This window comes from Sylvia atricapilla, chromosome 7 (assembly GCF_009819655.1).
Source record: "Sylvia atricapilla isolate bSylAtr1 chromosome 7, bSylAtr1.pri, whole genome shotgun sequence".
Classification (NCBI taxonomy): Eukaryota; Metazoa; Chordata; class Aves; order Passeriformes; family Sylviidae; genus Sylvia; species Sylvia atricapilla.
In genome coordinates, this window is record NC_089146.1 from 24210852 (window position 1) to 24269599 (window position 58748).

General features: G+C 38.1%; 1 protein-coding gene across 2 annotated transcripts; it reads right to left on the minus strand.

Annotated features, from left to right (window-relative positions):
- Positions 1 to 3272: 3272 nt before the first annotated feature.
- Positions 3273 to 52696, minus strand: XRCC5 (X-ray repair cross complementing 5). 2 transcript variants are annotated; one of them, XM_066323011.1, is made up of 21 exons: positions 52598 to 52696; positions 50156 to 50269; positions 49433 to 49616; positions 47697 to 47745; positions 46040 to 46162; positions 43150 to 43341; positions 40520 to 40634; positions 38764 to 38902; positions 36570 to 36682; positions 33080 to 33142; positions 32274 to 32411; positions 31537 to 31627; positions 30184 to 30311; positions 25847 to 26043; positions 21508 to 21598; positions 20019 to 20088; positions 13257 to 13366; positions 12666 to 12762; positions 10489 to 10556; positions 5657 to 5728; positions 3273 to 4866 (listed from the first exon to the last, which is right to left on the minus strand). In XM_066323011.1, the coding sequence occupies exons 1-21, from the start codon at positions 52613 to 52615 to the stop codon at positions 4852 to 4854; spliced, it is 2187 nt and encodes a 728-aa protein (XP_066179108.1). In that variant the 5' UTR covers positions 52616 to 52696; the 3' UTR covers positions 3273 to 4851. The 2 variants fall into 2 exon arrangements, with proteins under 2 accessions (XP_066179108.1, XP_066179109.1); XM_066323012.1 differs by lacking the exon at positions 3273 to 4866 and having other exon boundaries at positions 5597 to 5728; positions 52598 to 52653.
- Positions 52697 to 58748: the final 6052 nt, after the last annotated feature.

Here is a 58748-nt window from a genome sequence, read left to right on the forward strand (position 1 = left end):
TGCTGTCTTCACAAAGTTTATTGGGAAGAAGCAGATTAATTTCTATCCAGCTTAAGTCACTAAAGTACAGTATGTGCAGAGTCAGATGAGCAAAGAGTCTATTTTAAGGCACTCATCTCACAGATGCACTGAAGTTATGCCTGGTTTGTAAAAACAAAATTGAGATGTTTTCTAGTTTCCTGTTTAGTTCTTCTATCTTCATAAATGCAAGCACTATTCCAAAATAGTAAAAGAGGGAAGGTGGAGGGGGACACTAATCTTTCTGCTTACAAAAACTTGCTGCTTGGAAAAATATGATCAAACTTTAGCTAAGCTTTCTTCAAATGTTTTCCAAGTAATTTTCTTGTAAAGAGTATTTCTGCCTCTATGCTAATTTTTTATGCAGAGTTCAATGTGGTTTTTGATCCTTTGGGAAAGGTAAGAGAGGCTAAAAATCACAGCCTTGCCTTTTTTAATATATCTATTTTAGTCCTTTGTATCAGATTATGACAGCATTACAAAAGAAAACTTCACCTATTCTGGTTTCCTTTATTTTCTTTAATATGTGGTAATCTATTCCCCTAAAATTTTCAGGTTCGGTAATCACAAGAAAAGAAGAGCCCAAACTAGTACAGAACTTCCAGAGCTGCCTTCAAAACAGTGCAGAGAAATGCAATACACAAACTCCACCCCTCAGAAAAGCAAGTCACCTCTTGCAGAAGTCAATGCTGCCTTCCTCTACTAGCACCTTTAAGTGGTGAGGGCTTGCTGAAAGAACTGTTTATTCTGTGTGGTAGTTCTTCAAAGAATTTAGAAACAAAAGCCTGGGTGAGCCTCCAGTCCCCTGCTATTACTGGGAACATTTTGAGTTTTTTAAAAAAAAATCTTTGTAACCCACATCTCAAAAGAGACACAAGAAAACTTGGAAGTCTCCTGTATGTCACACTCATAAGTGCTCCCAGCACTGTGCTCCATTACTGTAATGGTACCTAGAGAAGAATGAAGATGGAAGGGGAAAGGAAGCAAAGTTGAAAATTTAGCGGAAATGAGTTTTCCACTGTCACAAACCAACAGCTGAAGTTACCTGCTTATTTCACAGACAGTGGTGAGGCTGAACAAATCCAAACCCACCCTTACAAGCACAGCAGCAACATCTACCAGTGTATTTGCCAGCTTAGCAACGTGCAAGTCAAAACTCTTCTTTCCAGATTATCTTCAACCTTATTGAGATTACAAGGAAATTTCTCCCTTGCCTTTTATCATGTGCAAATGCAGAATATAAAAGTGGCCCGTGTCTTTAGAATTCACAACTGAGATAACTGATTTTCCTTCCTCATTTTCTAATACCAAAGACACTGCTGCAACATCAAACAGACAATTCTGTCAAAATGCAAATACCAGGAAAGTTAGCAAGATGTAAATCCACCCTGGCAACTACGGGACCACAGTGCAGCAGAACAGGTCTCTTCACATTAGAAGTGTTTTGATGGTATGTGTAATACTTTTGTGCCACATTTTAAGGACAGAGGTGAAGCCTTGCTTTCAGAATTCTCCAAACATGTTGACACCATACTGCTAACCTGACATTAATTTCAACCTGATTAGTATCACACAAATCACAAGTCTTCAACTATGTAACATTCTAGAAGTTATTTTTTATTACTGTGGCATATTGACAACTGTCCAAGAGGACAAATTTGGTTTCTGAGTACAAAAAGGAATGAGACCAAACTTGAGAACAGCGTAACAGGTAGCAGACCCCACTACCCAGTGACAGAGCAAAAAGCTTTGTGCACAATTGATATAGCCTAGATACTTAGAGACTCACAGCATATTGTAACCAGAAGAGTCTTACTCTTCCTCCAGGACTCCCAAACCCAGTATTTCGTCCTTTTCTGTGGAGTACTCTCAGTTCCATGCTATGGTCCCAGCTCCCTCACATGTTACTTACGCTTTCTGGTATAATACCTTTGGATATTCTCCACCTCCCACAGTCCACACTGCAAAATACTTTTTTTTTTTAGCCCACACCCCTCTTCTAATTAAGGAAGAGAAGAAACAAAAGAACCTGCAGACTAGGCTGATATGACATAATGTTTAGGCTGTTGGCTGGAACTCTCAGCTGCTGGGCCAGACCAAGAGAGGAGAAACTCTCCTGAAGCTGAACTCATCCCTCCTTTCCCTTTCACCTCTTCCCAGCATCAACTTCCACAAAAAACTTTTACAACCTAATGCTGAAATCACTGCCTCTCCATCAGAGCTGATTGTGCCCAGTGAGCAGCAGATTAACAGAAAGACAGAGACAACAATCATAAGCTTTGATCTCATGGCAAACAAGGCTTACTAAGATTACTGGTTCATACCACTAGCAAAGAGCTTCCAGAGAGGCATTATTTCCAGGGAGAAAAAGAAAATAAACCAGTAACATACAACAAAAATCATAGTCTTCTTTTTTGTAAACACTGATAATTACTCTGCCTATAAAGTACATGACAAGGGATGTTCTGCTGCCTGCAGGAAAACAAATGCACTTTGTTTCCTTTATAGCTGCTTTTGAAGTGGACAACTAACTGCTCTAGTGCTTCTGAGGACTGGTCAGTGTGGCAATTGAAAATGAGAATTCTCAATGTAAATAATGAGTCAGACATACTAAACAGTAAGTCAGACTTTGCAACTGAAAATGTGAGCTTGAACTAAATGTGAGATCTCTTCCAGTCACTGAATGAGAACCTGAAAACTGGCCCTTTGCCAAAGAACACATGTAAAATCAGGCTGCAGACGTGACAGACCCTCACTAAGATCAGAAGCTTCTGAAGACTGAATGCAGAAGGCTGGGCAGAATGAAAGATGCTTTTCTTGCCTTCCAAGAATTCACTTTTATTTGTTTTGAGTCAAAAATTCTCATTCATCTTCTCAGTACTAGCAACTCAATCACCACACTGAGCCTACATGTACATACTGTGCTGTACAGGTAGCAAGAAGATCTATGCAGGAATTCTCCATGAACTAAATGTATATTCCTTGACCAAAGCCATACACTCTAGAAATGTGGTCAGTGAAATCAAAAGAAACAAAGTAACTTCATATTCTGGTAACGAGGTTCCATATTCCGGGTGGTTTTGACCAAGATTTTTTCATTATCTTATGCTTATTATGGTCCCTGTAAGTGCAGGTGCTCCCCAGTTTTGTTTGTTAGCCAGCAAAAGTACTAAACTAAAAGTACTAGAAAGTACCTTTAGGTACCGCATAAGTAGTCACCTGATTTTAGCAAACATGGCTCTGAAGACAAAACCCAACCTTTAAAATATTTTTATTAAGCAAAACCAAACCACACAAAACAAAACCAAACCAAACCACAAAAAGAAAAAGTGCAAAACAAGCCCCCAGCCAGTGTACTCCATACATTTGCCTTAAAAGACATTCAAAACACTGATCAAATAATTCTTATTTACAGTTGAGAAAAATATCTTTTGGTGATACAAAAGCTATAAAGGTCTGCAAAAATCACTAGCTCCCTGTCATCTGCATTTGAGAAATTATTTCGACTCAGTCAGGATAGGATGCAAGAGAGGACAGAGTAGGTTGCTGTGTAAGGAAGTAGGGGCAAAGAGCAATTGCTGTTTCCCACACAGGAGCTGTTGGCCAGTATAAAGCGTAAATATTCCACAACATTTTGCAACTACAGATCAAGATTTTTCCTTTTTTTTGTGATCTTAGTACCATTTTGCACAGTATATTTACACATTTATAATAATGAAAGAACAGCTTTTAACAGAATGAATCTGGTTGTAACAGATGAGCATGTGTGAAGGTGTCATTACTGCCTCTTCAGCTCTGCAATCACACTTGAATGGCTCTTTCTAACCAGCATTTGACTAGTTTGGATTGCTCTGTGTAGACATTACTCCATCCTGGTTGCCAGTATTAACTATTATCATTTATCTATCACAGCTGTCAGTGTACAGCTTGGAGGGCTTTTTCTGCTCTGGGTTAGCAGCAGTTCTCAGCAGTGTATGAAATGGGCATAGAACTGATTCTTCCTTTTAGCACCAGGAGCATTGACAGCAACCGTACTAGTTGGAAGTCTAAAAAATCAAAAATCCCAGCACATGAAACAGGAAAATGTGTAACAGAAAGGGACAGAGAGCTTGGGCTGCTGCTGAGTTGACAGGACAGAGATGACCATAATTACTGATCTGGGGACAGTGGCAAAATCAGCACACTTGGCTCTGCTGTGTGCTTTAGATTCTGTTGTGTATTTCAAACTATTAACTTGTGAGTCCCTGGCCTAGAATTTTTTCCCACAAGCATCTGTGGTGGTTTTCATGGTGCTTTGTTGGCTTTAAGTTTTTTTGCTCTATCTTGTTTTTTGTTTATTTGTTTTGAGTTGGTTTGTTGGCTTTTTTGAAGCATGAAAATAGAGACTTTTCCCCTTCTGTAACAATAAACCTATAGGGTTACCTTCACTAAATATTCAGTATTACCTTGTGACCTCGCTGGGACACTTCTGTCTTCCTTCCCAGGCAATATAACAAGAATTTCCAGCACCAGAGCAAATTCTCATTCAATTTAGTAGTGTTTAGCTAAAAGCAATACAAAGGACAAGCTTTATAAATTCAGTGTTCTAAAGAAAAAAAAGATGCCTTAAAAGTATCAATACTTTTCAAGTACTTCAGACAATTTCAATCTTGTGTTCCAGTTTTGAAAGTCAGATGACATTTATGCCAGCTGGAAACATTTCTGGGATTTCCGTTCTCATTTGAGAAAATAAAGATGGATGTACTGTCTTCTCATTAGCATCTTTTTTTGTGCCCCACCTCATAGAGACATCTCTTGCAAAACTTTGCTTGTATAGTCACTATATATCACCAGTCACATCATGTCCAGCTGCAAACAGAAGAAAGAGATTTGAAAGAAGCAGCATTGAAGTTATTTCTTACATGTCTTTAGTGCTGAGAAAACCAAGCAAATCTGGAAATCCTTATCATGTAACATAAATGGATTGCACAGAATTCAGTACTTATCTTCTATAAAGTACAAAAACAAACCTAAAAATCTTCACATAATCATATGTGCCATTTATAGATTTTTAAAAGTACAGTCCAAATGTAGAAATCTGTCTGTTATCAAAGCTTCCTTAAAACTATCTACACCATCAGCTTAAGTCATGGAGACAGATTTGTAACAAGTCAGCCTGTAAAAGATGGCTAAAATATTTATTAAAAACCCTGGTATCCTTGAATTTCAGCAAGCCTATATAAATAAGTTTAATTCAAAATATTAAACCATCTTTTTAAAAATGCTTTTCAATTTTCAACCCACATAACTAGCTGTTCAAGATCTACAAACTTTTTAAAATGCTATTATAGTAAATTATACCAATCTACTACTAAATGAGTGGCTCATTGGCACTTTTCAAACACAGAGGACACATTTTACCTCTGTAAACACCTATGTTACCACATTACATAGTATTTGCCATCCTGAAATTACACACCTGGCTAAGTTTTACAATAGCAAGTAAGTAATTTCACGTGGCTCTTCTGATTTAATTCCTTAGGTGTTTTCTAAGCCATGCACTCTAATATCTACTGCTTTAAGAAGCATTTGCCTCTCTCATTGCACCTTTCACTTAGAGCTTAATTCTAAAGCCACACCATATCTTTATGGTACTCACCAGATCATCAACATCACCACCTTCATCTGTAGGAGGCGGAGTTTCATTTTTCTGTTCCTTTGGAGCCAAGAACTAAAAATAAAAATGTATTTATGTGATACTGACAAAGCTGAGAGCCTTTAATGTTAATTTAAAAGAATGTCTCCTCTGTGTATCAAAACAAGCCCACCTGAAATTAAAAATCCCGAAGTAAGTTTTTTTCTGGTTTCCACCCTCCAAAATCATCTTAAACTACAAAAAGCTTGGTAAGACTTGCTTTTAAAAGGTTTTATGGTGAAGTGTGTCAAAAATACAGACAAAAGGATATGGTTCTTGAGACAACACATGGTTAGGCTGTAAAACACCCTGTGATAAGGATGCTGCAAATATTATTCCCTAGACTCAGGAGAAGATAAGGAAGATGCATAGAAGAGAAATAATTTGAAGTCTACTAACTCCACAGAAAAACAACCTCAGGGACAAAAAGTTTTCGAGACATCAGTGGCTGCAACCTGGAACTTTACATTTTTTCTACCCAACCCTTTCTGTCCACTGTCAGATACGTGATTCTGGATTAGATGGAAATTTTATCCATTTTAGTTCGACCAGGTTTATATTTTTGAAAAAATAACTGTGTGCAGCTACAAAATGCTCAGGGATAACAAAATATCCCCAATGATATGAGTACATACATGAAGGTGACCAATGGCTTCTTTGAGACATTTCCTACACACAGCATTCTAGTTCTGGGTTAAATTTGTAGGCTTCCCCATTTAATTCAATTAACATTTACCAAACGAACAAAGATATGAATTAAAAAAACTCACAACCCTCTAACATGCAAGACTGTTAGAATGCCAGTCTCAAAAATGGAAAATTCATTATGCAAAATTACACTGCTGTAGCTGCTGATACAACTCACCATATGCCCTTCACTTGAAGCATGACATTCATAAACAGAAGATAAAGGTAAGTTGCTCAGATACTATAAAAACTGAAATCAAACATACAGACAATATCTGGAGTACAACCACGTCCAAATTATTTCATAGATTTTTCTCTTACCCTAAAAAAACCCAACCAAAAACTAGAACAGTAGGAGAAAAATAGCAATACTTAACTCTTACTTTAAAAAACATCCAGTTTTGTCTACAAGTCTTAGTTACTACCTTTTAATCAATATCCTTAATATAAAACCTTTTTTTTTCCTTATTAAAATGCACCAGAATAAGTATACAGAGCCAGAAATAACCCTGTCCCCCAAGACTACACAGATGCGAAGCTAAGGAGGAAAAGTCGCATTTCCAGACTTGAAGTCCTGTCATCCTTAAGTCAGAAACATCTTTACTGTAACTCCAGATGATGAAAAAGAACAGCTAAGTAGAAAATAGCCACATTAAACAGGCTATAAATACCTGCTTAGATAACTCTTTTGTGCTCCTAAAAGGGAACTGCTGTTCAGCTGGGGACTTCAACTATATCAGCCAGAGAGTGTAAGAGGCCATGGAATCCTTATTAACTAACATCATCAATCTCTGAGACCATACATTTGTAGTGTGAAAAAGCTTAAACATTATTTTTAATAAACGAAATATCCTGATTCTTCTCTAGAACTCTAGTGACAGCTTTAGACATGGAGTAAAACTCTGTGACTTTCCTGTTGCATACTCTGGGACAAAAAGCAAATACATGTTTGGGTAACACCAAAGACAGAGGATATAGGCAACCTCTGCCCTGCTGTCTCAGTGACCAACAGTCAGACCTTTACCACATCCTAAGCAGCAACATCCAGGAGGAATACAGAAATCTCATTCCAAAGACAACATTCATGTTCTAACATGCTGAGTTTAACTTATCATAGAGATTCTGTAGCTAAAAAAAAAAAAAAAAAAAAAAAAAAAAAAAGGCAGGGAATGTGACAAGGCCAGAAGGAATTAGAATTTCAGGATGCCATATGCCTGTGTATCTTTTTTGTTGGAAGAGTTCTTAATCTAGTAGTAATATAAAGCACATACTATGAAACTAAAAACTAATGACATTTGTCAGCTCTGAAAGGCTTTTTGTGCCAGATCATATTTCCTTTTTTCACATTTAATTAAGAGTCAAATGGTATTTCTGGAAGCCACACATTTTTCAAAATTTTTACAATCAGCTTTCTCACACTAAATTATGCAAAGGAAGCTAAAAGCTAGAGAAATGTACAATGAAGATCTGCAGTAAATTGAAATCTGAAGTTTCTATCAAATGCTGAACATCCAAAGTTGGGGCTTTTTTCTGAAAACCTGTTTTACATTTATGCAAAAGCAAATTACATATAATAGCTGTGCTGAAATCCATTATCTTCCCTAAAGCAACCAGTAAAAGCACTTGACATTCCTGCTCTTTTAACCTACCATCCTCATGCTCTAAAAAGAGAATCTCACTATTACAGGGGAAAAAAAAATCATTTTTCTCAGTGATAGTAAAATATGCATGCATAACCTACCTCAAGCAAAAATAAAAAGGAAAGTTTGACCTGCCTAATAAGCAGCCTGGTAAGTCTTCCTTTTTCCTGCAGACAGCAACCCTATAAAACCTGTAATCTTACAGACAAAACAGTCCTGAAACTACTAGCAGCTAGTAAACAGCACATAAGAAAAAGGGCTTTTGTGTCACAAGGGACTACAATACAGACAACCCCATGACCTACAGACTTGCACATAACCTCTACAGAGGTGAAGAAGACTTGCATCTTACTCTGATGGAAGATATTTGAAAAAATACAACATAACCCTTAAGTGAAGGGTATTGCCTTCAGTACAGAAAACAAATGAACCACTTTTGCAATCTGCTGCTAGACCTAGGAAAATGCTGGTTTTGCATCACACAGGAAACCTGTGGTAGGGTTTAAATGGACCAAAGAGGACTAGATTTTATACCAGCCCCACAACACCAAGATAAAATATTCTATCCCTGCAGACCTTACTCAAAGAATACAGTCTTGCAGATTCTTAATGAAAAAGTCATATGAGCCCTTAACAGACAATGGTAATTAGGGTTCTGGGTTTGGATTTGGACAGTGTGTGGAGAGGTGGTTATCTGGTAAATACCTGGAATTGCCAATTGCTTGGTTGGGAAAGAGATGCAATCCAATTATTCTGGACTGGAAGGTAAGGTAACTGCCATATTAGAGAACTCTGCTGCAAAACTGATTTCATGCAATATCTTGTATTCCCTCAATTTAATGGGAAGATATAGCTATTGTACGACCTTCAATCAATCACAAAATGACCTTCACTCACATAATAGTTTCCTGTATTGCAAGATATGGTGATTGCAGGATGACGGTAAACAAAAATGTAAATTTGCAGTCAGTCTACAAATGCTTTGCTCCAGCTTAGCCTGGCAGCTGTGAATCCAGTCCTTGATACTCTATCATTTGTGCTGCATTGCTATGCAGGCACAGTATTTTTTAGTCACCACAAGCTCACAGTGAAGACAATGGTATGCTGCAAGGTCTTTGTGCTTAGTAGAGATTTCCTTAAGGAACAGTGGCTATTTCACATACCATTAGCATATTTTTTGAGCATCAGTGATAGTTTCAGACTAGAAAATAAAGTTCTCAAGAACAATACTGTCTTAGGAAGTTTCCAAGTAAATTCATAGCACTTGAAGTAGATAAAAAAGACTAATACTCTTTAAAACCACCACTGGGGGAAAAGTTGCTCTATACATTTATGTGTAATGATAAATAGCCAGTAGATCCTTCATGTCTAGAAAAATCATCACAGCCTGTCATTTGTATCCTGCACATGTGCTCAGCTTTCTGGACTCCTAGTTTGTTAGCTTTTAATTTTCATGACATTTCTGTGCCTTCTTCACCTTGAGGTAAATTGTTACAGATGAAAAAAGCAGTTTCTAAAATACAACCTTTTTCTACTCATCAACTAAATCAGGGAGAAACTACTTCTACCCACTTCTGGCTACTGCTAATGGAAGGCCTGGAAGTTGCAAAAATCAATGTGGCACCCTTTATAAAAGCTACTTCTCTGCAAAATGGTGATTTTAGCCACAGTTTTAGCTTCAGGGGGTCTATGATACAAGGACCTTTCTCCTAAACTAGCAGCCTGATACAAAAACATCCATCTTATCCTCTGCACACAAATACAACTTTTGACAGCAGCTCTGAATTCTGCTTCCAAAGAGAAGGCACCATTCTGCCTGTTCAAATTCAGTCCTTTGTAACTGGGACATGTTTAATCCATCACTGTAGTTACTGAAATGCTACATATCTGTACAAATGATACTTGTAAATAGTCCAAACCCCCCATTTCCAAAAGGATCTAATATGGTCACCAATAGTACCCCCAGCATCATGAATAATGTTCACCAATCCACAAGAGCTGCATAAAGTGAAAATGTTGGTATCACTGCATGTATGGTGAAACTAGCCTCAACAACTTGAATTGCTGGAGTTCACTAAACCTTTAAAAAGAAATATTGGATTTTTGGACTTGTGCTACCAGAGAGAACATATTTCATTCTGTGAAGTTCCAACAGTGCTCTCACATATGTAAATAGTACTCTGCCGTTCCACTACACTCAGTTGCTGAAGTTCCTATTCTTTGTAGAGGATATTTTCAGATAATTTCAACACATGCTACTTTTTAAAGACCAATTAAAGTAAAACACTGCAGTACATGCTAAGGTGTTTTTGCTCTGAAATGTAGAAGCTTCCATTGTGTGGCAAATGAACATTCTTATTTCTTCATATGGATCTTATTTCATTCAGCTGAAGATTTATCCACGTAAGAAAGTCTTCGGTTCCACAGCAAGGGCTCTATACAAACAGATGCTCATTAGAAAAACTGTACCTTCTCAGCCTCTTCACCCGTCACTGAACTTTCCTCTGCTTCATCTTTAGTGATCAAAGAAATTCTGTCTGAAAAAGAAAGAAAAAACCCATAAAAATATCATTAGAAGTCTTCCCAAAAATTCACCTAATGTTAGAAGTGAAAAAAGTGTTCCATATTCCAACTTCTGGATGTGTCATAATCACCAGCAAAAAAACGAGTATCACTCAAAGGAAAATGTGACTTGCATAAATGAGTCAACTATGATATAAAATATGATATAAATATAAATTAATGAGCATATTCATAAGCTTGTGGAAGTATCCATTTAGGAAACTGCTAATATTGTGACAATCAAACTAATGAGACACTAAAATCATAGATCACAGATGAAATGCTGAAAATCTATTAGAAATTACACTTTTAGTCATTCACAGCATGCTCTTAGGTCCTCAGAAAAAATTAACTCCTAGCATCCAGACACTTGTGCTGTGATTATCTATAATCTGACTACCAAAATGCTGGTCCTGCCAAAGTCTGACGACCAAAGTCTGACTGACAACCAAAGTGCTGGTCCTGCCCCACTGTGCCCCTTGGTTGTGCCAGCAGCACCACCCTGGTGCAGTGACATCCCATCTCCCCCCCCCCCCCCCCCAAAAAAAAAAAAAAAAAAAAAAAAAAAAAAAAAAAAATCTCCATTTATTTTGATCCCAATAGCTTTTCCAGTCTAGGTCATCACTTGGCCATACAAATGCTTGTGCCTGAATAAGCAGCTGTGGGTGTGAGAGCAAAGAATAAGAGATTCATAAAAATCTCAGCAGCAGTGTAAGTGTATCACCTTCATGTGCCCACAGAACCACATGGCAGGGTTTCATTGAAACAAAGGAATTTGTCAAAGAAACCTGCCTTTCTTCTGAACCACTAGCTCGTTCACTTACATCCATTTTCTTTTGGTGACTCATGACAAGACCCAATGCACACCACATTTGGTAGAAAAGAAGGGATGGGTCATGTGGCAACAATGAGAGAAAACAGGACTTCTGCTACTGTTAGCAGCAAGGAAAAAGCAATTTCAGCTGTCCAGTGAGAGCAGCCAGATTATGCATAAAGCATCAAGATTTCATTTCACTATGCTCTCAAAGGAAAAGAATCTATGCTGTATGAAAATATCATCTCTCTCTGTATTTGTTTTTTGGTTGATTTCTTCCTCAAAAATGTACTCCAGTTCATCAAAAACTCTGATTTATACTAACTAAAAATGATTCATGGCTTTGAAATACCCAAGTTCGCTACTTTCAAAATTTATTAGTTTCTTTTTTCAAATTCATACAGAGAAGATCTCCTACAGCACTACTGAATATAATGTTCTTGTCAGTGTTGTCCTGTGCTGGTATTTTCACATTGCTAAAAAAATTCCCATCCTGTAACTGAAAGAAGTTGGATGAAGTAGACATTACAGCATGTCTGGAGTTCACCAATTGGAATGGTACTATACAAAAACACATCACTGCATTTTATAACATGCACCCTTAAGAGATACAGCTGAGAATTTAACAGATTTTCTTAGCATTGGTTCCAATTAAAAACAAGATTATGACACAAAAGTGGTTTTTTTTTAGTCCACTATATTTTCTATTTGTGAAAATGTTCCTTTATTTATCACTGGCGCAGCCTCTGAATGTCTTTTAGAAAGGCACTGCCTTGTATCTCCCAGTTTAATCATCAGCAGGTGTCATATTACCACATATTCTGTCCTTCAGGCTACTTAAATACAAAATGATCAGTGACACATTTCAACGCTATCTATGACTTTTTGGAAGCTTAAACTGCAAGAATCTTTTTATAGCTCTACTGCATGAGTTTTTTCCATTTATTCTGAAATTCAGCTGAAATTGTGTCTTCTCCCTACCCCATAACATTTAATTTGTCTTTTCTTCCACAATTAATCTACCATTTCAACAAGACTTGGCAATGTATTATGAATAATGCTGATATGAAACTATTAGTGCAGAAAAGGAAAGGAAGCTGCAACATGAAAGTCGTTTTGTTTTTTTAAATAGGCTGCAGGAATGAAGCATATCAAAATGCTGCAATGGAGTTAGTCTAAGCGCCCCACTGCTAATGAAGTTTTCTTACTTAATGGATAAATGCATAATGCAACTAGAAATTGTCTTAATTTATTTTAAACGCCATCCTACCTTGTACCATGATCTCCCAAAAATCAGATAAGGCTTTATCTTCCAACTTTGATTTCAGAGCCTCCAGAAAGTCATTAAAACACTGCACCTTGGACAGCTGAAAAAATATAACAGCAAAACTAAGCAAGAAATACTAAAACTAGTAAAGAGCACTGCAAGCTTAATTCTTCATGAAGTCATTTAACATGGTGAACGCAAAAGTCTACAGAATTTGGATTTCTATTAAAAACCTGAGTTCTAAGGAAAGGTGAGCCACAAAAAGCCCCTTTCAGAAGGCTAGTAAAACTTTCTTGTAACAAGCTTTGTTGAAGAAAATTGTAGGATTGCACTTTTAACTAGCACAAGCATCAGGTTAGAGGCCTACTGTTTTGTTTTTTAAAAAAACAAACAACAGCAAGTAATACCAGAGAGGTTTGTCACCATTCCAGTAAGAATAAACCCCTCCAGTAAGAATAAAACACAACTCTATTTCTAAACTATGAAACATATTTAAAGTTAAATTCTTTTTGCTGCAGAAACAGATTATCAAGAAGAAAGGTTCATTATGCCTTTAATTTGAAAGAGACAAGAGTATTCACACATTAACATTACCTTCATGGCCTCCTCTCTAAAAGCTCTGATACAGTTGATCCCTTTCATGTAGTACTGTGAACCTTTATTTTCCAAGAACTGATCAATGCGGTTTATCAACTGCTGACTCACTGGAAGACAAGGAGAAATAAATAGGTAAATAAATAAACCACTGCAAACAGACAAGAGAAAAATGTCACTCATGAACTCTGCAAATCCAAACTAATTTCTGCTGGATTTTAGTAATTTATTTTCTCTTCAATGTTTATTTACATTTGAGGAACTGTCCAATTTAACCCTCTGGCAGACACCTCAGCCACGGGAAAAAACAAGTGTGAGGAGGATTCAACACTGATCTATAAACTCAGAAGCATTGTGAAAAGAATGAATAGGGAATTGATAGTGCCCTGCCTCTCTCAAAACAAGAGCCAAGGTTTGGGTTAAGAACAAACAGCAAAAACAGAATCTCTTGAAACATACATCAGTTTACCCCTTTAGCACAGGCTGATTTAAGTTTTAAAAGCTTAAAAAATGTTTGAAGAAATTCTTAGAATTCTTAAAAGAAGATATCTATCAAGGGAGATTAAGTGTTGTTGCCATTGAAAAAAAGATTCAGGAAAGCCTTCTGATCAAGTCACAGCATCTGCCTGTCCTGCTCTTGTACTGTTTAAGAGCAGTCAGTGGATTAACAGAATCTTTCCCCTGACCTACAGCCCTTCCCAGCTCCAGATGTTATGGGCATAGACATCACTTCAAGAATCTCAGCTATGGAAGCATCAACAAAGAAAATCACTTGCCAGAGTGGTGGAAGAAACAAGAAGTAAACACACCAAGAAGGAGACATTGTTTAAGTACTGTGTTCCGCTCTGCTCACTGTGAGTATGCACAGCACTGGCTGTTATATTATTTTCTATTAAATGCCTAATTGAACTGAATCTAAAGGACAACATCACTGAATAGTGTGAAACAAGGCATGTTTGATATTCTCCCACTAGCTTTTGACAGTTTCTAGAAAAGGAGGCAGATAATGGTTCTGCCCAACAGCAGCTACAGCACAAGAAAGTGTGCTAAAATGCCTACTGCGCCAGAGGTAATCAGCTCACTCTCTATTTATTTCACCAGTAGCTGACAAACTAAATTGAAGTCTAACTACTTAAGCTTCCCAAGTTAAGTCAGTCCATTTTTTTCATGGTTAATGATTTTCTCATTAAATGTTCTAATTTCTTATGAATTGCACTAATAAAAGCAAGTCCTGCTGGTGTTTTCAGTGGTAGTGGTGGTTTTTTTAAACACTGCCTTCTCATTGATGTGTTAAATTAAAACCCCAGGCACTATGAGGGTGCAATAAAAGTCTTTATTGCCAGAAAGATTCCAGCATACTGTTTAAAATTATCAGACATTCTACTACTTCTTTCGCATTTAATTTTTTTAAAATCCCTTTCCATTTGATTGCCCTGGCAGCCATCAGAAGAAAAGACTTTCTTGCTACTGTGAGGTGCCTCCATCTGAAATCTGTTGTAAGGAACCAAAGAAAACCTGCAATGTTTTACCAGGCACTGAGAGTCTATAATATAGGCAGCAAACAGGTTACACGGCAACAGTATTTAAAGTCACATTCCTCTAACATCCTGAAATAGCTTGGCTAAAAAGTTGGTTCTGTCCATTGGGTTTCTCTTAAATGATAGGCCAATAGTGGATGAATCTAAAATAGACAAAAATCCCTGTGTTCTGATTAGCCTACCAAATTACTTCAAGGGGCCAAAAGTAATACTAAAGACAGTAGATAAGGATTATAACTGGAAATTCTTTAAGTGGTTGCTGTTCCTTTACACTTCTAATCTGAGAGCTTCGTTGATTTCCTGCTGCCTTTTCATTAGTCTGAATCTTTGGGTCTGGATGCTGCAAAAAATAGATGTCCCTGTTTTTGGAGCAAGGCATGTTCTGCATAAAGATGTCTTTTTAAGTAAGCTGTGATAAGCATTAACTCTGATGTGCCCCAGACAAATCTCAGGCATTGAGCTTTTGAATAACAGGCCCTTGAGTTACAAACCAACAGCCTATCCAGGCCACTTTTGTGTTATTGTAACTTTTTTCTTCTCTCCCAACTTCCCTCATTCCACATACATTTAAGGAAGTGAACTAACAACAGACATATTGCATTAACTGGAATTTCCAGCACTCCTAATCACCACCACATTCTGCAGAACATCCCAAGAAATTTTAATCTCCTCTTTCCTCCTTCTACTGTACCTGACCGGTTAGATAACAAATATAGTTATTACGGGTTGGAGAACTGCAGGGGAAAAAAAAAATCACTGAATAGAAGATCTTTTAGTTCTAGCAGAATTTTATCTCTTCCCCTCTGGCATTCAGATACATTTGCTACTCCAAAATACATTCAGCAGTGCTGTCATTTTTTGTGAAATATGCCATGAACAATTATATTCACTTGTTATCTCTGAACAGCTACGGTACAAAAGTGCAGTTGTATTTTTGTGTTTTTTCAGTTCAGCTCTTGGTCTTGATTACTATACCAATCAGATTACACAATAATAATTGCCAAAACTGTCTATTATTACAGCTCAAGTTCGCTTCCTTGGGGATTCCCCCCCCCCCCCCCCAAAAAAAAAATACATAAATCAGGTTAAGAAAATAATTCTTCCTTTTGACAAAAGACTCCCATTGTTAATCTTCTGATTTACGTACTGCTGATGGTAATGATTTGTATTCATGGACAGTACTTAAAGTGTGATTCACTGACAAATCAGTTAAATCATCTGATAATTAATTTTAAAATACCACTCTGTATCATCTTTCTAGAACTAAAAAGAAGAAAGAAATTCTGAACTGAAAACTGTACTAATTTTTAAGGACCTCCTTCATCTTTAAGCCAGGAAATACGGATTTTAAGATCAAGAGCTGTTGGCTGTTGAACTACTCCAATACCCTATGAGGTGATTGTTCAGTTTTGAAATGGTGTCTCTAAATGTCCAGTGAGTATGGATCAGAATGATTGAGGCTGGATATCTGAAGAACATATGACCCAAATCCTGCTAAAAACAGGGTTCACTGTGGAACAGTGCTCCACAGACTTGAGTTCTGTGTAGCTCCAAAGATGGAGAGCCTCCAAGTCCTCTGGGCCCCTTTTTCTGTGTTTGAGTCCCATCATTGTGATCTTTATTACCTTTTCCCCGATAACATCCAATTCAAATTCTGTTTGTTGCAACTCAGAGCTTTGAGTCTCACCCAATTGCTATGCCCTTCAAAGACAAAACTGGCTTCATCTTCTCTGTGAAGCAGATACACAGAAAACTTCAAAGTCATTTTATATACTCAAGTATTTGTTTTGCAAAAGCTCTTCTAATGACTGAATCATTTTCATCAAACCAGTCATTGCATTTGGCCTACCTAGAGTAGAGCATGAATAGTCTCTGAAACATACAAAAACATCCAGTAAGATAAAAATGCAGACAAACTGCAAAAACATGCCAACAAAGAATGAAATTAAGTTTTAGCTTTTTAAAAAAAGCTATCTTAGCTCCAAGAAAGGTAATCAACTATACTTATTTCTACAGAAAACCTTACAATAAAATATCACCCTTGTTCACATGCAGTTACTGATTCCTTTAACTATATTTTTCTAGGAATGGCTAGGAAAATAATATTAACAAGTTTACTGCAAATATAAAAACGAGAGGTTAGTGCAATTTGCCTCTGGACATTTTTCTTAGGTCCATAAACTGTTAAGTTGTCATTGCAGATTTCTCTCTCAGCTGACAGAAAAATAAAAAAAGCTTTTTTGACATCATGTTCTCAGACAGGAGTACTGTAAGATGCAATGAAATGTGGCCTATAAACTCACACTGAAAATTTACAAATCAAAGAAAATAGTATGCATGTGTCAATATCTTTTTCTACTCCCCTAATTCTGTCTTATACAGAAGCCTATGAAAATACAACACAATACATCAGATATGATCTGCTCTGCAGAGATGCAGACATGGACAGAAACCTCCAAATAGGAGGATGAACTGGTAGTACGTGGCTACTCCTTTGGCATTACAAAGATGACAAGCACTGACTGTATTTGAGAGTCTTCTCTGAAGCCACAGCAATGAATGAACTCATTGTACACCCTTGGGAGCAACAATTAGATTCAACTCAGGTAAACTAATCTATTTTATGTGCAGTCATTGACAAAAATGTCAGAAGCTGTTATCAGAAGACATCTCTTTGTGATGACTGTACACTTGTGACTTGCTCAAAATAAGACCTGCATAAAATGACATCTCTCTGGCCATGAATGCAAATAAGAAAGTAAGGATGTCTAGAGGGGAACACAATTCCAGCTAACCAGTAAGCTGATGCCCTCAAACATAACTCAACATGTAACCCCTAAGCAGCTCCCTACTGTAATAAACTACACAGTTTTCAGGTAAAACCAAAGTAAATTACTACTTCAGGAAATTCAGCCACCAGTCCAGAAAACCCATCTCTAAAATCCTTACCAATCGGAAAATCTTTGATTTTCTAAAGAGATATATTTAGGCATTGGTGGCAAAGTTCTCACACAGCATCAGACACAGACTAGCTTCCACTTAAGACTTCTGCTATGAAAGGTACAACCCCAAATTTATGAATCCCAGTGAGGGCACTGCAGGAAATATACTGATGCCTATTTTCAATGATAAATTTACCATCAGGACTTCCTACAAGCTGTTTCAGAAGAAAAAGAATCACCTTGCCATCCTCTGGTACTGCTAACTTTATAATTTTGGTGTGAGTGTGCCATTAACCCGCAACTTAATTAAAAAGCAACTGTAGTGGCAGTATTTAAAGTACAACTCTTCCTTACTGCTATGACTTCTCCATCTACTAAAAAGCAACCCTCCTCCAATCAAATAGTTGAAAGGTCTTTCTTCTCCCAATGAAAGGACTGCTGTTATACTGAAAGGTGAATGTAAGCTCTAGTCAATTAGGAAGCCTGTAGCAGACACTTTTTTAATACAAGAAAGAAAAACAGAATGCAACTTAGCAGTTCTCCTGTCTGCATCCTGACACATGCTACCTTTTTTACAATGAAGCATTTGAATGTCACAGATTATCCTTTTCTGCAAAGAAATTTCATATTTCTTATGTTCTAGCAAAGGGAAAAAAGTTTCATCATTAAATGACAAAATTATACCAAAAACCTCTTAGAACCACTGAATAGGCTTAAGGCAGAATTTACTATTTACATAACCAAAGTGAAATACAGAAAGCCATTAAAAACATGCCTGCAATGTTCAATGTATTAAGGTGCCTAAAAGGCTCTAAAGCACAAAAAGGATTATCCAGAAGAAAGAGATAATATGCAAAACATGTTTTTATTTATAGTGGCTTCTCTCCTCTTTAAATGGGTAACTGCACTACATTCTGTTTAACTACACCTTATCATTACAGAGCAGATCACACAGAACAAAAGCAAATTGCTCAGAATTTCAGAACCTTCCAAACATGTAGTGCAGCTATCTCCAGCACAGCTACCAAGTGGACATATTTAAGCACTCTTTCTAGTTAAACAATCTTCAAGGGTAATCACTAAACTTATTTCTGCCTTAAAGCTTTCCTACATGATAAAATTTATCACTGTAACAAAGTGATAAATAAAAAATAAATAAAAAAGTGATTAAAAAAACCAAAGAAACTGTCCCACAGTTTCTGTATTTTAATGTATTGTACAATGCTTTTTTACTGCATCTTAATATATCTGAGACTTAAGAATACAACTCCAAATATTTTTTCAATGAACAACTTCTTCTGGGTCTAATGAAAAATCCATGTGAAAAAGCTAGCTAGCTGTCTTAGAGGTCTGGAAATTCTGGAGAGAAATAGGCTTTAACAGACCATATCACAGCTCAATATACTACTAAACACACTCCTGAAACTACATCCAAAAGTACCAAAGGTCTTGCTTACCAGCACCTCTGCAAATCTTTCTTTGAAAAGGAATGCGACATCAGTGGCTCTTTGGCAGATCAGGTTTACCCTGCCACAACCTTCAAATCACCCTTTACAAGATAAAGGACCCCATCCATCTTGTGCATTCTTTTTAAGATACCTTTGGATTACATAAATATCTGTATAGCTACCATACAAACCAATGATAATTTCATTCCATTTTCAGACTTAGGCTGAGAAACAGTGCTTGACCTGTGCCTTGTGTTCTTCCTCATCTCTGAGTCAGTGCACACAGACCATCCTCTCAATTTCAGATTACAAATACTACCTGCTTATTCCACTCTGAATTCACCTGTACTCCCTTTCGCTCACAAGCAGTAAGAAATGATGGTTGCATGTAAAGATTTAAGTCTCAAGCATGAGAGTCTCTTTTTTGTTGATGGAGAATGAGACAGGTTTCTCACACTGTGCACATCCAAAAGCTCTCCACTTCAGGTCAGAAAGATCCTGGGAAGGAGAAGCTGAGGTTCATTCTGAATGAGATAGTCAGTGAATACCAATGGGTCTTCTGCTAGAAACACCTAAGGGGTTGCTCAGGTGCCTCAGAGTAGCTGTCTAGTGCCTTCTTACCCAAACACAGCTGAGACTTTTCATTGGGGAAGGCAAGTATTAACAAGAGAATTACGAATTACACCTTCCTTGGCTGAAGTGGCGCTACGAGCTAACCTGTAAATTTCAGAGCAACTCATATTGCACTAGAAACTTACGTTTAGACAAATGGATTGCATTTACTGAACCCCAAAGGTGCTACTAGTATAATTAAGACAGACAAAAGTAATTTACCATCTTTGAAGTCAGCATTTTTCTTCCTCACCAGAATTCGGAAATCATCTGCTGGGTTAACGCTGCCTACCTACAAAAAGTACAAAAAAATCAATTCAATTGTCTTCCAATACCCATCTCTTCCTTCTTGTCAAGCAACAAGAATCTTTAAATTTCTTTTTACTTTAACATGAAAACAGAAGCTGTGTACTTCTCTGCATTCAGACTCAAAAAATGCAAGTCTTATAATGGGTGCTAATGCACAGTACTGCTGGCAAAGTTTGGCTATGACACGAGCTCTGCTGCACAAGCTGATCACTTCTCTGGTGCCGAGAGGACAGAAACACAACAATTCAGGTTATCTGCTAGTTCAGCTTTGAGATCTTCTGTAGCACAGGCCTCTTAGACCCCCCTATTCCCACCAGAAGCTTAGTGAGGAGTGTGAGCTCCCCAGCATGTAGATACAGAATCATTGGTTTGCCACTCCAACAGGAACCTCAAAACAAACAGCTTGCACTTAAGTCATGTAGGCTTTGTGGCAGAGTCTGACATCTTAAAGCCAAAGCTCTAAATGGGCATGCAAGTGCAGAAACCTTTCAAAGGAACTTAAACCAGGTCAAATATAAATAAACATTGAAAAATGAAAAAAACATTGACTTGAAGGGAAAAAACCAACAACTCTATATTGCTTAAAATTCCCTATTCAGCAATTATAATTTTCCTACTTTATTTTTAATTTTTATGTTTTGCTGTTCAAAGTAAGTCATGGACCTTGCAAAGAAGTTTGCGTGGTCTGTATTTCTTTAAGATCTAGCAATGCCACTTTTCAGGAAATATCAATTAGGAGCACTGAACACTGAAATCTTTTTAGACTTTAAATATTTTTGTGAGTATCAACAATGCTTTTTTCAAAATGAACCTTAAATAGCACATTTGAAAAGAAGTTAGCTCAATATTACTACTTTTTTTTTTTTAAATAACAGGCAAAAAAGCAAATAAAGGAAGGTGCACAGTTATGATACAGATTTCATCCACCCACAAAATTTTAAGTTAGATTTAGTGGCAAGATGAAGCCAAATTTCTGATTTAGACCCCAAATTAATGCAGAGAACAATGTCTAAAATCCCAGCAATACTTTTGATTAAATACACAGAGGCAACTTCTATATTGCAGAAGATATGAAAGACAGCAAGAACAAAATTCAACCACTGAGCTCCAATTCTGTCTTCTTCAGATCCTCAGGCTTTCCTTTTAGAGTTCTAAACACCAGGAGAGAATTTTGTCCTAAAATATCCACGACTGATAAAAACTTGTGCTAACACATGCCTAAGGGCAGAGAAAGTTGTCTTTACAATCTCTAGCAGAGAATCTCAAATGTACAAGTAGACAGTATTTCAGTCATGTTTCAGCTAGAAACTCTCCTTTTATCAGGAAGTCTGTATATTCACTATAATAGACTTAGAGAATTAATCTTCCCCTTGAATAATCAGACTTGTAAAAATATGCTTACAGAGGTGATATTGCCTTCAGCAAGTTTCATAATGCTAAAGCTGCCTTCCTCATCTTCAATTTTTGGTTTCTTAAGGCTGGGTTCATCTTCACTGCAAATGAGAAGGACAAAAATGAATATAAACACTTGAAGAAGATTGTCCTGCCTACTAACTAGGGAGCCAGTAAATTAATGAAATATAAACTAAACTAAACTTCATTACATAACTGTTCCAAAATCAACACTTAAACCATGCCTCATGTGTCCCTTGGGCTGCACAAACCAGACAGTAAAAACAGAGATCAAACTTCATCTTAGCATACAGCAAAGGCATCACTTGTTAAAGGTATGAAATAATTAGTGCTTATTTCAGGTGCGAATTTCCTTATACAGACCTTCTTCATCTTTCTAAATACAGAATAACTCCAAACACTTTCTTTGGAACCTCTGTGTTGAGTTAATCTTGGTAATTTACAGTATATAACATGACATTTGGTATTCTCACTAGATTTTTTTCTAAACATGAAATGTCAGTGAAAATTTACCATCTTAGCAAGACATCAATTTACAATTCAATCACTACCTGCTAGATCCTGTCTTGGAACTTATAGCTAATACAAACCTGTTTACAGAGTGGCTTTTCAGTCTAATGAGCACTATTCTCCATCAGCACGAGAGCTCTGTAAACTTCCACCTTATATTTGTTAAAACCTGCTAGACAAACTCCAGTCAAGCAGATCAGAACTCTCTTAGGACATTTTAAGCTACATCTCAAAATACTTTCAAAGATTATTTTTTTAAAAAAAGCTAATTGTGATTTTGGGCTACTTTCTTGCTTTGTCCTTACAGGTAGCTTAGAGTAAGGTATACCTTCAAACTAGGAACTTAATTCTAACATGTAACATGCTACACTTTAGAGCACATCTCAGCAACAGAAGAAAATTCAGATATTCACAAAAGGAGAATAAAATCAGAAGCTGTCAGGCTAGTGACACAGACAAATTTATTTCAGTTTAAGAATGACTGAAAGCTACTCAGCAACCCAAAGGGAAAGATTTGTATTCAGTGAATCCCAAAACTTAGTAACAAGTTTTTCTGAAAAATTCTACTACTGTGAAAAGAAGAAACTGCTTGATAATGTAGGGACAAAGCCAGAGATCCTGGACTAGGAGCCACTTTTCATTCTGCAAGATTAGAACTGATTGCAAAAACTGCATTGCACATTGCAGAAGCAATCAACTATTAGAAAGAACTTGTGGAATCTTTATTTTTGCTTTCTATAGCACACTCCTCCCCTGCTTCACAATCATTGTCTACTTCACTTCGTTTCAGCAATCTTCTCTGTCCTTTACTTAGTTTTGTCACTACTGAAATGAAATCCCTTCTCCTCAGCAACTCCTGTCATTCAGCATAACCTTACTTATCAGTCTAGGAGAAATGATGACTTTAGTTATGCCTAAGGACAAGGATAGGATACCTTTGCTTCACTCTCAACTCTGCTGACTTTCTGGCTAACCTTGAACAAGTTACTTGATTGTTTTGAATATCCAGTGTGTCTTTCTGTATAAGGAGAAACTGCTACTTATCAACACCAGAGAGTTTGAAAGCTCTACTGGAACCAAAAATCTTGTATATCAACATGGTTTGATGAAAGGTGTAAAGAACAACAAAAATTCTCTTTTAGAATATTTTCCTCCAAAAGTATATGGCAATCAATTTTCTTCTTTTTCTTCCTGCATTATTTTTACTGATTCAAAATGCTTTGGGATTGGAGGAAGGAGAAAATAAATGATGATGCTGCATTTAACAGCCTAGGACCAAATCTACAGTTGTTGTTAATCAGTGCAGCACAGCAGAAACTAATGAATCCATAGCCATTTATACCAGCCAAGGATCTGACATTTAGAATATGCACTGATTAGCAGTATTTTTAAACTGCAAAACGTGCAATTACTATTTGAGAAAAATTAATAAAATACAAGATTAATTTAAAACACCCACTTCTACATTAATATAGAAGCCTCTCACATCCTACAAAGCTGGATGAGATAACAGCCTCTCCACAGCCAACCTAAGAAGGAAAAAGTAAAATGTTTTTTATTTTACTGGTATTTTTTTAAAACTACACAGATCTTAAGCAAAAGTGATACAAATGAATATTGAAATCTCTACTAAGACATCATGCCTACAATTATGCTGCTTTAGTCCCATTAGACCTTAAAATTAACCGAGAAGAGTATGGTCAATATGATGACAGGACATACAAATCAGTTTCAGAAAACAAAAGTAATGGTCAAGACACCTTCTAAAAAACTTTCTCCAAATACTTCAGTGCAATCTATATCTTAGTATCATTAAGCTGAATCTCATAGAACCACAGCATTTAGAATCACAGAATGGTTTGGGTTATAAGGGACCTTAAAGATCACCCACTTCCTACACATGGCAGGGACACCACCCACTAACCCAGCTACCCAAAGCCCCACCCAGCCTGGCCTTGAACACTGCCAGGAAGGGGCAGCCACAGCCTCTCTGGGCAACCTGTGACAGTGCCTCTCTTGTTTAATATTTTTCTTAATCACTGCTGCAAAGTGATGTACTTTCCTTTATCCAGTGAATAAATTTTATCATCTCAGCTTTTCCCCAAACACAGGGCAAAACCATACAGTTAAGACTGCTGTTGTATCAATGATAAAATACTACCAGTCCCATTCATTACTACACCAATATCATTTTCCTGCAGTTTTTTCAAAATCTTAACTATCACTCATTCTTCTTTGCATAGTTGAGTCTCTATCCTTTCACTTCCTTTACAGATTTTTTTTTAAAAAATGATTTTAATGCCCTACATCAATTTCTATCTAAATTACTTTTACAGCTGCTTTTATCACCTGTCTAAAGGAAAACAGTTTTTAAACAAAATAGATTTCCTTCTTGCTTGTCAGATGCTTTTGGGAAGATATATTTTACAGCAATTAATAGTAATGGGTCGCTACTTTTTGTTTAAATTCTCTCTAGCTTTATTTGAGCCCTATTTTTTGCCTTTTATTTCTAAACTGGCTCTATCACTTTTTAAGACATACGTATAAATGTATACACGTACATAAACCAAGAGAAAGTGGAGCATGGAGTAAGGAAAAGAGAATTTAATCAGTATGAATTCACAGACACACCAAGGCAACAGGAACACACTGAAATCAGCAACAACAAAAAAAGCCAGGTGTTTCCCAGCCCGTAGAGCGGAATGTGGTCACTAGTCTCAAGCAGCAAAGCAAGGAGTCCTGTGTCATGTCTTCCCAAAGACAAGATGCTGAGGAGGCTCTACTCAGCCCAGGAAAAGATAAATGACAGCTGAGCTAAGCAAGAGCTCAAAACACCTCAAAGATGTCGTTCCTAGTGCTGGAAGGACTGAACGAAAAATGACAAAATGAAGGGAGAAGGAGCTAACAGAGAACACTCCAACATCTCAGGGACATACTAGTTATATTATAGATTTCAATAAATGAATTTCTAAGAAGCAGATTTTGTTTATGCAAATTGATTTGGCTGGGGTGACAATACAACTGCAGTAACAATTTAGCATTTATTCTTCTTATCTGCAGCACAAATAAACTAAACACAATAAATTCAACAACAACAAAAATACCCTGTCTTAAAACTGTAGCTTCAAACAATAGCTGTTCCAGGAAGAGTCCATAACAGCTCGATTTTTTTGAAATAACCACATTAATTGCACAGCAGATAATAACGAAACTGCTTTTCATTTCATATTCAAAATGAAAGCTAGACAATGACCTAACTCAAACATGCTGAGAAGAAAGGCTCACCTTTATGGCTAATCTAAAGCACCATGGCATTTATTCTAAACTAAATTAGACCCTCTGTTAGTGTTATTTGAACAATTTTGTAACCACCTCTAGGACAAACTATCTCACCAGCAGACAGGAAACAATGCAACAGGTTGCCCAGAAAGGATGCACAAACCCTGAAGGTTTTCAAGGCCAAACTGGGTGAATTCCTTCTTAGATCTCACAGGTGGTCTTTGAGCAACAGGTTGACCAAGGAGCCTCCTGTGGTACATTCCAACCTGATGGAATTTGTGATTCTGTCACAGCAAATACAAACAGGATGAACACACTGCTTCCTAGTGTGTCTTGCACTGCAACAGTATAGCCACCACTGTTCACAAAATACTCCGTTCTGTGGCACCACAATATTCTCTATCCATCAGCATTTTTTCCACTGTGTAACTCATTGATTTTCTGTTCAAAAGATTCTGAACCTGCTTCATCCAGCAAAAACAACCTGAAGTGTTAAAAAAAAAAGTTTCAAAAAAATCCATAATACATCTCCAACTTACTTGTCTTTGAAGATCTCCTGTGCACTCTTCTCTTCTTTTTTCTTGCCAACTTCCTTTAGGGGGAAAAGCGCTTTTACTCTTTCCAGAGGAGCCTGACACCTTTCTCTTACCACAGAAGGCATCTCCAGCATTTCTAAAAGGTGCTGGTCTATCGGCGGCAGTGGCTTATCGGGGTGAAAAGCCTTGTGCTGCAAACACTGCAACAAACAAAACAGTCTGAGCAAAGTAGAACTTTCAATTATATTAAAAACTTTTAATATTTTCCATATTAAAACATACTACCTTTGTATTGCTGAAAAATATTCTCTCACAGTGGACTGAAAGTCTGTGATCAACTGTTTAAGGAGATCATTAATGATAGTCAACAAGAACACTGATGCAGTTGAGTGTTCCCACACTCACTGAAATGAGTTATATGAAAATTATTAGAAAAATCCCAGGAATGAAACAGTCATCTGCAGTTGTTCATGTTTTTAGCTTTCTTCTACCTTTAAAAAGCAGTTCTCTTATAAAACAGTCACACAGGAGAGATTTCTATAAATTTCAACATTAAGTAAATGAGATCTACCCCAACCGCAGATTCCAGTTATTGTAACAGTTAATTGTCTCTCAAAGAAAATATTTCTTCTTTGTCAATTAAACTCAGTATGCAAGGAGCAATGTTCACAAGCTTAAGAGAGAATAGAAATGGAAAGAGAGAATACTAAATGTGTACAGGTGAGGCACAGAATATATGTATGTTTGGAACCTAGCTTTGAAAGAAATAGGGAATGAAGGGGCCTGACAGATGCACAAAGCTGGAACAGATGGTGAGAGCTACAGAGAAGGATTTTTCACCCAAGTGTAGAGTCAGTGCAGCCAAGCAGAGGGGGAGAGATGAGGTTAATGAGGCAGGCTACAGAAATTCCATGGAGGGTTTTGAAAACAAAGTAAGTATCTTGACAATTTTGTGAAGTGTGGGATAGCAGTCGAGAGGTATGTGCATTTACAAATACACACACAGATACCAGTGCATGCACACAAACACATCAAAACATGTGATGTACAAAGGAGACAATTTTCTTCCATGCCCACTGTACAGGGTACATTAGACACCCATGTGAAGTTTATCTAGTTTAACTACTCAGTAAACTACGGATACAGCAGAGATTTGCTCCCCTGTTGGCTGTCAGACATTACACTAATTTAAAAAACAAAATCAAAGCAAATAAAAGCCCTTATTCACACTGGAAAGCTGCCAATACAGAAAATCAAGACTATGTGACACATTGATACTGATGTGTTTTCAGGCTGCCATTAGGATTCTAGTCCATATTAGAACATACTATCAAAAGAAGGCAGTTGTTATACAAGGCTACTGATTTGGAAACACTTGTAATGATTTAAGGCACAATTATTTTGAAAGAGAGCGAAAATGTTGCTGGAAGCTGCAGTAATGGCTCATGATACAAAAACAAAAAATAAAAAGGTTAGGTAATTGAATTAAACTCACAAAGCAAAAAAACTTAAAACCCTTCTTATGCCTATCTGTTTCAAGTTTTTGTAACTGAAAATGTGTGCAGCTGCAGGAACAGAGCAGACTGAGTGGCCACAGCATCCACTTTTATCTGTTTTTAAAGTAGATGAATACATCTGAAACCTGGGATGGCAGGTACTGTCAAAACTCAAGTGCTAAATAGAGACTAAGTTAAACAGACAACCTGGATTTTCCAAATCAACACTGTCCCTCTCAACCTTCTTAACTTCCCCCTTCCTTCTGTGTCCAGCAAGAACCACTCTTACCTCCACAGCTAGAAGGCAACCCACACTATAGCCCTGGTTTTGTGCCCGATATGTTTTGGTTTTCTGAAATTTATTCCCAGGGAAATTTCTGTAAACAAGAGACATCTCAGGCATGAAACCAGGGTTACACCACACTGCCACTGCCTTGCAGACTCACTGCTCTATTCATGCATATTGTCACCAAGGCACTGGGCTCCTCATTGCTTTTCCTAATTTCTTAAATTTCCACTTCTAGAGGCATAGCCAGCTTTCAGGAACAGAGGTCACACCAAGATACTGGTCAGTGGATATAATGAAGTGGACTTCACATAATTAATTCCATGATAAGCAATGACACACATACACCAACACATCCATCTCTGTACAGAACCACCACTGTTGAGCAATTTATTTGGCTAACAAATAAAATGTACTACATTCCCTAAACATCTTAGGTGCTTTGAATCCCTGTATTTGAGACAGACAACTTTAACAATGCTGGAAGTCTGCCACTACAAAAGCTACAGAAGTTCACTTAGTTTTTTCTGGAAGCAAGGAATAGAAGTTGAAAGTCTGGATATTGAGTATTTCTCCACTCCAGCAAGCATTAACAACTACTTCTCACCCACTCTGTCATTTCCTGATGCCTACCACTACTTCCAGAGATATAATTTAGCTTGATGTTTTTGTTTAAATTCAGGCTCTTGTCACTTATCATTCCAAATATCTTCATGAAGCAACAAAGCCAGGAAATGAAGTAGGAGTTCATCCTTTTCTTCAGTTATTTTTCAAAACCATTTATAGGTTCTATTCAGTCCAATCCACTTATTGGCTACAGTCAAAAGATAATGCAGAATTTTTCTTCATAGTTCTTAAGGAACCAGCAATGCCACTTGGCCCAAGAGCAAAATACTAAGAATCTGGAACATTTTTCAGCAAAGGAGAGAACAACTTTCACAGATTTTGGAACAAGACACAGCAATTTTGGAACAAGACAAACAAATGGGGCTGTGTGTGGCCAAAAGAAAGCACTAAAAGGACTGACAGTTTAGGGCTTTCACAACAGCAAGGACAGAAACTGTATCCTACCCCATACATTCAGTCAACAAGTATTTTTTTCTACCAGTAGTACTGACCCTTACAAAATTCTACTATCCTCTAAGGAACTTGGTAAGCTACTCAGTTACTCTCTTCCAGCAGCAATTGACTCAAGTGCTGGAACACCACCATCACACTGCTCCAGAAGACAAATAGTATACCTAAAAAAACCCACCATCTTTCACTGGTAGGTGACATCCACTAAATCAAAAGAATGCAAAACTCTATCTAGCAATATAACAGAGGAAATTCTATCCCTCGAGTATTTAATTTACAAGCAAAGCCCAAGTTTTACAATATCCAAGCATAACAATTCTTCCTAAAATAAGAGTTGTGCAGAGGTCAGTCCATTTTAAGTTCTTGCCCTGCAATAACCTCCAACTGATCAAATCTTGCATTCAGTTACACACTGTCTTGTCAATATGACTGGCAGAACTTGATGAGAACGCAGAGTTCTTCAGGTGTCAATCAGAGTAGGATTTGAAGACAGTGGGCTTACATGTGTTCCTGAAACACACATTGACCTTCAGATCCTTTGGTTATTCTGACAACACTGAGGAAGCAAGGCTTTGGGAAGCTAGGGTAAATTTTCTTAATTTAAAAAAGCATCTTCTTCCTACTTGTAAACTGAAATAAACCATGTGGAATTGCTGAGATATGATGAACATGATTGCTATAATACCATTTTTGGTCAATTCTCAGAGCAGAGTCACACATTCAATATATCTCCATGGTTCTGTATACAGTACAATTCTGCAGTTGCTTAAATTGCAGCATAATTTTCTTTATTTTTGAATTTGCTGCGTCATTTTTTTAAACACTTGAATTCCAATGTATAATTAAGTCTCTCATCCTCACAGTTGCAATGAAAGTCTTCACAAAATGAAAGGAATGTAAATCAAAATGGAGACAGCTTGACATAATAACTGCAGGAAGTGTGAACTGTTCTGCTGGCTCGTAAAGTGCACCAGCTCAGACACCCCAACAGAACATATTAAATGTCAACCATGTTAATAACCATTTCTCACTGATCCAGTTCACCTCAGACTGACCTGGTTTGGAACACTGCTAGATGCAACAATGCACAGAAAAGTGATGGGACACAGAATGATAAGATGAAGATATCCCAAATTTTCAGCCAATTCTCTTTGTCCAAAAGCCAAAGACTGAATCTATGTCCACAACACAATGTTGAGAGGCAAGTTTTTGCTTGCCTCATCTATGTACTTGTGAACATCACTGATGTAGACACCTCAGCACAGGTATAATTTCCCTTGCTTCCTGGAAACTAGAAATCTTAAAGATAAATCTCTGTCAGGGACAATACAGAAATCACTGGTTACCACATACTTTTATGTCAGAGATTTATATCTACATTTTCACAATATAGATCTTTCCAACGTGAATCAGAGAAAGATAGAAAGGTGAAAAGTCTTAAGCAAAAAGGTTTTTGAGAAACACCATATAGTTCACCTCACCTGATATAACCTCTGAAAATGAGGGTTTGGAATTTTGCTGGGATTAAATAGGTCCTCAAAAGTTTCTCCATCTTCATGAACCAAATTCATAGAATCAATCAGGGAGTCAACAGCAGATAACTGATCCACTAAGGCAGTAATTACATACAAAGGAAGATTAAATACACACGCAGATGAGCATTTCTTGAAACAATTTATAAATGAAGATTTGCTTCACAATGTGAGATTTTCACCAAGTCATTGCAGGCCACAGAATACACTGCAGCTATAGATGTGCCAATAAAGAATATGGATAATGGACACAATAATAAACCTCTGCTTTATTTAAGGACTACAGCATAAAGTCATAAAGCTTTCTTCTTTTTCCCCAAGACCTCAATTATTGTTGCCTTGCTGCTTTCTCTTTTCAAGATGTTTTCATTTGCAACAGAAGGTTTATAGGCCACTTAGAAAATAAGGAGAACAGTTGGTTTGCAAAACTAAATGGTGCCATATAAATTTTTAAAGTTATGATTGCAAATTAACACAGTTCACAATATCCAGCTACTGCTTTGGTAGGGTAAGTTTTAGATTTGTTATCAAACTGCTGGTTACAGGAAAGAAAACAGAAACTGCTATAGAAACAAACCAGCATGCTGTATATACCCTGATGTGCAGATGCCCATTCAATGCATCTCATAACAAATGAAAGAAGCAGGAGTGGATTTTAAACTACATCCACTTAAGACTCATTGCTGTGCAAAACTCTCAGAGCAGCAAGTCAAGCTTTGTGTAGCTGCATGTTCTCCAAATATGCCATCCATCTCAATCTGGACACCAATAAGTGCATGGTTTAATAACACTCCACAGAAAATATTTTTGCCTTTGTACATTATATTAACAGGCCATACAGCAAACGGCTACAGGACCAGCTTTGCACCAACAGAGCAGCTGCCCCTGTTCTAATTCTAGCTAGCTAATCACACACAGTAGATCCCACAAGGTTTGGTCATTTACTCCCACAAATGAGTTCAAAGATCAAAGGATACAGAGGACTAATCTCAGCTCTCTATCACAGGATCCTGTGAGACTCATGATGCTGTAACCTGAGCCAGAAATCATTAAACAAGACAGCTGAAATACTGCCTTGCAAACTTAGGACTGCTCAGTCTGCACCAGAAGTGGCAAAGCTTTAATTCACATTTACACTTCAAGACGACATCACCAAAATGGATGCCCAAATACCTGGGTGTTTTCCTAAGCCAAAATAACAACAAAACTTATGTTTTCACTGGAGAGCCAAATATTCTCTTTTAGAGCATCTTAGAAGACAACAAGCAGGTTATTTTTCCAGTTGACCAGCAAATGTCTTACCTGTAGGAGTGTATTTTTTACTGTTTTTCAAGGACGAAAATACATATTGTCTTAGGTCTTCCATATAGGGTAGCTGTACATAGATGAGACACTGTGCAAGAAGAAAGAAAAAACAACTGAGCCTGAAAAAAAAAAAGAATACCTGTATCCCCAGAGTGCCATATGAGGGCAATATAAAACATAAGAAAAATGTGAAGATGCTATGTGCATCAAAACACTTAAAATATTTACAGTGCCACACAATTTCAATCAGTATAAAACAGGGCATTATATTTTATAACATAGTGATGGCAACACTCAATTTTTCTGCTCGTGGAATAAAGACCTCCCCAGCCATCTGATCCCTTTTTCTTGTGCAGAGTTCCAACTACCCACGCTTTAAATATCCAATATATTGGCGCTTTGGGAGGTTTTATCACAGCTTACTGTATTTCAAAGTCAAAAGCTGGATTTTTTTTTTTTAATGTTTCTCTGCCTCGTTTTTTCTTTATTCAATTACCTCCTCCAGTTCATACCACCCTAAATAATTCCTTTCCATCCTTTATGTTTATACCCTTCATAAGTCTGAAGATTGTTGTGTCCGCCCCCACCTCCGTCACTGCTCAGCCATGCTATACATATTTAGCTCTTTCAATAGTCTCTCGTAAGAAAGATCAGGGGAAGCATATGCTGCAAAAGTTCTGACATACTGTGTTGCTTCTGGGTCTCTCTGCAGAAGGGTAAGAGAGAAGCATTACCTCATATGCATCCTTAATACAGGGAAAAGCTACTCCAATTTGTGGGTTGCATCTTCTATCATAAGCATAGCGCACTACAGCCACCACTTTCAACTCATCCAATGCACGAACCAGTGCAGAAAAAGCAACTGCTGCAGACTGGAGAGAAAAAAGAAGTCCACAAAATCATGCAAATTCTTAATCATGAAATACATCTTTCACAGGGAATTCAAAGGCATTGATTTAGTCAAGACTAGTTTCCATTTCAGCTCTACCTTTAACACATGCATTTTTTCATGTTCATAAATCAAAGAAGCTGAAAGGTCAAATCTCATCACGATAGTGGATCCATTCAAAGCTGAGCCAACTTTAGATTCAGCACATTCCACCTTTTTCACCAGGTGTGAACTCTCAGAGGTTTTGCAAGAGATAGAGAAAGGGAGGGAAGTCAGACCCATAAGGGAACATATCAGAGCACCACAGTGAGCTTTTTACCTCCAGTACTTTGGAGGTCTGTTCTAAATAACACAGTGACAGGGCACACTGTGGCTCTGAATCACAATCGACTTTAGCACCAATTTCAGGTTCCTCATAACCTTGCTCAAATGTAGTATCTACCAGTTTTTCATTATTCATGAGATACTGTATTTATTTGGGGTTTAATGCAACTTCTTTTTAACCTACTGGGCAATGAAATAAGACATTTCTGTAAGCTGCATTAAAAGTATTTATTAATGCAGAAAGACAGGACAATCTCGAGTATCACTACTATTATTTTTTGTTCTTACAGCAAAATAAATTCAGCATTAAACTTCAGTTCACCTTACCTCATCACCTTTTGCTGCAAAGACCTTCAGAGCCTGGTTGCCCATGTAATAATGCCTCTGGATCTAGAGATTCAAATGGTCAAGAGTTAGCCTGACCTAAAGAAAAGGTCACTAATACAACTGGGCCAATTAAATTACAAAACAACTAACATTACTCAAGTCAGAATCCACCAAATTTAATTACAGTGCATAGAGGTTAAAGCCCTGTATGTGTCTCATATCTCCAATTATCACTTAATATGGACATCCAGTCATATTGGGTAGGATATTCTCACAGCTTCCTAGTGATAGGCAGGAATGAAAGACAGCGCTACTGGCAGCTGTTACCAATCTGAATTATACTTCAGTAATTCAAAAGTCATTGTGGAAAACTACAGTAGTTAATACAAGACCTAAACCTAACTGAGACCATACTTATGCTATTAATTTTTTCTAGCAAAGATACATAAAAAAGAAGCTGCAAAAAGTCACATCCTTAATTAATAAAGCTACTTCAACAGCAACCCAGAGTATATACAGCTGTGCTGGCAACGAAGGACTTCTGTTAGCAGAGTTTATTCTGTTCATGAACATGGCTGAATCAAAATCAAAAAGAAAAAAATAGTTTCATCAAGAGGCATCACTGGATTAGTTGGAGCTACAACAGCTCACACACACAGAAACCCTGCAATCATAGAAGACCGGTGACAAAGATATCACACTACTATGGACACTGGTTAAAATAACCTCTCCTTGTTAAAGAAAAAACTCTTCAAATTACAGTCTCAGAAGTAACTTCATTATAGCTTTGATTTTTCTTTCACTCATTTAATCTTTTAATTTTATCTTCTTTACTTAGCAAATTACCATAAGGCTGCTGAAGTCAGTGACAACCTGCACCACCGCAGATCTGTTTATTGTACTACAGCACAATTCTTCAGCTCAGATTATTCTACCTGCAATCCTTCTTTCCTGTTCTGTCTCTAAATGCTCAGGAAATTTTATGTGCAGTATAGTATAAATAAGCAGATGCTTGTATCACTACATCTTTTTTTGTTTGCAAAAGCAATTTTCCCTTTGTAATATTTTCAAGTATTATTTCTTGATTTACATGGCATGGCTTATAAATTAAAAATCAAAGTTTAAGCGGCCTCTGATCTTCTTTCCTGAGGGATGTGAACAACTCAGGAAAATAATATAAGGTGGTTCTAGTCCGTATTTAATTATGTATTTGGAGCTGTTCCAGTTTTTCTTGTCAACAAAGAATCATCTTTCCATCAAAGTTTTTTAAAGAAACAATTTAATATAAAACATACATTTGAATAGTGTCAGTTTTATTATTCCAAACAATAAAATTTAGGAGGCGAAACTTAAGATAACACACGGGTCTTGAAAATTCCAGCTGTAGTTAAGAACTTCCTGATATCATTATCTATACACTGTAATTTAAATCCTGCAAGCATGCCTGAATAATTTTATTCCACTAAGGAGATGTACAGCTACTACTGGGCATAACTACTCACACTCCTGGCTACAGGACCACAGCACACTTTAAGATATAATTTCTGTTTGTTACAAAATCCGAAGACAAGTACATAATAAAAATTAATCAAAAGCAATCAATATTTGGTACATTGAAAAAATTCAAAAACAACTTGTTAATTCTTTTATGCATGTTTATGTGACTCAAAAAGTATTCCTAAAATTAACTGTAACTCTACAATTATTAACTACACGTTTTAAGGTTTTACCACACTATCTGACCCATGATGGGAAAATAAAAGTCCATGTGCAATAACAGTTCGCTCACAAGAACATTATATTCCTCATCTGCTTTTCTCTTATTTTCCATTTTCAAATAAAGTCAGACTAACTTGAGATAGGAGGCAAACCTCCTCCAGCATAAGAAAACTCTGCACACAGAGAAATACATCTTGCAGAACTAAATGACAACAGTAAGACTCATCTGGAGGCTAATAATGTATGAAGAGATCCAAGAAATTGTCCCATTGGAACACTGGATTCAGACACACTTCACTCATCAGATCCAGTTTCTGGTACGGGAGGTAGTACTCCCTAACACCTCTCTAGCACTGGCCAATACAGGGTACATAAGCTCAAGCATGAGACATTTCCTGGATCAATCACTTGCAGTCAACAAGCTCCCACATTACTCAACAATTAAGTTTGAAAGTTCTCAAGGAGCAACCAGGTTACAGCTTCCACTTAGGCTCGCTTCTCATTTCAGTACATCACAGAACTCCCTTGCTCCTCAGTTATTATGGTTTGGAATACTGCACTGGAGTAGTCTAATGACATATTTAGTAACATGCACAAGGTCTCTGTGACACCTGTACTGTAAAGTAAGATGTTCAGTTACATCCATTTGGGAGTAAGCGCCCACAGATGCCTCCTATTTCATTAGCATCTTTCCTTAATGGTAAAGGTGACAATGCCTGAGCCTTTATCAAGGGTTCTACTTTGTTCAGGCAGAGAGAGATTTCAAAGAGCAGGAGGGCTGCGAGCTGTGAGAACACAAGGTGCAGAACTGCCCTACAATTTCAGTTCAGTTTTGACTGGTGAAGAGAACTGGCTGTGGATAACTCCAAGATGAATAAAGTTTCAGTCACCCTGTGCAATATCCTGAAGAAAAAAGATGGGGAGCAGCTTCACATTCACAGCAATTACTTGGCATTTAGCTCTCTGTACTCTCTCCTCATATGTCCTGCTTCAAGAACAGTTTTGTTAAGCCTTTGCCTAGGGCTTTGCTAATGCTTAAGTCCTGGATTTTCTGAAGGAAATCACCTTGTGCTGGATAACAATAATAAGGTACTTGCTTAAGGTAAGTTTCTTAAAACCATCAGAGACAACAAATAGCAAAGTCAACACCACAGGTAGAGCTAAGTGCAATACAAACACCAAATATCTCATGGAAATATGGAGAGTTTTTGAACAATGCTACTACCTTTGTCTAAGTTCTAAGAAGTCTTCACAACATTTAAGTTTTGTCACAATAGAAAGAAGAGGCAAGTCATGGTTCACAAACTAATCCTTATAGAATTGAGAATCAATGGAGTCAGTTTTCAGCCTTGCTTTAACATTAAAGTAATGTTGAGGGAGAAGCTTCTGTTAAGAAGCAGCCATACTCTTGGCTGGACAAAGCCCAGAAAGGCTGCTACCTGAGCTGAACAGAAGACAGACCATGAAAGTTTGTGAGATGAAATGAGACCACAATATCTGTCTCCACTATGCAGAGATCTGAGTTCAGTGACTCTAGCTTCATTTGAGGGTCCCATATTTACGAGCTTCTCTTCTTCATAAGACCACCTACTGCTTACATGTACTAGAATCAGCAAATAAGTCACTCCTGCATACTTGAGTGGAGATGCCCCATTCCCAATACTGAAACCCAATACAACACCATGACTTTGAATTCATTCTTGAATTCAAATCAAGATCAATTTTCTTGAATGACCCAGGAAACTGAATAGGAAGACATTTAGTATTGTACCTGAGAGGATCTAGCAAATCCCAAAACAGAAAAACACTTTCCTTCTGTTTTGTATTTCATTTGCTCTTCATCTTCCTTGGAAAAAGGAACTATATCACTCCCATACCGAAAACCTAGAGAACAAGAGAAGAGCATCTGGTAAGCATATGGGACTACAATTTTAACACCAAAATTAGCTCTCTGAATATTTTAACAATGCATCCGTGCCCCACAGCTACAGTTCCACACATGCTCATCAAATTACTTTCCCTGTTAGGAAGAAAAACCAAACACCCATAGACACATTTTGTACTTCACTAACAGCAGTTGCAATCCTTGTACATTATTTTATGTAACACAAGTACCCTGAGAGAGCAGGAAAGAAAATAAGGGAACATCTTGCCTAACAAAGTTATGCTCACAGAATAGATTTAAGCAAATCAGAATAGATTTCAGCAAACAGATTGCAACACTCCCTGCAAACATAATACAAGCAACCTCAAACATACCACAAATCATACCACACGAGGCAACACCAGAAGAGATTCAGAGAATATGCTAAAATATGCTAACAGTGGAAGCAAAGTACACATTGGAAAACCAAAACACTCTGTATGCAGGACTGGTCTTTCTACATATTTTTGCGTCTTACTTCCCATGCCATACATTACAGGTGTATGTCCACAAAAAGCTGTACAGAAATTACAGGAAGCTGTAATTTCTCAGAGGTATCATCTGTTCCAACTGCTTTTTCTCCTATCTCAGCCTCCAGTATCCTCCCTGTAACATCATACTTTATTATACTGGCACAGACTAAGGACGATATCCTCAGGTGTGAAGAAAGCAGAAGGAACAGAGATAAATCCCTGGATGAAAAACATATAAGCAGATACATTTTCCTACAAACTGAAAAGCAAACACACATACAGAATGAAAGAAATTTCAGTATGGGTGCTGCAAATACAAAATATTGTCTACTTACGACATTTCTCAAAAAATTCACAAAAGTCCAGGAAGCATCAGCAGCTCTTTTAGCATTAGAAATATCACACCACTACTGACAGGGAAATCTTCTGTCTCTTTTGTTCACAATGAACTGCTCACCACTTCTTTTTACTAGTATCCCACAACTACTTAATAACTTAATCAGTCAGAAGATTAGCTGAGAACAGTCATAAATCCTTCAAAATGCATTCTCTGTAAAAATTGGATTTTTTTTTTACACATAGTTTTAAAGTTGTAAAACGTAACTAGACCATCTTTTCTGCTTAAAAAAAAGAAGGTTACATTGTTGTTGGGACTTTATCTGATATTGCAATTAAACACCTATGAATGCTAAAATTCAAGCAGATTAAATAAAAAAAATACAGCTTATTCTAATTTTCAATTTATGTTATTCATTTGACAGCACTCTCTACACTGTTATCTGAATAGTTTTCTGCTCTTTATAGTTAATATACTTGCCCTACTTGCAGGGGATTGAAATAGCAATGGAAAGAAAAAAAACTAGTAACAAAATATATCTACACAATCAAAAAAAAAGGAAACAGATTTGCTTAAATCCTTTTTTAAAAGTAACTACACTATTTGCTGCTGTTTCTGGGGCCTGTAGAGCCTTCTAAGGAAATTAATCTGCTAAGAAAGAAGCTGCAGGTCATAGAAAGTATTTTGCATATCGCTACTTCAGATTGATCTTGTTACAGTACAGCAAAGCTACTACTCTTGAACACTAAACCTTCCTTTGATGGCTTCATCTTTCCAAGTGTAGAATAACTAGAGCAGTTGCTCATCTACAAAAAAGCAGCACTATGAAAGCATTCATGTTATCAGTACTACTGAAGATCTAAAAATGGAATAGTGGTAGCAGAACTACTCAATACAGAACTGAGGTATGGCCTTCCACAGCATATAGTTCAGAAAGCTGTAGTGTCTTCCAAGTTCCATCTGTTGTTTTTATTATTGTTGTTGTTGTTAGTCCTATTATTATTGTTCCTTTTGTCATTATTATTCCTACTACTGGCAAAGTAAGAATTTTTAAAATATGTGAAAACAAAGACTCTCATGTAACAGTCTCTGTGTTCCGGCAGCTTACAGAGCTTACATTCTAAGATCACAGCTAGGCTTCAAGGTATAGAATGAAGAGGCCCTTAGGTGACCTAAGAGTACAAGCCATTATCTTCCCTTTTTCTTCAGGGTGCACATAAAGATGCCATACCTTGAATAGTATCATCCTTCTGAACCTCTGTCTCATCATCATCATTCAAGCAGTAAACGGTTTCTTTTTGCACATCCTCTTTTCTGTGGGTTTTAGCATCAACAATTGCCCAAAGTTTTTTCACCTTCTCTTCTGTGACCTTGGTATCAGAATTCAAAGAAAATGAATGTTTAAAATTTCAGTGGGATCCAGAGTACTTACCAAAAATACACAAAAAGTCCTTAGCCTGAGCGCCGCCTTGTTTTGCCAATAAAGAACTAATAAAGTTAGCATCAAATAATGCATCCCTGGCTGCCACCACAGTGCTTTCAGCTCTGCTTCCTCTGTATGAGACCTAACACGTGAACTGTAGCATATTGACAGCATCCCTGTCCTGATTATTCATTAAACCTGCAGGTTAAGCCATTTGTGGAAGTCTTTGAGTCACAGGATACCATGTAACTTGCTTGCTATTCAATTTACTACCTCCAACTGTATAAATACTTTTGACAAAGCATGAAGAAATACGTTAAAGATACAGTAAGACTCAGTATTCCCTCAGCTTGCTTGGCCAAATTTTCCATCAGGCTTACTACACTACAGGATAAAAATACCTTGTATTACTGCAACTTCCCCAAAAGGCAAAAAGATCCCAGTGCGTTACGGGACTTGTGAGGTGAAGAAGGAATAAGTATCTACAATGAGTGAACATTTCCCTACTACATGGGGAAAAAAATTGCTTTCTTTTCTCTCTGTTTAAGTGAAATTGATAGTATAGTTAGTACATGAGGAGAAAAATGTAGAGCTGAGTAGAAAACAGTACAACAGAATAGATTATGTAAGTACTACTGCATGACCTCAGGCCAGTCACTCAGTTCACCTTGCTTATTCTCCCAAATTGACTTTACTTAGTGTGTAAACATCTTTGGGAGGGGACTCTTTCTGTCTATTTGCACCAGTCTGGCACAATAGCCTAATAAAACAATTATTAATAACTATAACTAGAAAGTTGATGTGTTTCAAGGCTAGTATACCCAGCTCTCCGAATTCAGATATATTTCATCTTCATAATATCAGACTCAAGTCTTTTTTGAAATAACAAACCAATTAATTTCCATCTCACCAGATCCATCAATACTGCCACACTACACAGTTACCTAATTAACTATTCTATAACTAGGAATTTGCACATTTTCTGCCTTTAAATACATTTACTTTTTCCTAGCACTGATTAAAGGAACCATATAAACCATAAGAAACAGACTGGGCCCAAGCTCTCCCAAACAGTACAAACAAGCTGAAAAAACAGAACTTTTATTCCAAGTCTGAAATAACAACAGATGTGATTTGAAACAATGGCTGGTAAAACATTTACACCCACCATTTTAGGCACACATGTCCTAAAATTCTTCTCATGCCTAGGGCTTAAGAAATATATATGAAGTCTCACATATCACTGATGCTGAATGTAAATCTTTAATCACAGCATTCATAATCAGGGTCATCAACTTCAACACCATTAAGGGCCAGAGTAGATAGCAATTACTCCTATTTCTGTAGCTTATGAATTTCAATTATTTAACATGTATGGTGAAGTTAAAGTTGCTGTGGGAACCACAATTTTAGATGTACTGGCTTCTAACCAAATAAAAATCTCCATCATAATTATTTGGATCTTGTTTTATCTTTATTTTCTTAGCTTTAAGGAAAAAAAACCATGCAGTTACACGTAACTTGCTGCTAAATCACATTGAAACACATGATTTAATACACTTACTGATTTGTAGGCCACAATCCTTATAGACAAATTAGGACCAATAGTGAGCTCGCAGGGCCAAGGCATAGGCTTTCTTTCTATTTTCTTAAACATTGAAAGACGTTCCAGGCTCTCACTAAATGAAGGAATCAGGAAAAAGCAACGAACTCTGGTGAACTTGAATAAAGTATTATAGACAATACACCCTCCTTTAGGAAATGCAGGAGTCCAAACTGTTTCGGCTTAGATTTCATAAAGCAAATAAACTGTATCAATAATCCTATCACTACCCATTGTCAGAAAAGAGAATGAATAAAAGAGATTGTACAGTAGATTATCCCCATCTTGAGCCCTTATGATGGTGTAACATTAGGACTTAAAGGCACTGTGTTAGGTCTAGTGATAAAGCTACACAATTGCTTCTTAAGAATTTTCCATTTATCTCTGCTCACCCAATTAGGGCATGTAGCGAGTTGAAGAACACAAATTAGAAAAGGCAAAGTGGTAAAATGCCTTCTTATAGTAAAGCTGAAGAAATAAAGAATCTAGTTTCAATTAACAGGATTCCTCTTTTTCACATTATAATAAAACCTGGAATCTACCCCTCTCTTGATTAAAGCACTTGTCTGGCAGAAATAAAGATTAACTCCTAAAAAGATCAGTGGAGAATTCAACTGGGCATTCTACTTTTCAGATTTTCTAGTATGAACAGGGTTGTTTTTTTAAAATTCTAAAAGCACAGTGAAACACAAAAATGCACTGGGATTTTTGTATGAGATAAACATTTTATTACCTTTTTAGTTTTTTTTTTTTTTCTTAGGGAAAGGAAGATTTTTTTTCTAGCAATAAAGACATCAATACAGGATCTTAAAAAAGAACATGGTACTACATCATCAGGAGTACTGCAACACATACATTCAGGGATGAGTAAAAAAATCAAATACGTAAGTGCCAAATGCCTAAAAATGTAATTTAAGCTCAATTTATTATCTCTATCCTTTAATTTCTCACATTTACAGAAGAAAAATGCTGCCTGTTATCAAAGATGATCCAGTCAATAAAACCCTTGCAAAAGTACGTTTTAGCTTGTATTTTATGAACACAACCTTTCTGATCCGCAATCCCTTCCCCCAAAACCCAGAGGCAGCAGAAGTACCTCCTGTCTAATAGGTCAAGTATCACAACTTTAAAAAACACAACAAAATCTCCTCACTCACTTCCCTGGCATGGCTAATTTATTTTTCCAAGACTTGAAATATTTTTACCAGCAGGAATACTGAATCTAGGAAAATGAAGAATGTATCTGCACTGGCCAATTATCATGGCAGATTTGCAAAGCTGACTTCTTAAAGCTTGATAAGCAATTTAATTGCATCTAAAACCTCACATATTCTTAAACAACTTTTCCAACTAAAGCTTTAATCTACTAGCCAAATGCCTATTTATCCAGAGATTTTGGATTTCCCCTGAAAGTATGGCACAAAGACAGCTTGTAGAGTAGCAAGAGTCTGTGATAAAAAATATAAAGAGGCCAAGCCACATGGTAGGTTCATGCATATGGATTATCCTAAAGGATAAATGGGCCAGGAAAGATTCTGCTGTTCTGTGCAGTCTTTGAAGCAGTGACAAAGCCTGTTTTTTTCTAGAGACTCAGAATGCTCTGTTGACTAGTGCAGAGCACAGACACAGTGACACATGTCTCTCCCCTAATGCTCAAGGAGCAGCTTCTCTGGCTGCTGAGGTGCAAAGCTGACCAGCTGAGCTGGGGGAGGGAAGGAAATCCCACAAATAAACTGATGAATTACAGCATACAAACCTACAGGGACGACCCTCAGCTAAAAATTACCTTTGATAACAACATTACAGCTATGGTCTGCTAAGCTTCCTGAAAACCACATTGTCTAAAAGATCACTCTTCATAATTGTAGAACAGAATTACTGAAACAGTAACATCAGACTATGATAAAGCATGTAGACGCATTTTTGCCTGTTTCCCAACTGAGACAACACCTATGTAGAAAAGTCTGGGATACATCATTAGCTACTGTTTTCCAGAGATACACGTACACTTTTATTCTTTTATTGGGGAAACAAGAAGTGAAAAAAATCATCTTTCAATTCTTGCATTCCTAATGCAAGAAAAATGAAAAATAAAGTATATTGTTTGTCATACTGTCACACTACACTGTCATTAAAGAGCAGGATTCAACAAACAACACTTACTCAAAGAATTAGTGGGAGTTTATCAAACTAGTGAGCTAAAAGAAGTCTGTGACCAAGGAACAGAGGCTACCATTAAATGCAGATGTTGAAGCTGCACTATGCCACAAATTCCATCTCTTTCTAAAACACACTTTTGAAATGACATTTACAGAAATGTTCCCTCCAAATCCTCCAACACTAAAGATGGAAGAAAACTGACTTTTTTTTGTTTAAATACAGATACAGGAAATTCATTTTCCTCTGAAATCTCTAAGCTCTTCTACTTATTCTAAAGCCATTGAAGAAGCTGTGTGAAAGGGACTAAGGTACAAGTAATAAAATTCACTGACTTCAATGAAACTGTAACACAACTGATTACTTAACTTCATCTTTTGGAGAAGAAATCAGAAAGTCTATCTAGTACAATAACCAGGATTAGCCAGATTTACCTGAAAGTATAAATTTCTTCCAGCCCTCCTTCTTCATCCAAAGTATACATGAGTTTCCTCACCACATCAATACCTTGCTTTTGTTGTTCAGTTAAACCCTTCCTTGGAAAAGAGCTTCTGTGCATATGAGCACTGGCACTTGCATCTCCATTTCCATCATCACTTGCATCTCCACTCACTGGAAATGGCAGACTAAGAAAAAAAGAAGCAACAGTTAGTTTGGTAAGTCTTTTTCCTTATTAAAATAACCAGTTGAAACAAACCAGAAAAGTTCTCAGGATCAACAATGTCTATCTAGCTGCAGACATGTATAAAGAGCTACAGGACTTGCAAAACAAATTAAGCAGTATTTCAAGTCTACGTGGCATTGTAATGTCTTGACCAGACTGATGCACCAGTCCTGGGTATCGTGCATCGATAACGAGATCCATGTACAGGAATAGATTAGACAGTAAAGCCAGTGCTGATTAGAAAGCAAGATCCATTAAAAAAGATTGAACAAAATAAAGCCCATAGAGAAAGGAATTAGATGGCAAGACAGCCTTAAATAGAAAAAGCTGTTGTAGAGAGGAAGGAAACAATCAGCTCTTTGCATTCTGCCTGCACTCCAATCACATCGTGGAGTCAGGTCATATAGCCAAAAACCTGATAAAGGCATTTCAAACCATAATCTCTAAAACCAACTGCCTGAGGAGAGAGAAGAGTCTCCATCACTGCAAATCTTTATCAGAAGGTTAGACAAACACTGCTCAGCAATGACAGACACACACACCTGACCCAGTCTGAAGTAGGGGATTGCTCTAAATGACTTGTTAAAAGCTGTTCCAGGCCTGTGATTCCGTATCAGCTCCAAATGCCAGCAAGCAGGACATTCTCTGCAGTGGAGCTATTAGGTATTTCTGGAACAAATGTTACTCTTTGAGATTTTAATAGCTTACAACACCGGGTGAATTTCTGACTGAAGATGACACATTTTCCCTGCACTTCATCAGATTTTAAAATTTAGCCAGGGGTTATAGATAAAATGATTTTGCTGCTCTTCAAAATATAGGAGAGTGTTAACTAAGTATAACAAACACAGAAGAGAAAGATGTGGCCTGTGCCTCTGAAAACACCTGCAGATTTTTCAGGTCTTTCATCTGATCCAATTCTGAATGAACCATATGATACCTTTTAGCACAATTCTACAAAGTGAAATAACTTTAACAATGTATTATATTTTTTAAAAAGCAGCCTACACATCTCTACCATACTTTCACCTCATTAGTCCCCACTAAACTTATCCATGAAGCAACACATAACAAGCAGAGCTAACATTAAGCACAACAGTGTCACACACAGCAAAATTCAAGATCAAGCTTCAGCAGTGTTTGGTACTTTTTAAGGAAGCAGATTCCACTGACAAAATATAGAAACTGTATTTTTAAGCTGATATGGCAACATCAAAAAGCTTCAAACCTCTGACAGGTAAAAGTTAGGCTACGTTCACTATACAATGCCCAGAGACTACTGTGATGAGAAGTACGTAATACCCAGCACCACACAATGCTCAGCATGTGCCTGGCACCTGGAAACAGGGAGGAAAACCAAATATCTGCTGCAAGTTACAACCTAGTCTATGAACAGGGCATAAGGGGATGCAGGCATAGGTTATAAAAAAAGGTTTAGCAAGCAATTGTTTTTAAACAAGCATTTTACATTTGTACAAGTAAAGATCAAATAATCCTTTGCTCCTGTGGCTGGAAGAGAGGGTGCAAACCTGGACCCAGTGCTGTAACAGCAGTATTACTTTTGTGCTTCACAGACAAGGGAGCAGCAGCTGAATACCAGGGCTCCAAAAGATGTACTGCGACTGGCAGAGGTACTCAGATTCATGGTGTTGCACCTCTACTGCCTCCAGTGCCAGCACCAGCTCAAATAAGCCAGGAGGGGCATGTCATATTGGAAGCATAACTGCTTCTGCTGTACAGACAGAATCTGACATTTTTGCATCCAGCCTCCCCTAAGCAAAGGCAAAGATTTTTTTGTAGAGGATCAGACCATGATTTTCCGTCACATTTTCCTACCTAATTCCTCTTTCATCTTCCAGATAGGTTGGCAAATGGCTTAAATGAATTCATTATGAAGTTCACAAATTGTTCCTTACAGAATGCTGGATCTAGGTAAATGTATATGGTCAAAAGTAAAACTAGGGCTTTAACTTTCTTCTGTGAAAGTATTTATTATAAACAGCCACATAAAGTTTTGCTTTTAAATAAACGCCTCTAGAAGGCTCACAGCTTCCAGCTGCCATCACATGCAAGAGCTGATATAGACCTTAAAACCACTACTGATTATTTGGATCAATGTTTGTATCTACAGTATGACAATCAAAGGATTCCTGTTCTAACACTTAAGACATTGTTTCCATTTTCCAAGCTCATCATTATGAATTTAACACTTCTCTTCAGACCTGCTCCTCTACTGACACCAGAATCTAGCTATTAATATCTGCAACACTACCTTGTTATTTCTTCCCAGTAACATCCTTACCTAAAAGGATCTAGGCTGTTGCTGTGACAAAACCACTGTTTCTGAGGCTATTTTTGGCCTTTTGTTTCCCAATTCTCTGCTTACATTGGGTTTTTTGTCTCTTATTTTAGATTTTGGCTCTAAGCTATAAGCTTAAATGTAGAAGAAGCCATCATCTTAACATTTATTTGCACATTACTTAACCAAGGGGACTTGGATCGTAACTGGAATTGAAGTTATAACTGATAGAAGTACTTACAATAATTATATTAATTACTGATACACTTCTAAAGAAACCATACAGCAGCAGATCACCAGCTATTTCAAAATAATTATTAAGAAAGAATAATTTCTCTTTAAAAAATGGCATAGTACTTACAAAAACTGAAGTGAAGTTCCTGTTTTCTTCAAGTTAGCAATGATAATTCCCAGCTGATCCTCACTGACAGGACTACTAAGGTCTGTAAACACTTCAATGTGTCTCTTCTGATATTTTTTTCCTCTTAAAATAGAGAAAAAAATTTACATATATAGAAAATATTACAAGGCAATTTTTAAATTATTTCCTTACAATATAATAACAAAAGTAACACATTTGTAATTACTTTCACCGAAGAAATATACTTGTAAAATGAAAGAAAGCAAATAAACCTACTTGGTAGAAATTGTTTTATCATAGCATGTATTATTTATCCTAAGTGTTTATATTTATATGATTCCCCTTTCTCCCTCCTCTCCTTAAATTGAGGACTCTAGCCCTGTGACTGTATAAATCACTAACTACATCTAAACGAATGGATTGCTGCCAATTTTCACCAATGTGGATAAAATGGTAATACAATATGTTAGTCTGTTTATGGATTACACTGGCTATTCCCTTTGCAGGTCTAAGTCTCTTCTTGGGAAAGTGTATTTTAAAGTACTGTTGCTGGTGGAGGTTCCATTTTAGTAATCTAATTCAGTAGATTTATGGGAGAAGATGGACTTTCAAGACTATTTAATATACTAAGAAATAGTACAGATCAGGAGGCCTGGCCAATGACAGAACAGAATTCAGTTTAATTGGTGCTGTTTTGATTTGGATAATCAAACATAAAAGAGTGATTTTCTTGAATTTTTACCCTACAGTATTTTCTCAAATGAAGGCAAACTCCATATCAAAGGGATTGGTGTATACAGGCTACAACAAAACCCAGTGCTCCACAGTTATTCAAGACTATAATGCCATAAATAGAATAATTTTCATTCACAACTCAGTTTTAACCATTAATTGGACACAGCTTTCCACACTGATTAGACTTTATTCATAAAAACACAAATTGCATCACCAAGTCTAGTGTTTGCACTCACAATTAGATCATATAACCTTTTTAGAAACATGCTCAAACTCTGGTTTGAGAGGAAGTGCAGTTACCTTCCTTTCCCTGCACCACTAGTTCACAGTGTTAGAAACACCTTGCCAGCCTAGGTACATTCACTGACGACTTTGTAACACTGATGTCAACATTTTTTCTCAGCTTCAAGAGTGTTTTTTCCTACTGTATCTTTATTTCCCACAGCCTGCATATTTACAAACAGCCACTTCATCTCCAACAGTCTTTAAATTTCTAGGCTGAACAAATTCACCTTTCTAGTTTAGTTTTCTTTTTTTCTTTCTAAAATGTGCCATCATATTTAAATCCAGTAGCCATTTTCTAAGCGTTTTAACATCCAGATTAACACTTTTTGAAAGCAGAACACAAGGAATGTGACAGGAAGGGAAGGCTTTGTGCCTTATATAATGGCATGAATACTCTCACGGCTCTACTAAAGAGCTGCCAGTTGCCTCAGAAAGCTCTCCAATTGTCTGGAGAAGTCAGATGTCTCACAAGGATTCTTTGGAGGCAAACTTCTGGAGTGTGCCTTTATCTTTAATTTGTTTGTTTGTTTTAAGAAAGCACTTCCCATTTTTATACACACTGGAAATATAAAACTGACACGAAGACAGATCAGTGTAAAGTTAGACATCTGTGTAAGACTTCAGGTTACATACTCACATTGTTTGCTTCTGAAGCAAGTCCATGCACACAATAATAGCATCCAAAACTAAGCAAAATTAAGAAAAATCTCAGAATATGAATCAAGTAATGAAAAGTGTTTTTCACATAAAACAATTTTACATTTTTACTCCCTCTCAAAGACTGACAAACATGCTTTTTAGTTAAGAAATACTCTTTTGAGATACTTTTCAATAACTAATAATAATAACTAATGTGCAACAGGTTCCCATATAACTTGTGTGTATTGTGATCTCATCTCTGCCCTACTTACCCAGTGGAACACTAAAAAGGCTACTTCAGATCCCAGCCTCTCAACTGTGAATGAGAGGCTCAAGTCCAAAGAAGAGACAATCTAACCTTTAGAATGATACTCTGAATCCACCAACAAAATTTCAATCTCTCATTTTCTCATGCAAGTTTTTCTTCAAAGCACTTGCATCTGACAATCTCTCAGTTTCTTTCTCATTACAATGTCCATTGGGAATATATGAGCCAGTTGACTGGCTGCACACTCCTCTCAAACAGCTCTGACTGCCTGGATGGAGCTGGGTTTTTATGCAGCAATCATTTTATGGCCAGAGAGAGACAACAGCAGAAACTGAACTTCATGTAAATGAAACACATGAAGGAGCACTATAAGATCCCCCTTTAAAACTCTTCACCTTATATGTAGCTAAGATCAGAACACATTCAAACATGAATGGCATTCAAACCAGGAATTGTATTTGGCAATGTTAGAAATATTTTAAAAATAAATCAATCTGATAAAACTCTACTCTGCTTTCTCTGGGGTACAGCTAGTTTTCTTCATAGTAGCTGGCATGGGGCTGTGTCTTGAAATTGTGCTGAAAACAGTGATGATGATAATATAGGGATGTTGTAGCTGTTGGTGAGCTGTGCTTGCAAAGAGTAAAGGCCTTTTCTGGTTCTTGTACCACCCTGCCAGTGAGGGCATGGGAAGCTGGGAGGAGACACAGCAGGGACAGCTGGTCCCAACTGACCAACGGGATATCCCACACCACCTGGCATCACACTCAAAATGCAAAGCTGGGAGGAAGAAGGAGGAAGGGGGGATATTCACAGTTTTGGTATTGGTCTTCCCAGGTAACTGTTAAGTCTGATGTAGCCCTGCTCTCCTGGAGATGACTGAACACCTGCCTCCCCATGAGAAGCAGTGACTAATTCCCTGCTTTGCTCCGCTTGTGTGCACAGCTTTTAACTTCCCTATTAACCTGTCTTTATCTCAACCCATGAGTTTTCTCCCTTTTACCATTTCCGTTCTCTCCCCATCCAACTGGTGGAGGAATGAGCCAGTAGCTGTGTGGGGCTGAATTGCCAGCTGGGCTTAAACCACGACAGTCTGGTTTCTGGTACTTCTGCTGACTTATTTCATAAACATTTTTATTAAAAAGCATAAACCAAGTTCTGTAATGCTATTTTTAAAAATACATGTCTTATTTGAGGCCTAAAATTATATTACTATCTTTGTTCTCTTTAATTAACAGAACACTTCATAAAAGCAATGATTCCTTTTAAGGCCAAGGCTACATCTGTTAGCCTAAAAGAACGTCAAAAAACAGCTAAATCTGCTTTTGGACAAACTTAAAACCACAAATTAGCTCAACTCTGGTAGTAGTTAAAACTTGGGAGGCTGAGCTCAATTTCACAACATCGACTTCCTGTCTCCTACATAGCTGAATCAGTTCAAGAAGTGCTCTGCAGCAAAAGGATACAGTCTGCTTGTTTAGAGCCTGCTTTAATCACATTTTGAATGTCTTCCAGCAGATCAAAATCTGGCAGCATTAGTGACCTATGCACAGTAATGTTTTGGTATTGATCCTCACTGGCAAGGCCATTGCTAGTGCCATTAGTGCCAAACAAAACTACAGCAACTTCATCTTTACTCTCAGCAAAAACCTGCAGATACAGAGAACACAAAAGAGGTATAAAAACACAGGTAGATTCACACACAACTATGTTAGGCAGATTACAGCAAGCTGAACTAATTTTAAAACATCAATTACAATGGATTTACTTTTTTACTTATTCAGTTCTATCCTTTCAAAATGTAATCTTACAGTGAGTTCACAAAGTCATATATAATTTAACTAACAAATTGACAAGAGGCTATCTGGGATAAAGCAAACAAAATTGACAGATTCAATCCTCAAAGTGAGTCTTCTGTGTGGTAATTATTAAGTGTCACAGTATTTTAGAGAAAAGTACTACTTTTCCCTAAAAATTTCTACTGCCTTGAAGAAAAACGATGACCAGCCCAACTATCACATCGCATGCACAAAAAATACAGCTGAAACAAAGAGCACTGTCACTCCTGCAGAAACAGAGACTAATTCTCACTCACTCCTCATTTATTTCTATTACTAGTAACCAAGAAAAATGTTTCACAGTTGTTATTGTTTCCCCTCCCTTTTTAACACTTAGGGAGTCACACACACCTGTCTCTGCACAAACTTTGTCATAATCTTCTTGGCTTGGTCAAGTGAAGACTCTTCACCAGGGGAAGAGCTGCTCATTGTAAGGCCTACATCCAGGCATAGCACTACTGCCACCTGGAAAAATGAATAAGGATAAAAAATAAAATACAAGCATTATTACTCAAAAGGTTAAAAGGGTACATACAAAACCTAAAAATGAAACTATATTACAAGTGGTTTCTTTTACAGTAACTGTTAGTAAGACACAATGGTGGAAGACAGAACTGGTATAACTACACTGAAAAGAAAATATTTTAATCTTGTACCATCTTCTAGACATTTCAGTGGAAAATTTAAAAAAATCCTGTTACACAATAACCTGTAAAGGGCATGCAATTTCTATACAACCCCATGAATGTATCAGGGATCTAAGTCCTAGTGCTTTTCTGCACTAGGACATTAAACATATATTTTAGTTGACAACAGCAGGGACAAATTCCAATTTCAATTTAGGGGCTTAAATCCCTCAAGTCAGTCCATGTTTTTGCATTTCTGATTACCTCTTTAACTGATCTATACAAAACACTGCCCAAATCTGCCCATGAATTGAAACTAGAACTAAATAAAATTGTTTCTTGCAATTTCTCCTTTGACTTTAAGTTCCTCTAAAGCTTTTCACAGATTCTCCTTATCTTGATTAATCATCCAGATGAATGCACCTGGAAGAAGAATTCAGCAAAATGAAGCCTTGCATGTCCAAGGCCGGGTCAAATTTATTCTCATGGATTAAAGCAAAGCTCCCTAAATATACATCAAAACCTTGCTTGGTGGGATGAAATTACAATGCCTGAAAAAATGGTTTACCAGAACAGGAAAGTAGGGTATTACCTAAGCTGGAGCCAGCTAACTTGTTCTAAAATACAAAATATATAAAATTCCAGAAGAAATTAAGTTGACAAAAGGATGTGGCCAATAATCCTAAGTCTGTCAAGTGACACAAGATGCAGAGTCTGCTTTTGCAAAGCAAAATGGATGAACAGAGAGAAAATGTGCTGGTCTAAGCTCTACATATGACCTTGCAAGCAACTCCAAGTATCTTTTTTAAAGACCAGCTGAAAAAACCTGATCCTTTTTGTCACCCAAACACTTAAGTCTCAAAACCAAGTTATGAACAACTTGCCCAAGTCAACAGTCTAATGCTCTGCATTAGCAGCTCTCAAGCTATTTTATTACCCTCCTTCTTCTCCCAGAATATATTGTGCACCTCCCATGTCATTTTAGCAAGCACTGGTTTAATCCCCTGCATCATAAAAGGAGAGGAAGAGATAAAGAAAGAAGGCTGAGCAGCAGAGCTCCACAAATTGTCCAGCAGGTTATACTCAGTCTCAGCACTCTGCTCCTCACCCTGCCTCATCAGTGGCTTGCCTGGGAGCTGGGAACGAGTGTCTGAGTCAGCCAGGTCTGCAGAAGCTTGGAGTGGAACAGTCAGTTACCGAGGCCACACTGCATTCTCACAATAGCCTTATCAGTGCCCAACTCCAGCCTGAGGAATTACTCTGCCCACAACAGCAGCTGCAGACCCTCCTTGGCTTGCTGCTGTGCTCCCTAAAAACACACAGTGGCTGGCAGTCAAATCCATCCTGTTGTCCAAAGGGGGTAAAATTCTCTTCACAGATGGCAGGATGACAGCAGAGAAGCCAAAGAAGCGCAGGAGTGAGGAGCTGCTGTTCTGCTTACGCAGCACATGATCAAGCGTCAAGCGCCAACATCCTCTTCTGGAAGGAAACAAACCCAAGCTGGGTGCCCCTTCAGGTATGTGGAATCCTCCTTCAGGAAGAGGGCAGCTCTTTAGATAACCCTCCTCTATGCCTCTCTTCAGCTGTTATTAACCTGTGGGCATCTCACCTGAGCACCCAGAGCTGCTGCTGGCAGGTGCAGGGCCCTGAGCGACACTCTCCCGATGCTCCGTAGGTGTGACCGTAGGACAGCACTGTCCCACCTGAACTAAATCAACCTGCTCTGCTCAAGCACTGATAAGGGTGATATAGAACAAGCCTGCCTTTATCGCTGACCTGTCGGTGCTCAAGTAGCTATAATAAAGCAAAGAGAGAGATGGCAAATGTAGTACAGATAAAACTGCGTTTAACAGACACTAAACTGCCCTGTATCACAAGAGATCTTAACGCAGCTTTCACCAAGTTTCCTTACACGCACCACACATACAAACTGCATTTTCAACAGAGCAAAACCAGCTGTACCATTATTCTACCAAGAGCAATGGCAGTCACTGCTGCACTGCGCTTTAAACAGGAACACTGATTCCCTCTGAGCCAGTCAGCTTTGCACTGGCAGCGGCTCGGCGACCAGCACGGGGAGGGGTTACCCGGTGCCGGGGTTACCCGGTGCCGGGGTTGGGTGCATGTGGGTGCCCGGAGCCAGCGGGACCCCGACCCCCGCCCTCACCTTGCCGCCGCGCGCCATCGGGCTCGTTCCGGGACGCGGTGCGCCGCGCTCAGCGCTCCGGCCGCCGCCGTGCGCCGCCCGCCCCGCGTTCCCTCCGGAACACCGCGACGGCGCCTCGCGTTCCGCGGCGGGGGCAGCGCCGCCTAGCGGCGGGCGGGGGCTCGGGCAGTGGCCCTGCGCTGGCGCGGTTCGGGGCGGGCCGAGGGGGAGGCTGAGGTGGCTGTGGTCGGGCTGGGGAGAGGGAAGGGAGATGTCGGGTGCCCCCCGCATCTTTCTCCTCAGGGCTCCTCCCAGCCCTCCCTCAAAGTGCCGCATCTCGCAGGCGTGGCTGGCATTTTGGCCATAACGGGGGCACAGCGTAGCCAAGGACAAGCCCGAGGTGAGTGGACTGGGGTCCCTGAGGCACGGCGGTGGCAGGGCGAGTGTCAGAGAGGCTCTTCTGTCCTGTCCTAGAGCACCTCCCGGTTCCCCCATCCCTCTGAGGGGAAGCAAGAGTCATGCACAACAAGCAAAGGAAGCCAAGGCATTAATTCACTGCTTCCCCAGGGCAGACAGGTGTTCAGCCATCTCCAGGAGAGCAGAGCCCTATCTCGTGTAATGGTGACTTGGGAAGACAAACTCCATCACTCCAAATATCCTCCCCTTCCTCCTCCTCGTCTCCAGTTTATATACTGTGATGTTATATGGTCTGGGATATCCCTTTGGTCAGCTGGGTTCCTCTGTCCCAACTATGTCACCCCCAATTCCCATGCCAATGTAACTGTACAAAATGCAGAAAAGGCCTTTGCTCTGTGAGGGCTGCTCAGCAATAACAAAAATACCTCTTATATTATCAACCCTCTGTTCAGCACAAACCCAAAACACATCCTCATACCAACTGCTGTGAAGAAAATGACCTCTATCCCAGCCAAACCCAGCACATCCCCCCAGAGGGGCTGTCTGCAGGGCTCTGCAGCCTCCTCTTCATGGCACCCCAGAGTCCCACAGGACACAGCCCGCTGGGGAGCAGCCATTCCCCTTCATCACAAGGACAGGGACTCTGGCTGTCTGAAGCATCCCAAAAGTTGCGTTCTGCCCATGAATCACCAGTGGATCAGGAGTGTTTCAATAACACAGGCACAACACTGGCTTTCTCCCACCACTAACAACAGAGAGAATTACTGAACCACACTGCATCCAGGCTGTTTGATCAAACTGGAACTCACTGATTTTAAGAATTCCTAGTAAAACAAATCTGCTATATCAGGTATATCTAGGTGTCCATTGGCTATTAAATCATTAGAGATGTATGAGCATGGCAAGTATTTCATCACATGTATTGAATACTTCTTGTTCTGCATTACCTTCCTGTATCCTTTGAGGATAGCACTACCAGTGTCTTCCACTTCTAGGTATATCTCAAAACCCACATATTATCTATAATTCTCAAAACAGAGCTCGAAGTGGTGATACTAGTATAGCTACAAAAGAATAAATCTCACACAAACGCTTCAAATATCTTGTACCAGAAGACGACCCTACAAACACAAGTGTTTCCTTTTTATACTGAGTGATGTCTGAAGACAAAAAACCCCTTTCCCTCTTTACTACATTGCCATGCTTTGGGAATACTGGTAATTGAGGGATTCTCTCTTCAGAGCACTTTGCATATCAAAGGAACAGAGCAGCTTGGCAATGTGACAAACATTTTAGGGAAAACCGGTAGACAAAAAAACTCCAGTCAGCTACTGCCAGAGAAAATCTTGCATTGTCTTCCTGAATGTCTCTAAGGAGATTTCAGATTAATCAGCCAAGGAAATCAGGCTGCTTACTATCATTATTATTATTCCTGATGTTATCTCAGTCCAAAAACCTCCCCTTGGGCTCACGACCAGGCAAACCTCACTCCGGCTGATTTCCAACATGGCTTGAATTCCAAGCACGAGACAGGAGATGTGCACACACACGAGGGAAGAACAGAGAAATAAGAACTCATCAATTTCATCAGCAACAGCTTTTCACACACCAGCAGAAAAGCGTTTTGCAAGGCATCATGATCAATGAACATTTTATTTTTGTGCTGGGGTTGGAAAGTAAAACCCCAGCCCTGACTGCTGGAACGGAATATTGACATAAACTCCTTCTCTCTGAATCCTAGATTTGACATGAAAGCTGAATCCCAGGCTTTGGTCCAAGCTCTTGCAGCTAGAGCTGTAATTGCAAACATTACTCAGAGAAACCAAATTTGGGCCAGAACTGGGAACCTCTGATTGCAGGAGGTTTGTATCCCCAGCCCAGGCCCTAGCATCCTATTTCCTTACAAAGTCTGAGTAAAACTAAAGACTCCTATATGCTTTAGTTCTCAGTCTGACATAAATGGAGGCTTTTAGCTCTCTGGCAAAATACACAAACAGTAAACCCAATCATTTCCACTTCACACCTTCATGCTGCCAGGTTTCTTCAGAACTGTTTTGACCATTCAAAGGAAACTGGTTGATCATTCCTGAAACAAATCTTAATCCACATTTCCTTTTTTCTTTACGAGTCTGAACAGAGCTCTCTTATTGGTAATCATCAGATCTGACTAATCAACTCCATCTGAGGGCACTGGAGCTCTGTTAGCCTGGATAAAGATTTGAGGATCTTTGCTTGTAAAAGCGTATAAAAAACATCTGGGATTAATTGTCCATTTCTATTGTACAAATGTTAGTCTCTGGGTGTAAATAATAAATATGTGACATCTTAGAGGACTTGGGATCGAGGGTGATCAGCTGTAATCTCATTCACACCAAAGTGAGTCCCACCTTAGTGTCAGTGAGGTTCTCACTCATTACTCTGCTCATTTCTTTTTTGGTTAAAAAACCAAGCCTGGATTAAATAAGCACACTCTTGGGAAGCAGCAATGAATGGTCTGCTTTGTGCTTAACTTCACTCAATGCCTTTACAAGGCAGCAAGGAAAATGGCTTCCCTGTTTCTTTACAAGGAGGAGTGTATTACCCAGAGAGTTATAGCTGAGACCCAGCTGCTTGTGGTATCTCTTACATTTAAGCAATTTACATTTGCTCAAAGTAGTAAGATGACTTGGGCTTTCTCCCTCTTTACCCACAGGGTGAAACTTTGGATAAATGCCTGGTGGAAAGATAAATACCATAGCCATCTGGGATCTAGCCCAATAGCTTTATTGAAATGGATACATGAAGCAGAATTTTCTACAGAAAAATAGAATTAACTTTGCAATCATCACCTATTCTTTGCCTGGGATGATGCATAAAAGTGGGTGCTAACTGCAAACTGAGGAATTATGAACTGAGTTTTCTACAGATAAACAAAGCAGATAAACACACTGTGACACCAATCAGCTTTGTATTTCCACCAGCACAAGCTTGGCAGCAAGCTGGAAGACAAAATAGATGGGAAGTTGGCACCCAAAACAAAGCAGAGCTTGGAAGCACATCGGTTAGTATCCTCCTACACTGAGCTTTGTGAGGTGCACAGTTGTCTTCTCCCAAGAGGCCTTTCCAAACACCTGCTTGAAAGCACATGCCAGAACTGTGGTGCAGACTAACACTAGTATTTATTGTGTCTGTTTAGTGATTTCTGATGACCCTTCCAAAGGGCTGCAGGCCTAACTCACAGTGTTTGCTTAGTTGCTTCTGTGGAATACACCTGCAGGGAAAAAAATCTCAAAGAGCCACTCTCTAAAGCAAAATTGGTCTTTGGCTTTGAGGTACAGGTGTAAGTCCACAGGGCTTGTTCTCTGTCTATTGACTCAAAAACATTTTGCACATTTAAAAACTGTGCCTTTAACAAACAGAAAAATAACTTCTAAAAAATCTTTTTGAGGATTTAACAGTTTTCATCTGTTGACCTACCTGTTCTGTCCATTTTCAGTTTAGTTCATGTAATGCAAAGAAATGAGCCTCTTAGGAAACAAAGACATTACTGCAGTAGGAAAATCAGCAAAATAGGAAAGATTATAGCACACCATCCAACCTTGCCTGAAAATGCAAAAGAAAAGCATAGGAAGGAGAGGTAACGAGTGAGGAGAATATATTGACTCGGGGTGTGTCCTGTCAGGCACATTCCAGCTCAGGGGCTCCTTAATAACGGCGGATGGGTGGATCACAGCTGATGAACTACTTCAGTGCAGCACACCCAGAACTCCTAATCCTGTCACACTGCAGAGGAGAAATGGCTCTTCAAATCCTTCTGCATGGATCTGAGACACAGAGGTCTATGTTTGCAATTCTTCTCCCGCAAGGGTGTCACGGTTGCTTTTCTTCCTCACTGCTCCCCGCCTCAGCTGCTGAATTTACAGTTTTTCCTTCCTTTCCCTTCTCCAGATTATGCGGTAATTACACATTTCTAAGGCAGAAAAAACACCCCTTCCACTGGCTGTCATACACCAGCAAAGGCTTTATCAGGGCCACAGAGAGGGAAAGCATGAAATCACAGGCCGACAGTGATTTCCCATTCCCCCCCTGTGTTTTTTACCTTTTCCACACTATCATGGAGTCACACTTCAGAATCACACTCTTCTGTAGCCTGCATGTACTGTCCTGCAGAATTGCTCCCCATCCAGTAGTTCTTCTGCCTGCAGTTTTTTATTCCCATTGAACTGAATGGCACATATATTAACAAGTTGAATCCTGGTTTCTTTCCTCTTTCAATCCATTTATGAAATTGCAATGATTTTTTTCTTTAACTCTAATCTTCTCAGCCACAGTGCTGCCATTCCCCTCATTTTGGTGAAATTCCAGATTTCATAAGAACTATTTTTTCCTTCAGCCTGGTCACAAAAGGACACTGTACAGCCCAAGGTGGCCAGTCCTGGGAACAACCACTAGACACAGTTGAAGATATATCACTCTACCTGCTTTTGCAGCTATTTTGTCATACACCAAAATGCACAACAGTTCCCAGCCTTCACAGGAGAATATATTTTAAAACAGCATCAAAGCCTTACCAAAAAAAAAAAAAAAAAAAAAAAAAAAAGACGGTAGAAGAACAATTTGACAACGTGTGCCCTTAGCCCCACTCCCGTCCCCCATTTTCCTTTTACTTATTATGTTCTGACTACCTACTAAAGGTTTAATTATTTGGTATACTACTTTCCACTGTTTGGAACACAAAGAATCTCTAACTCCCAGACATCTTTGCCCTCTCATCCCTTTTCAAAGTAGGTGCTATATTTGTAATGTCACACATGATTTTCAAGGGAAATCATTAAAGCTTGTTTTGGCCAGTTTTATATTTGCCCTGGATGGAATTCACCTGGCACAGCTGATTTGAAAACATCTCCACTGTTTAAGCATGCTCTGACATTTCCTGTTTTACCTCTAATCACTTTTTGCTGCTGATGTTAATTGTGTTGCTGCCTGGTTGCAGATGACCTTTGTAAATGGACAGCCTTCCACAGCTGTCAATTATTTAATTAGCTCAAAAGGCAGAAGCATATGCTGTGGGTCCAAAGGTTCCATCCCAGCTGAATCTCATGTAACTGTCAGGAGGAGTCTATTTACTGTAATTTCATTTTCTTTATTTATTCATTTTTCTGTAAGAAGTAAAGAGAACATTAAAGTTGTGAAAGTCCATCTCCAAAATAACGGGAATTTCTGACATTAAAGTTTCTTTTCAAACCTTAACCAAGCATTTCTCTACACTGTGATGCCTGGTCAACTACAGGACCAGATACCTTTTGTCCAGCAATGTCATAGTTGAGTTTAAAACGTATTGGGATAAAGTTAGGGCTGTGCACTAAAGAAGTCACGAGACTCTTGCCTCATTTATTACAAAAATTGGGAGACAGAGAGTCAAAGAGAAAATTCCTATGATTATGGTAACTAAATGGCACTTTAAGAATTAAACTCTGCTTTTGTTCAGCAGATTGCCTGTAAGCTGATTTACATATCACTTGAACCAAGTCTCTCACCAGTAAGCACTGGGTGTGTGAATCACATTTTCTTAGTGCTCAGTTTGAGATAAGTCAGATCTGTGTAAGTGTTGAGCTCTCACAGGTGTTTGTGCATGGAGCTTCTCTTTCAAAACAGAAAATGCCTCATTATGCTAAATGTCCAAAAAATCAACTACAAGGAGCAGCTCAGAGAGGCACTGAGCTTTCTTAGACTTTTGTATCTATTAAAATATTGTGCCTTTCTTGCCACATATTAG

Excerpts from the sequence above, each read along its gene's own strand:
- XRCC5 (XM_066323012.1), bottom strand. Across the intron at positions 47,746-49,432 it reads AGGCTCTAAACAAGCAGACT|TTTTGGATGCTATTATTGTG; the intron begins GTATCCTTTTGC and ends AATTTTGCTTAG. Across the intron at positions 13,367-20,018 it reads AAATGCTGACTTCAAAGATG|TGAGTCAGCAGTTGATAAAC; the intron begins GTAAATTACTTT and ends CTTGTCTTCCAG.